Source organism: Stegostoma tigrinum, chromosome 42 (genome assembly GCF_030684315.1).
Source record: "Stegostoma tigrinum isolate sSteTig4 chromosome 42, sSteTig4.hap1, whole genome shotgun sequence".
Classification (NCBI taxonomy): Eukaryota; Metazoa; Chordata; class Chondrichthyes; order Orectolobiformes; family Stegostomatidae; genus Stegostoma; species Stegostoma tigrinum.
The window spans coordinates 367,858-432,696 of NC_081395.1; positions in this window are offsets into that span (position 1 = coordinate 367,858).

The following is a 64,839-nucleotide window of genomic DNA, read 5'->3' on the forward strand; positions in this document are numbered from 1 at the left end:
TTCTCGCCCTCTGTTTCAGCCCCTCTGTTTCAGTCCCTCTGTTTCAGCCCCTCTGTTTCAGCCCCTCTGTTTCAGCCCCTCTGTTTCACGCCCACTGTTTCAGCCCCTCTGTTTCAGCCCCTCTGTTTCTCGCCCTCTGTTTCAGCCCCTCTGTTTCAGCCCCTCTGTATCAGCCCCTCTGTTTCATCCCCTCTGTTTCAGCCCCTCTGTTTCTCGCCCTCTGTTTCAGCCCCTCTGTTTCAGCCCCTCTGTTTCAGCCCCTCTGTTTCTCGCACTCTGTTTCTCGCCCTCTGTTTCAGCCCCTCTGTTTCAGCCCCTCAGTTTCAGCCCCTCTGTTTCTCGCCCTCTGTGCCAGCCCCTCTGTTTCTCGCCCTCTCTTTCAGCCCCTCTCTTTCTCGCCCGCTGTTGCAGACCCTCTGTTTCAGCCCCTCTGTTTCAGCCCCTCAGTTTCAGCCCCTCTGTTTCTCGCCCTCTGTGTCAGCCCCTCTGTTTCTCACCCTCTCTTTCAGCCCCTCTCTTTTTTTCGCCCTCTGTTGCAGACCCTCTGTTTCAGCCCCTCTGTTTCAGCCCCTCTGTTTCAGCCCCTCTGTTTCTCGCCCTCTGTTTCTCGCCCTCAGTTTCAGCCCCTCTGTTACAGCCCCTTTGTTTCAGCCACTCTGTTTCAGCCCCTCTGTTTCTCGCCCAATGATTCTCGCCCTCTGTTGCAGCCCCTCTGTTTCAGTCCCTCTGTTTCAGCCCCTCTGTTTCAGCCCCTCTGTTTCTCGCCCACAGTTTCAGCCCCTCTGTTTCAGCCCCTCTGTTTCTCGCCCTCTGTTTCAGCTCCACTGTTTCAGCCCCACTGTTTCAGCCCCTCTGTTTCAGCCCCTCTGTTTCTCGCCCTCTGTTTCTCGCACTCTGTTTCAGCCCCTCTGTTTCAGCCCCGCTGTTTCAGCCCCTCTGTTTCAGCCCCTCTGTTTCAGCCCCTCTGTTTCTCGCCCTCTGTTTCAGCCACTCTGTTTCTCGCTCTCTGTTTCAGCCCCTCTGTTTCAGCCCCTCTGAATCAGCCCCTCTGTTTCAGTCCCACTGTTTCTCGCCCTAAGTTTCTCGCCCTCTGTTTCAGCCCCTCTGTTTCAGCCCCTCTGTTTCAGCCCCTCTGTTTCAGCCCCTCTGTTTCTCGCCCTCTGTTTCTCGCCCTCTGTTTCTCGACCTCTGTTTCTCGCTCTCTGATTCTCGCCCTCTGTTTCTCGCCCTCTGTTTCAGCCCCTCTGTTTCAGCCACTCTGTTTCAGCCCCTCTGTTTCTCGCCCACTGTTTCTCCCACACTGTTTCTCGCCCTCTGTTTCAACCCCTCTGTTTCAGCCCCTCTGTTTCAGCCCCTCTGTTTCAGACCCTCTGTCTCAGCCCCTCTGTTTCTCGCCCTCTGTTTCTCGCCCTCTGTTTCTTGCCCTCTGTTTCTCGCTCTCTGTTTCTCGCCCTCTGTTTCTCGCCCTCGGTTTCAGCCCCTCTGTTTCAGCCCCTCTGTTTCAGCCCCTCTGTTTCTCGCCCTCTGTTTGTCGACCTCTGTTTCTCGCCCTCAGTTTCAGCCCCTCTGTTTCAGCCCCTCAATTTCAGCCCCTCTGTTTCAGCCCCTCTGTTTCTCGCCCAATGTTTCTCGCCCTCTGTTTCAGCCCCTCTGTTTCAGCCCCTCAGTTTTAGCCCCACTGTTTCCGCCCCTCTGTTTCAGCCCCTCTGTTTCAGCCCCTCTGTTTCTCGCCCTCTGTTTCAGCTCCTCTGTTTCAGCCCCACTGTTTCAGCCCCTCTGTTTCAGCCCCTCTGTTTCTCGCCCTCTGTTTCTCGCACTCTGTTTCAGCCCCTCTGTTTCAGCCCCGCTGTTTCAGCCCCTCTGTTTCAGCCCCTCTGTTTCAGCCCCTCTGTTTCTCGCCCTCTGTTTCAGCCACTCTGTTTCTCGCTCTCTGTTTCAGCCCCTCTGTTTCAGCCCCTCTGAATCAGCCCCTCTGTTTCAGCCCCACTGTTTCTCGCCCTAAGTTTCTCGCCCTCTGTTTCAGCCCCTCTGTTTCAGCCCCTCTGTTTCAGCCCCTCTGTTTCAGCCCCTCTGTTTCTCGCCCTCTGTTTCTCGCCCTCTGTTTCTCGACCTCTGTTTCTCGCTCTCTGATTCTCGCCCTCTGTTTCTCGCCCTCTGTTTCAGCCCCTCTGTTTCAGTCCCTCTGTTTCAGCCCCTCTGTTTCAGCCCCTCTGTTTCAGCCCCTCTGTTTCACGCCCACTGTTTCAGCCCCTCTGTTTCAGCCCCTCTGTTTCTCGCCCTCTGTTTCAGCCCCTCTGTTTCAGCCCCTCTGTATCAGCCCCTCTGTTTCATCCCCTCTGTTTCAGCCCCTCTGTTTCTCGCCCTCTGTTTCTCGCCCTCTGTTTCAGCCCCTCTGTTTCAGCCCCTCTGTTTCAGCCCCTCTGTTTCTCGCACTCTGTTTCTCGCCCTCTGTTTCAGCCCCTCTGTTTCAGCCCCTCAGTTTCAGCCCCTCTGTTTCTCGCCCTCTGTGCCAGCCCCTCTGTTTCTCGCCCTCTCTTTCAGCCCCTCTCTTTCTCGCCCGCTGTTGCAGACCCTCTGTTTCAGCCCCTCTGTTTCAGCCCCTCAGTTTCAGCCCCTCTGTTTCTCGCCCTCTGTGTCAGCCCCTCTGTTTCTCACCCTCTCTTTCAGCCCCTCTCTTTTTTTCGCCCTCTGTTGCAGACCCTCTGTTTCAGCCCCTCTGTTTCAGCCCCTCTGTTTCAGCCCCTCTGTTTCTCGCCCTCTGTTTCTCGCCCTCAGTTTCAGCCCCTCTGTTACAGCCCCTTTGTTTCAGCCACTCTGTTTCAGCCCCTCTGTTTCTCGCCCAATGATTCTCGCCCTCTGTTGCAGCCCCTCTGTTTCAGTCCCTCTGTTTCAGCCCCTCTGTTTCAGCCCCTCTGTTTCTCGCCCACAGTTTCAGCCCCTCTGTTTCAGCCCCTCTGTTTCTCGCCCTCTGTTTCAGCTCCACTGTTTCAGCCACACTGTTTCAGCCCCTCTGTTTCAGCCCCTCTGTTTCTCGCCCTCTGTTTCTCGCACTCTGTTTCAGCCCCTCTGTTTCAGCCCCGCTGTTTCAGCCCCTCTGTTTCAGCCCCTCTGTTTCAGCCCCTCTGTTTCTCGCCCTCTGTTTCAGCCACTCTGTTTCTCGCTCTCTGTTTCAGCCCCTCTGTTTCAGCCCCTCTGAATCAGCCCCTCTGTTTCAGTCCCACTGTTTCTCGCCCTAAGTTTCTCGCCCTCTGTTTCAGCCCCTCTGTTTCAGCCCCTCTGTTTCAGCCCCTCTGTTTCAGCCCCTCTGTTTCTCGCCCTCTGTTTCTCGCCCTCTGTTTCTCGACCTCTGTTTCTCGCTCTCTGATTCTCGCCCTCTGTTTCTCGCCCTCTGTTTCAGCCCCTCTGTTTCAGCCACTCTGTTTCAGCCCCTCTGTTTCTCGCCCACTGTTTCTCCCACACTGTTTCTCGCCCTCTGTTTCAACCCCTCTGTTTCAGCCCCTCTGTTTCAGCCCCTCTGTTTCAGACCCTCTGTCTCAGCCCCTCTGTTTCTCGCCCTCTGTTTCTCGCCCTCTGTTTCTTGCCCTCTGTTTCTCGCTCTCTGTTTCTCGCCCTCTGTTTCTCGCCCTCGGTTTCAGCCCCTCTGTTTCAGCCCCTCTGTTTCAGCCCCTCTGTTTCTCGCCCTCTGTTTGTCGACCTCTGTTTCTCGCCCTCAGTTTCAGCCCCTCTGTTTCAGCCCCTCAATTTCAGCCCCTCTGTTTCAGCCCCTCTGTTTCTCGCCCAATGTTTCTCGCCCTCTGTTTCAGCCCCTCTGTTTCAGCCCCTCAGTTTTAGCCCCACTGTTTCCGCCCCTCTGTTTCAGCCCCTCTGTTTCAGCCCCTCTGTTTCTCGCCCTCTGTTTCTCGCCCTCTGTTTCAGCCCCTCTGTTTCAGCCCCTCTGTTTCAGCCCCTCTGTTTCTCGCCCTCTGTTTCTCGCCCTCTGTTTCAGCCCCTCTGTTTCAGCCCCTCAGTTTCAGCCCCTCTGTTTCTCGCCCTCTGTGCCAGCCCCTCTGTTTCTCGCCCTCTCTTTCAGCCCCTCTCTTTCTCGCCCTCTGTTGCAGACCCTCTGTTTCAGCCCCTCTGTTTCAGCCCCTCAGTTTCAGCCCCTCTGTTTCTCGCCCTCTGTGTCAGCCCCTCTGTTTCTCGCCCTCTCTTTCAGCCCCTCTCTTTCTCGCCCTCTGTTGCAGACCCTCTGTTTCAGCCCCTCTGTTTCAGCCCCTCTGTTTCAGCCCCTCTGTTTCAGCCCCTCTGTTTCTCGCCCTCTGTTTCTCGCCCTCAGTTTCAGCCCCTCTGTTTCAGCCCCTTTGTTTCAGCCCCTCCTTTTCAGCCCCTCTGTTTCTCGCCCACTGTTTCTCGCCCTCTGTTTCAGCCCCTCTGTTTCAGCCCCTCTGTTTCAGCCCCTCTGTTTCAGCCCCTCTGTTTCAGCCCCTCTGTTTCAGCCCCTCTGTTTCTCGCCCTCTGTTTCTCGCCCTCTGTTTCAGCCCCTCTGTTTCAGCCCCTCTGTTTCAGCCCCTCTGTTTCTCGCCCTCTGTTTCTCGCCCTCTGTTTCAGCCCCTCTGTTTCTCGCCCTTTGTTTCCGCCCCTCTGTTTCTCGCACTCTGTTGCAGCCCCTCTGTTTCCGCCCCTCTGTTTCAGCCCCTCTGTTTCAGCTCCTCTGTTTCTCGCCCTCTGTTTCTCGCCCTCTGTTTCAGCCCCTCTGTTTCAGCCCCTCTGTTTCAGCCCCTCTGTTTCTCGCCCTCTGTGTCAGCCCCTCTGTTTCTCGCCCTCTCTTTCAGCCCCTCTCTTTCTCGCCCTCTGTTGCAGACCCTCTGTTTCAGCCCCTCTGTTTCAGCCCCTCTGTTTCAGCCCCTCTGTTTCTCGCCCTCTGTTTCAGCCCATCTGTTTCTCGCCCTTTGTTTCCGCCCCTCTGTTTCTCGCACTCTGTTGCAGCCCCTCTGTTTCCGCCCCTCTGTTTCAGCCCCTCTGTTTCAGCTCCTCTGTTTCTCGCCCTCTGTTTCTCGCCCTCTGTTTCAGCCCCTCTGTTTCAGCCCCTCTGTTTCAGCCCCTCTGTTTCTCGCCCTCTGTTTCAGACCCTCTGTTTCAGCCCCTCAGTATCAGCCCCTCTGTTTCAGCCCCTCTGTTTCTCGCCCTCTGTTTCTCGCCCTCGGTTTCAGCCCCTCTGTTTCTCGCCCTCTGTTTCAGCCCCTCTGTTTCAGCCCCTCTGTTTCAGCCCCTCTGTTTCAGCCCTTTTGTTTCAGCCCCTCTGTTTCAGCCCCTCTGTTTCTCGCCCTCTGTTTCAGCCCCTCTGTTTCTCGCCCTCTGTTTCAGACCCTCTGTTTCAGCCCCTCAGTATCAGCCCCTCTGTTTCAGCCCCTCTGTTTCTCGCCCTCTGTTAATCGCCCTCTGTTTCTCACCCACTGATTCAGCCCCTCTGTTTCAGCCCCTCTGTTTCAGCCCATCTGTTTCAGCCCCACTGTTTCAGCCCCTCTGTTTCAATCCCTCTGTTTCAGCCCCTCTGTTTCTGGCCCTCTGTTTCTCGCTCTCTGTTTCTCGCCGTCTGTTTCAGCCCCTCTGTTTCTCGCCCACTGTTTCAGCCCCTCTGTTTCTCGCCATCTGTTTCAACCCCTCTGTTTCAGCCCCTCTGTTTCTTGCCCTCTGTTTCAGCCCCTCTGTTTCAGCCCCTCTGTTTCAGACCCTCTGTTTCAGCACCTCTGTTTCTCGCCCTTTGTTTCTCGCCCTCTGTTTCAGCCCCTCTGTTTCTCGCCCTCTGTTTCAGCCCCTCTGTTTCTCGCCCTCTGTTTCAGCCCCTCTGTTTCAGTCCCTCTGTTTCAGCCCCTCTGTTTCAGCCCCTCTGTTTCAGCCCCTCTGTTTCACGCCCACTGTTTCAGCCCCTCTGTTTCAGCCCCTCTGTTTCTCGCCCTCTGTTTCAGCCCCTCTGTTTCAGCCCCTCTGTATCAGCCCCTCTGTTTCAGCCCCTCTGTTTCAGCCCCTCTGTTTCTCGCCCTCTGTTTCTCGCCCTCTGTTTCAGCCCCTCTGTTTCAGCCCCTCTGTTTCAGCCCCTCTGTTTCTCGCCCTCTGTTTCTCGCCCTCTGTTTCAGCCCCTCTGTTTCAGCCCCTCAGTTTCAGCCCCTCTGTTTCTCGCCCTCTGTGCCAGCCCCTCTGTTTCTCGCCCTCTCTTTCAGCCCCTCTCTTTCTCGCCCTCTGTTGCAGACCCTCTGTTTCAGCCCCTCTGTTTCAGCCCCTCAGTTTCAGCCCCTCTGTTTCTTGCCCTCTGTGTCAGCCCCTCTGTTTCTCGCCCTCTCTTTCAGCCCCTCTCTTTCTCGCCCTCTGTTGCAGACCCTCTGTTTCAGCCCCTCTGTTTCAGCCCCTCTGTTTCAGCCCCTCTGTTTCAGCCCCTCTGTTTCTCGCCCTCTGTTTCTCGCCCTCAGTTTCAGCCCCTCTGTTTCAGCCCCTTTGTTTCAGCCCCTCTGTTTCAGCCCCTCTGTTTCTCGCCCACTGTTTCTCGCCCTCTGTTTCAGCCCCTCTGTTTCAGCCCCTCTGTTTCAGCCCCACTGTTTCAGCCCCTCTGTTTCAGCCCCTCTGTTTCAGCCCCTCTGTTTCAGCCCCTCTGTTTCTCGCCCTCTGTTTCTCGCCCTCTGTTTCAGCCCCTCTGTTTCAGCCCCTCTGTTTCAGCCCCTCTGTTTCTCGCCCTCTGTTTCTCGCCCTCTGTTTCAGCCCCTCTGTTTCAGCCCCTCAGTTTCATCCCCTCTGTTTCTCGCCCTCTGTGTCAGCCCCTCTGTTTCTCGCCCTCTCTTTCAGCCCCTCTCTTTCTCGCCCTCTGTTGCAGACCCTCTGTTTCAGCCCCTCTGTTTCAGCCCCTCTGTTTCAGCCCCTCTGTTTCTCGCCCTCTGTTTCAGCCCATCTGTTTCTCGCCCTTTGTTTCCGCCCCTCTGTTTCTCGCACTCTGTTGCAGCCCCTCTGTTTCCGCCCCTCTGGTTCAGCCCCTCTGTTTCAGCTCCTCTGTTTCTAGCCCTCTGTTTCTCGCCCTCTGTTTCAGCCCCTCTGTTTCAGCCCCTCTGTTTCAGCCCCTCTGTTTCTCGCCCTCTGTTTCAGACCCTCTGTTTCAGCCCCTCAGTATCAGCCCCTCTGTTTCAGTCCCTCTGTTTCTCGCCCTCTGTTTCTCGCCCTCGGTTTCAGCCCCTCTGTTTCTCGCCCTCTGTTTCAGCCCCTCTGTTTCAGCCCCTCTGTTTCAGCCCCTCTGTTTCAGCCCTTCTGTTTCAGCCCCTCTGTTTCTCGCCCTCTGTTAATCGCCCTCTGTTTCTCACCCACTGTTTCAGCCCCTCTGTTTCCGCCACTCTGGTTCAGCCCCTCTGTTTCAGCTCCTCTGTTTCTCGCCCTCTGTTTCTCGCCCTCTGTTTCAGCCCCTCAGTTTGTCGCCCTCTGTTTCAGCCCCTCTGTTTCTCGCCCTCTGTTTCAGACCCTCTGTTTCAGCCACTCCGTATCAGCCCCTCTGTTTCAGCCCCTCTGTTTCTCGCCCTCTGTTAATCGCCCTCTGTTTCTCACCCACTGTTTCAGCCCCTCTGTTTCAGCCCCTCTGTTTCAGCCCCTCTGTTTCAGCCCCACTGTTTCAGCCCCTCTGTTTCAATCCCTCTGTTTCAGCCCCTCTGTTTCTCGCCCTCTGTTTCTCGTTCTCTGTTTCTCGCCCTCTGTTTCAGCCCCTCTGTTTCTCGCCCACTGTTTCAGCCCCTCTGTTTCTCGCCATCTGTTTCAACCCCTCTGTTTCAGCCCCTCTGTTTCTCGCCCTCTGTTTCAGCCCCTCTGTTTCAGCCCCTCTGTTTCTCGCCCTCTGTTTCAGCCCCTCTGTTTCAGCCCCTCTGTTTCAGCCCCTCTGTTTCTCGCCCTCTGTTTCTCGCCCTCTGTTTCTCCCTCTCTGATTCTCGCCCTCTGTTTCTCGCCCTCTGTTTCAGCCCCTCTGTTTCAGCCCCTCTGTTTCAGCCCCTCTGTTTCAGCCCCTCTGTTTCTCGCCCTCTGTTTCAGCCCCTCTGTTTCTCGCCCTCTGTTTCAGCCCCTCTGTTTCAGCCCCTCTGTATCAGCCCCTCTTTTTCAGCCGCACTGTTTCTCGCCTTCTGTTTCTCGCCCTCTGTTTCAGCCCCTCTGTTTCAGCCCCTCTGTTTCAGCCCCTCTGTTTCAGCCCCTCTGTTGCTCGCCCTCTGTTTCTCGCCCTCTGTTTCTCGCTCTCTGTTTCTCGCCCTCTGTTTCTCGCCCTCTGTTTCTCGCTCTCTCTTCCTCGCCCTCTGTTTCTCGCCCTCTGTTTCAGCCCCTCTGTTTCAGCCCCTCTGTTTCAACCCCTCTGTTTCAGCCCCTCTGTTTCAGCCCCTCTGTTTATCGCCCTCTGTTTTTGCCCTCTGTTTCTCGCCCACTGTTTCAGCCCCTCTGTTTCAGCCCCTCTGTTTCAGCCCCTCTGTTTCTCGCGCTCTGTTTCTCGCCCTCTGTTTCAGCCCCTCTGTTTCAGCCCCTCAGTTTCAGCCCCTCTGTTTCTCGCCCTCTGTTTCAGCCCCTCTGTTTCTCGCCCTCTCTTTCAGCCCCTCTCTTTCTCGCCCTCTGTTGCAGACCCTCTGTTTCAGCCCCTCTGTTTCAGCCCCTCTGTTTCAGCCCCTCTGTTTCTCGCCCTCTGTTTCAGACCCTCTGTTTCTCGCCCTCTGTTTCCGCCCCTCTGTTTCTCGCCCTCTGTTGCAGCCCCTCTGTTTCAGTCCCTCTGTTTCAGCCCCTCTGTTTCAGCTCCTCTGTTTCTCGCCCTCAGTTTCAGCCCCTCTGTTTCAGCCCCTCTGTTTCTCGCCCTCTGTTTCAGCTCCTCTGTTTCAGCCCCGCTGTTTCAGCCCCTCTGTTTCAGCCCCTCTGTTTCTCGCCCTCTGTTTCTCGCACTCTGTTTCAGCCCCTCTGTTTCAGCCCCGCTGTTTCAGCCCCTCTGTTTCAGCCCCTCTGTTTCAGCCCCTCTGTTTCTCGCCCTCTGTTTCAGCCACTCTGTTTCTCGCTCTCTGTTTCAGCCCCTCTGTTTCAGCCCCTCTGAATCAGCCCCTCTGTTTCAGTCCCACTGTTTCTCGCCCTAAGTTTCTCGCCCTCTGTTTCAGCCCCTCTGTTTCAGCCCCTCTGTTTCAGCCCCTCTGTTTCAGCCCCTCTGTTTCTCGCCCTCTGTTTCTCGCCCTCTGTTTCTCGACCTCTGTTTCTCGCTCTCTGATTCTCGCCCTCTGTTTCTCGCCCTCTGTTTCAGCCCCTCTGTTTCAGCCACTCTGTTTCAGCCCCTCTGTTTCTCGCCCACTGTTTCTCCCACACTGTTTCTCGCCCTCTGTTTCAACCCCTCTGTTTCAGCCCCTCTGTTTCAGCCCCTCTGTTTCAGACCCTCTGTCTCAGCCCCTCTGTTTCTCGCCCTCTGTTTCTCGCCCTCTGTTTCTTGCCCTCTGTTTCTCGCTCTCTGTTTCTCGCCCTCTGTTTCTCGCCCTCGGTTTCAGCCCCTCTGTTTCAGCCCCTCTGTTTCAGCCCCTCTGTTTCTCGCCCTCTGTTTGTCGACCTCTGTTTCTCGCCCTCAGTTTCAGCCCCTCTGTTTCAGCCCCTCAATTTCAGCCCCTCTGTTTCAGCCCCTCTGTTTCTCGCCCAATGTTTCTCGCCCTCTGTTTCAGCCCCTCTGTTTCAGCCCCTCAGTTTTAGCCCCACTGTTTCCGCCCCTCTGTTTCAGCCCCTCTGTTTCAGCCCCTCTGTTTCTCGCCCTCTGTTTCTCGCCCTCTGTTTCAGCCCCTCTGTTTCAGCCCCTCTGTTTCAGCCCCTCTGTTTCTCGCCCTCTGTTTCTCGCCCTCTGTTTCAGCCCCTCTGTTTCAGCCCCTCAGTTTCAGCCCCTCTGTTTCTCGCCCTCTGTGCCAGCCCCTCTGTTTCTCGCCCTCTCTTTCAGCCCCTCTCTTTCTCGCCCTCTGTTGCAGACCCTCTGTTTCAGCCCCTCTGTTTCAGCCCCTCAGTTTCAGCCCCTCTGTTTCTCGCCCTCTGTGTCAGCCCCTCTGTTTCTCGCCCTCTCTTTCAGCCCCTCTCTTTCTCGCCCTCTGTTGCAGACCCTCTGTTTCAGCCCCTCTGTTTCAGCCCCTCTGTTTCAGCCCCTCTGTTTCAGCCCCTCTGTTTCTCGCCCTCTGTTTCTCGCCCTCAGTTTCAGCCCCTCTGTTTCAGCCCCTTTGTTTCAGCCCCTCCTTTTCAGCCCCTCTGTTTCTCGCCCACTGTTTCTCGCCCTCTGTTTCAGCCCCTCTGTTTCAGCCCCTCTGTTTCAGCCCCTCTGTTTCAGCCCCTCTGTTTCAGCCCCTCTGTTTCAGCCCCTCTGTTTCTCGCCCTCTGTTTCTCGCCCTCTGTTTCAGCCCCTCTGTTTCAGCCCCTCTGTTTCAGCCCCTCTGTTTCTCGCCCTCTGTTTCTCACCCACTGTTTCAGCCCCTCTGTTTCCGCCACTCTGGTTCAGCCCCTCTGTTTCAGCTCCTCTGTTTCTCGCCCTCTGTTTCTCGCCCTCTGTTTCAGCCCCTCAGTTTGTCGCCCTCTGTTTCAGCCCCTCTGTTTCTCGCCCTCTGTTTCAGACCCTCTGTTTCAGCCACTCCGTATCAGCCCCTCTGTTTCAGCCCCTCTGTTTCTCGCCCTCTGTTAATCGCCCTCTGTTTCTCACCCACTGTTTCAGCCCCTCTGTTTCAGCCCCTCTGTTTCAGCCCCTCTGTTTCAGCCCCACTGTTTCAGCCCCTCTGTTTCAATCCCTCTGTTTCAGCCCCTCTGTTTCTCGCCCTCTGTTTCTCGTTCTCTGTTTCTCGCCCTCTGTTTCAGCCCCTCTGTTTCTCGCCCACTGTTTCAGCCCCTCTGTTTCTCGCCATCTGTTTCAACCCCTCTGTTTCAGCCCCTCTGTTTCTCGCCCTCTGTTTCAGCCCCTCTGTTTCAGCCCCTCTGTTTCTCGCCCTCTGTTTCAGCCCCTCTGTTTCAGCCCCTCTGTTTCAGCCCCTCTGTTTCTCGCCCTCTGTTTCTCGCCCTCTGTTTCTCCCTCTCTGATTCTCGCCCTCTGTTTCTCGCCCTCTGTTTCAGCCCCTCTGTTTCAGCCCCTCTGTTTCAGCCCCTCTGTTTCAGCCCCTCTGTTTCTCGCCCTCTGTTTCAGCCCCTCTGTTTCTCGCCCTCTGTTTCAGCCCCTCTGTTTCAGCCCCTCTGTATCAGCCCCTCTTTTTCAGCCGCACTGTTTCTCGCCTTCTGTTTCTCGCCCTCTGTTTCAGCCCCTCTGTTTCAGCCCCTCTGTTTCAGCCCCTCTGTTTCAGCCCCTCTGTTGCTCGCCCTCTGTTTCTCGCCCTCTGTTTCTCGCTCTCTGTTTCTCGCCCTCTGTTTCTCGCCCTCTGTTTCTCGCTCTCTCTTCCTCGCCCTCTGTTTCTCGCCCTCTGTTTCAGCCCCTCTGTTTCAGCCCCTCTGTTTCAACCCCTCTGTTTCAGCCCCTCTGTTTCAGCCCCTCTGTTTATCGCCCTCTGTTTTTGCCCTCTGTTTCTCGCCCACTGTTTCAGCCCCTCTGTTTCAGCCCCTCTGTTTCAGCCCCTCTGTTTCTCGCGCTCTGTTTCTCGCCCTCTGTTTCAGCCCCTCTGTTTCAGCCCCTCAGTTTCAGCCCCTCTGTTTCTCGCCCTCTGTTTCAGCCCCTCTGTTTCTCGCCCTCTCTTTCAGCCCCTCTCTTTCTCGCCCTCTGTTGCAGACCCTCTGTTTCAGCCCCTCTGTTTCAGCCCCTCTGTTTCAGCCCCTCTGTTTCTCGCCCTCTGTTTCAGACCCTCTGTTTCTCGCCCTCTGTTTCCGCCCCTCTGTTTCTCGCCCTCTGTTGCAGCCCCTCTGTTTCAGTCCCTCTGTTTCAGCCCCTCTGTTTCAGCTCCTCTGTTTCTCGCCCTCAGTTTCAGCCCCTCTGTTTCAGCCCCTCTGTTTCTCGCCCTCTGTTTCAGCTCCTCTGTTTCAGCCCCGCTGTTTCAGCCCCTCTGTTTCAGCCCCTCTGTTTCTCGCCCTCTGTTTCTCGCACTCTGTTTCAGCCCCTCTGTTTCAGCCCCGCTGTTTCAGCCCCTCTGTTTCAGCCCCTCTGTTTCAGCCCCTCTGTTTCTCGCCCTCTGTTTCTCGCTCTCTGTTTCTCGCCCTCTGTTTCTCGCACTCTGTTTCAGCCCCTCTGTTTCAGCCCCTCTGTTTCAGCCCCTCTGTTTCAGCCCTCTGTTTCAGCCCCTCTGTTTCAGCCCCTCTGTTTCTCGACCTCTGTTTCTCGCCGTCTGTTTCTCGCTCTCTGTTTCTTGTCCTCTGTTTCTCGCCCTCTGTTTCAGCCCCTCTGTTTCAGCCCCTCTGTTTCAGCCCCTCTGTTTCAGCCCCTCTGTTTCTCGCCCTCTGTTTCAGCCACTCTGTTTCTCGCTCTCTGTTTCAGCCCCTCTGTTTCTCGCCCTCTGTTTCTCGCCCTCTGTTTCTCGACCTCTGTTTCTCGCTCTCTGATTCTCGCCCTCTGTTTCTCGCCCTCTGTTTCAGCCCCTCTGTTTCAGTCCCTCTGTTTCAGCCCCTCTGTTTCAGCCCCTCTGTTTCAGCCCCTCTGTTTCACGCCCACTGTTTCAGCCCCTCTGTTTCAGCCCCTCTGTTTCTCGCCCTCTGTTTCAGCCCCTCTGTTTCAGCCCCTCTGTATCAGCCCCTCTGTTTCAGCCCCTCTGTTTCAGCCCCTCTGTTAATCGCCCTCTGTTTCTCGCCCTCTGTTTCAGCCCCTCTGTTTCAGCCCCTCTGTTTCAGCCCCTCTGTTTCTCGCACTCTGTTTCTCGCCCTCTGTTTCAGCCCCTCTGTTTCAGCCCCTCAGTTTCAGCCCCTCTGTTTCTCGCCCTCTGTGCCAGCCCCTCTGTTTCTCGCCCTCTCTTTCAGCCCCTCTCTTTCTCGCCCGCTGTTGCAGACCCTCTGTTTCAGCCCCTCTGTTTCAGCCCCTCAGTTTCAGCCCCTCTGTTTCTCGCCCTCTGTGTCAGCCCCTCTGTTTCTCACCCTCTCTTTCAGCCCCTCTCTTTTTTTCGCCCTCTGTTGCAGACCCTCTGTTTCAGCCCCTCTGTTTCAGCCCCTCTGTTTCAGCCCCTCTGTTTCTCGCCCTCTGTTTCTCGCCCTCAGTTTCAGCCCCTCTGTTTCAGCCCCTTTGTTTCAGCCACTCTGTTTCAGCCCCTCTGTTTCTCGCCCAATGATTCTCGCCCTCTGTTGCAGCCCCTCTGTTTCAGTCCCTCTGTTTCAGCCCCTCTGTTTCAGCCCCTCTGTTTCTCGCCCACAGTTTCAGCCCCTCTGTTTCAGCCCCTCTGTTTCTCGCCCTCTGTTTCAGCTCCACTGTTTCAGCCCCACTGTTTCAGCTCCTCTGTTTCAGCCCCTCTGTTTCTCGCCCTCTGTTTCTCGCACTCTGTTTCAGCCCCTCTGTTTCAGCCCCGCTGTTTCAGCCCCTCTGTTTCAGCCCCTCTGTTTCAGCCCCTCTGTTTCTCGCCCTCTGTTTCAGCCACTCTGTTTCTCGCTCTCTGTTTCAGCCCCTCTGTTTCAGCCCCTCTGAATCAGCCCCTCTGTTTCAGTCCCACTGTTTCTCGCCCTAAGTTTCTCGCCCTCTGTTTCAGCCCCTCTGTTTCAGCCCCTCTGTTTCAGCCCCTCTGTTTCAGCCCCTCTGTTTCTCGCCCTCTGTTTCTCGCCCTCTGTTTCTCGACCTCTGTTTCTCGCTCTCTGATTCTCGCCCTCTGTTTCTCGCCCTCTGTTTCAGCCCCTCTGTTTCAGCCACTCTGTTTCAGCCCCTCTGTTTCTCGCCCACTGTTTCTCCCACACTGTTTCTCGCCCTCTGTTTCAACCCCTCTGTTTCAGCCCCTCTGTTTCAGCCCCTCTGTTTCAGACCCTCTGTCTCAGCCCCTCTGTTTCTCGCCCTCTGTTTCTCGCCCTCTGTTTCTTGCCCTCTGTTTCTCGCTCTCTGTATCTCGCCCTCTGTTTCTCGCCCTCGGTTTCAGCCCCTCTGTTTCAGCCCCTCTGTTTCAGCCCCTCTGTTTCTCGCCCTCTGTTTGTCGACCTCTGTTTCTCGCCCTCAGTTTCAGCCCCTCTGTTTCAGCCCCTCAATTTCAGCCCCTCTGTTTCAGCCCCTCTGTTTCTCGCCCAATGTTTCTCGCCCTCTGTTTCAGCCCCTCTGTTTCAGCCCCTCAGTTTTAGCCCCACTGTTTCCGCCCCTCTGTTTCAGCCCCTCTGTTTCAGCCCCTCTGTTTCTCGCCCTCTGTTTCTCGCCCTCTGTTTCAGCCCCTCTGTTTCAGCCCCTCTGTTTCAGCCCCTCTGTTTCTCGCCCTCTGTTTCTCGCCCTCTGTTTCAGCCCCTCTGTTTCAGCCCCTCAGTTTCAGCCCCTCTGTTTCTCGCCCTCTGTGCCAGCCCCTCTGTTTCTCGCCCTCTCTTTCAGCCCCTCTCTTTCTCGCCCTCTGTTGCAGACCCTCTGTTTCAGCCCCTCTGTTTCAGCCCCTCAGTTTCAGCCCCTCTGTTTCTCGCCCTCTGTGTCAGCCCCTCTGTTTCTCGCCCTCTCTTTCAGCCCCTCTCTTTCTCGCCCTCTGTTGCAGACACTCTGTTTCAGCCCCTCTGTTTCAGCCCCTCTGTTTCAGCCCCTCTGTTTCAGCCCCTCTGTTTCTCGCCCTCTGTTTCTCGCCCTCAGTTTCAGCCCCTCTGTTTCAGCCCCTTTGTTTCAGCCCCTCCTTTTCAGCCCCTCTGTTTCTCGCCCACTGTTTCTCGCCCTCTGTTTCAGCCCCTCTGTTTCAGCCCCTCTGTTTCAGCCCCTCTGTTTCAGCCCCTCTGTTTCAGCCCCTCTGTTTCAGCCCCTCTGTTTCTCGCCCTCTGTTTCTCGCCCTCTGTTTCAGCCCCTCTGTTTCAGCCCCTCTGTTTCAGCCCCTCTGTTTCTCGCCCTCTGTTTCTCGCCCTCTGTTTCAGCCCCTCTGTTTCTCGCCCTTTGTTTCCGCCCCTCTGTTTCTCGCACTCTGTTGCAGCCCCTCTGTTTCCGCCTCTCTGTTTCAGCCCCTCTGTTTCAGCTCCTCTGTTTCTCGCCCTCTGTTTCTCGCCCTCTGTTTCAGCCCCTCTGTTTCAGCCCCTCTGTTTCAGCCCCTCTGTTTCTCGCCCTCTGTGTCAGCCCCTCTGTTTCTCGCCCTCTCTTTCATCCCCTCTCTTTCTCGCCCTCTGTTGCAGACCCTCTGTTTCAGCCCCTCTGTTTCAGCCCCTCTGTTTCAGCCCCTCTGTTTCTCGCCCTCTGTTTCAGCCCATCTGTTTCTCGCCCTATGTTTCCGCCCCTCTGTTTCTCGCACTCTGTTGCAGCCCCTCTGTTTCCGCCCCTCTGTTTCAGCCCCTCTGTTTCAGCTCCTCTGTTTCTCGCCCTCTGTTTCTCGCCCTCTGTTTCAGCCCCTCTGTTTCAGCCCCTCTGTTTCAGCCCCTCTGTTTCTCGCCCTCTGTTTCAGACCCTCTGTTTCAGCCCCTCAGTATCAGCCCCTCTGTTTCAGCCCGTCTGTTTCTCGCCCTCTGTTTCTCGCCCTCGGTTTCAGCCCCTCTGTTTCTCGCCCTCTGTTTCAGCCCCTCTGTTTCAGCCCCTCTGTTTCAGCCCCTCTGTTTCAGCCCTTTTGTTTCAGCCCCTCTGTTTCAGCCCCTCTGTTTCTCGCCCTCTGTTTCAGCCCCTCTGTTTCTCGCCCTCTGTTTCAGACCCTCTGTTTCAGCCCCTCAGTATCAGCCCCTCTGTTTCAGCCCCTCTGTTTCTCGCCCTCTGTTAATCGCCCTCTGTTTCTCACCCACTGTTTCAGCCCCTCTGTTTCAGCCCCTCTGTTTCAGCCCATCTGTTTCAGCCCCACTGTTTCAGCCCCTCTGTTTCAATCCCTCTGTTTCAGCCCCTCTGTTTCTGGCCCTCTGTTTCTCGCTCTCTGTTTCTCGCCGTCTGTTTCAGCCCCTCTGTTTCTCGCCCACTGTTTCAGCCCCTCTGTTTCTCGCCATCTGTTTCAACCCCTCTGTTTCAGCCCCTCTGTTTCTTGCCCTCTGTTTCAGCCCCTCTGTTTCAGCCCCTCTGTTTCAGACCCTCTGTTTCAGCACCTCTGTTTCTCGCCCTTTGTTTCTCGCCCTCTGTTTCAGCCCCTCTGTTTCTCGCCCTCTGTTTCAGCCCCTCTGTTTCTCGCCCTCTGTTTCAGCCCCTCTGTTTCAGTCCCTCTGTTTCAGCCCCTCTGTTTCAGCCCCTCTGTTTCAGCCCCTCTGTTTCACGCCCACTGTTTCAGCCCCTCTGTTTCAGCCCCTCGGTTTCTGGCCCTCTGTTTCAGCCCCTCTGTTTCAGCCCCTCTGTATCAGCCCCTCTGTTTCAGCCCCTCTGTTTCAGCCCCTCTGTTTCTCGCCCTCTGTTTCTCGCCCTCTGTTTCAGCCCCTCTGTTTCAGCCCCTCTGTTTCAGCCCCTCTGTTTCTCGCCCTCTGTTTCTCGCCCTCTGTTTCAGCCCCTCTGTTTCAGCTCCTCAGTTTCAGCCCCTCTGTTTCTCGCCCTCTGTGCCAGCCCCTCTGTTTCTCGCCCTCTCTTTCAGCCCCTCTCTTTCTCGCCCTCTGTTGCAGACCCTCTGTTTCAGCCCCTCTGTTTCAGCCCCTCAGTTTCAGCCCCTCTGTTTCTTGCCCTCTGTGTCAGCCCCTCTGTTTCTCGCCCTCTCTTTCAGCCCCTCTCTTTCTCGCCCTCTGTTGCAGACCCTCTGTTTCAGCCCCTCTGTTTCAGCCCCTCTGTTTCAGCCCCTCTGTTTCAGCCCCTCTGTTTCTCGCCCTCTGTTTCTCGCCCTCAGTTTCAGCCCCTCTGTTTCAGCCCCTTGGTTTCAGCCCCTCTGTTTCAGCCCCTCTGTTTCTCGCCCACTGTTTCTCGCCCTCTGTTTCAGCCCCTCTGTTTCAGGCCCTCTGTTTCAGCCCCACTGTTTCAGCCCCTCTGTTTCAGCCCCTCTGTTTCAGCCCCTCTGTTTCAGCCCCTCTGTTTCTCGCCCTCTGTTTCTCGCCCTCTGTTTCAGCCCCTCTGTTTCAGCCCCTCTGTTTCAGCCCCTCTGTTTCTCGCCCTCTGTTTCTCGCCCTCTGTTTCAGCCCCTCTGTTTCAGCCCCTCAGTTTCATCCCCTCTGTTTCTCGCCCTCTGTGTCAGCCCCTCTGTTTCTCGCCCTCTCTTTCAGCCCCTCTCTTTCTCGCCCTCTGTTGCAGACCCTCTGTTTCAGCCCCTCTGTTTCAGCCCCTCTGTTTCAGCCCCTCTGTTTCTCGCCCTCTGTTTCAGCCCATCTGTTTCTCGCCCTTTGTTTCCGCCCCTCTGTTTCTCGCACTCTGTTGCAGCCCCTCTGTTTCCGCCCCTCTGGTTCAGCCCCTCTGTTTCAGCTCCTCTGTTTCTCGCCCTCTGTTTCTCGCCCTCTGTTTCAGCCCCTCTGTTTCAGCCCCTCTGTTTCTCGCCCTCTGTTTCAGACCCTCTGTTTCAGCCCCTCAGTATCAGCCCCTCTGTTTCAGTCCCTCTGTTTCTCGCCCTCTGTTTCTCGCCCTCGGTTTCAGCCCCTCTGTTTCTCGCCCTCTGTTTCAGCCCCTCTGTTTCAGCCCCTCTGTTTCAGCCCCTCTGTTTCAGCCCTTCTGTTTCAGCCCCTCTGTTTCTCGCCCTCTGTTAATCGCCCTCTGTTTCTCACCCACTGTTTCAGCCCCTCTGTTTCCGCCACTCTGGTTCAGCCCCTCTGTTTCAGCTCCTCTGTTTCTCGCCCTCTGTTTCTCGCCCTCTGTTTCAGCCCCTCAGTTTGTCGCCCTCTGTTTCAGCCCCTCAGTTTCTCGCCCTCTGTTTCAGACCCTCTGTTTCAGCCACTCCGTATCAGCCCCTCTGTTTCAGCCCCTCTGTTTCTCGCCCTCTGTTAATCGCCCTCTGTTTCTCACCCACTGTTTCAGCCCCTCTGTTTCAGCCCCTCTGTTTCAGCCCCTCTGTTTCAGCCCCACTGTTTCAGCCCCTCTGTTTCAATCCCTCTGTTTCAGCCCCTCTGTTTCTCGCCCTCTGTTTCTCGTTCTCTGTTTCTCGCCCTCTGTTTCAGCCCCTCTGTTTCTCGCCCACTGTTTCAGCCCCTCTGTTTCTCGCCATCTGTTTCAACCCCTCTGTTTCAGCCCCTCTGTTTCTCGCCCTCTGTTTCAGCCCCTCTGTTTCAGCCCCTCTGTTTCTCGCCCTCTGTTTCAGCCCCTCTGTTTCAGCCCCTCTGTTTCAGCCCCTCTGTTTCTCGCCCTCTGTTTCTCGCCCTCTGTTCCTCCCTCTCTGTTCCTCGCCCTCTGTTTCTCGCACTCTGTTTCAGCCCCTCTGTTTCTCGCCCTCTGTTTCTCGCCCTCTGTTTCTCCCTCTCTGATTCTCGCCCTCTGTTTCTCGCCCTCTGTTTCAGCCCCTCTGTTTCAGCCCCTCTGTTTCAGCCCCTCTGTTTCAGCCCCTCTGTTTCTCGCCCTCTGTTTCAGCCCCTCTGTTTCTCGCCCTCTGTTTCAGCCCCTCTGTTTCAGCCCCTCTGTATCAGCCCCTCTTTTTCAGCCGCACTGTTTCTCGCCTTCTGTTTCTCGCCCTCTGTTTCAGCCCCTCTGTTTCAGCCCCTCTGTTTCAGCCCCTCTGTTTCAGCCCCTCTGTTGCTCGCCCTCTGTTTCTCGCCCTCTGTTTCTCGCTCTCTGTTTCTCGCCCTCTGTTTCTCGCCCTCTGTTTCTCGCTCTCTCTTCCTCGCCCTCTGTTTCTCGCCCTCTGTTTCAGCCCCTCTGTTTCAGCCCCTCTGTTTCAACCCCTCTGTTTCAGCCCCTCTGTTTCAGCCCCTCTGTTTATCGCCCTCTGTTTTTGCCCTCTGTTTCTCGCCCACTGTTTCAGCCCCTCTGTTTCAGCCCCTCTGTTTCAGCCCCTCTGTTTCTCGCGCTCTGTTTCTCGCCCTCTGTTTCAGCCCCTCTGTTTCAGCCCCTCAGTTTCAGCCCCTCTGTTTCTCGCCCTCTGTTTCAGCCCCTCTGTTTCTCGCCCTCTCTTTCAGCCCCTCTCTTTCTCGCCCTCTGTTGCAGACCCTCTGTTTCAGCCCCTCTGTTTCAGCCCCTCTGTTTCAGCCCCTCTGTTTCTCGCCCTCTGTTTCAGACCCTCTGTTTCTCGCCCTCTGTTTCCGCCCCTCTGTTTCTCGCCCTCTGTTGCAGCCCCTCTGTTTCAGTCCCTCTGTTTCAGCCCCTCTGTTTCAGCTCCTCTGTTTCTCGCCCTCAGTTTCAGCCCCTCTGTTTCAGCCCCTCTGTTTCTCGCCCTCTGTTTCAGCTCCTCTGTTTCAGCCCCGCTGTTTCAGCCCCTCTGTTTCAGCCCCTCTGTTTCTCGCCCTCTGTTTCTCGCACTCTGTTTCAGCCCCTCTGTTTCAGCCCCGCTGTTTCAGCCCCTCTGTTTCAGCCCCTCTGTTTCAGCCCCTCTGTTTCTCGCCCTCTGTTTCTCCCTCTCTGATTCTCGCCCTCTGTTTCTCGCCCTCTGTTTCAGCCCCTCTGTTTCAGCCCCTCTGTTTCAGCCCCTCTGTTTCAGCCCCTCTGTTTCTCGCCCTCTGTTTCAGCCCCTCTGTTTCTCGCCCTCTGTTTCAGCCCCTCTGTTTCAGCCCCTCTGTATCAGCCCCTCTTTTTCAGCCGCACTGTTTCTCGCCTTCTGTTTCTCGCCCTCTGTTTCAGCCCCTCTGTTTCAGCCCCTCTGTTTCAGCCCCTCTGTTTCAGCCCCTCTGTTGCTCGCCCTCTGTTTCTCGCCCTCTGTTTCTCGCTCTCTGTTTCTCGCCCTCTGTTTCTCGCCCTCTGTTTCTCGCTCTCTCTTCCTCGCCCTCTGTTTCTCGCCCTCTGTTTCAGCCCCTCTGTTTCAGCCCCTCTGTTTCAACCCCTCTGTTTCAGCCCCTCTGTTTCAGCCCCTCTGTTTATCGCCCTCTGTTTTTGCCCTCTGTTTCTCGCCCACTGTTTCAGCCCCTCTGTTTCAGCCCCTCTGTTTCAGCCCCTCTGTTTCTCGCGCTCTGTTTCTCGCCCTCTGTTTCAGCCCCTCTGTTTCAGCCCCTCAGTTTCAGCCCCTCTGTTTCTCGCCCTCTGTTTCAGCCCCTCTGTTTCTCGCCCTCTCTTTCAGCCCCTCTCTTTCTCGCCCTCTGTTGCAGACCCTCTGTTTCAGCCCCTCTGTTTCAGCCCCTCTGTTTCAGCCCCTCTGTTTCTCGCCCTCTGTTTCAGACCCTCTGTTTCTCGCCCTCTGTTTCCGCCCCTCTGTTTCTCGCCCTCTGTTGCAGCCCCTCTGTTTCAGTCCCTCTGTTTCAGCCCCTCTGTTTCAGCTCCTCTGTTTCTCGCCCTCAGTTTCAGCCCCTCTGTTTCAGCCCCTCTGTTTCTCGCCCTCTGTTTCAGCTCCTCTGTTTCAGCCCCGCTGTTTCAGCCCCTCTGTTTCAGCCCCTCTGTTTCTCGCCCTCTGTTTCTCGCACTCTGTTTCAGCCCCTCTGTTTCAGCCCCGCTGTTTCAGCCCCTCTGTTTCAAACCCTCTGTTTCAGCCCCTCTGTTTCTCGCCCTCTGTTTCTCGCTCTCTGTTTCTCGCCCTCTGTTTCTCGCCCTCTGTTTCAGCCCCTCTGTTTCAGCCCCTCTGTTTCAGCCCCTCTGTTTCAGCCCTCTGTTTCAGCCCCTCTGTTTCAGCCCCTCTGTTTCTCGACCTCTGTTTCTCGCCGTCTGTTTCTCGCTCTCTGTTTCTCGTCCTCTGTTTCTCGCCCTCTGTTTCAGCCCCTCTGTTTCAGCCCCTCTGTTTCAGCCCCTCTGTTTCAGCCCCTCTGTTTCTCGCCCTCTGTTTCAGCCACTCTGTTTCTCGCTCTCTGTTTCAGCCCCTCTGTTTCAGACCCTCTGAATCAGCCCCTCTGTTTCAGCCCCACTGTTTCTCGCCCTAAGTTTCTCGCCCTCTGTTTCAGCCCCTCTGTTTCAGCCCCTCTGTTTCAGCCCCTCTGTTTCAGCCCCTCTGTTTCTCGCCCTCTGTTTCTCGCCCTCTGTTTCTCGACCTCTGTTTCTCGCTCTCTGATTCTCGCCATCTGTTTCTCGCCCTCTGTTTCAGCCCCTCTGTTTCAGCCCCTCAGTTTCAGCCCCTCTGTTTCTCGCCCTCTGTTTCTCCCCCACTGTTTCTCGCCCTCTGTTTCAACCCCTCTGTTTCAGCCCCTCTGTTACAGCCCCTCTGTTTCAGCCCCTCTGTTTCAGCCCCTCTGTTTCAGCCCTTCTGTTTCAGCCCCTCTGTTACAGCCCCTCTGTTTCTCGCCCTCTGTTTCAGCCCCTCTGTTTCTCGCCCTCTGTTTCAGACCCTCTGTTTCAGCCCCTCAGTATCAGCCCCTCTGTGTCAGCCCCTCTGTTTCTCGCCCTCTGTTAATCGCCCTCTGTTTCTCACGCACTGTTTCAGCCCCTCTGTTTCAGCCCCTCTGTTTCAGCCCATCTGTTTCAGCCCCACTGTTTCAGCCCCTCTGTTTCAATCCCTCTGTTTCAGCCCCTCTGTTTCTCGCCCTCTGTTTCTCGCTCTCTGTTTCTCGCCCTCTGTTTCCGCCCCTCTGTTTCTCGCCCACTGTTTCAGCCCCTCTGTTTCTCGCCATCTGTTTCAACCCCTCTGTTTCAGCCCCTCTGTTTCTCGCCCTCTGTTTCAGCCCTTCTGTTTCAGCCCCTCTATTTCTCGCCCTCTGTTTCAGCCCCTCTGTTTCAGCCCCTCTGTTTCAGCCCCTCTGTTTCTCGCCCTCTGTTCCTCGCCCTCTGTTCCTCCCTCTCTGTTTCTCGCCCTCTGTTTCTCGCCCTCTGTTTCAGCCCCTCTGTTTCTCGCCCTCTGTTTCTCGCCCTCTGTTTCTCCCTCTCTGTTTCTCGCCCTCTGTTTCTCGCCCTCTGTTTCAGCCCCTCTGTTTCTCGCCCTCTGTTTCTCGCCCTCTGTTTCTCGCTCTCTGTTTCCCGCCCTCTGTTTCTCGCCCTCTGTTTCTCGCTCTCTCTTTCTCGCCCTCTGTTTCTCGCCCTCTGTTTCAGCCCCTCTGTTTCAGCCCCTCTGTTTCAACCCCTCTGTTTCAGCCCCTCTGTTTCAGCCCCTCTGTTTATCGCCCTCTGTTTTTGCCCTCTGTTTCTCGCCCACTGTTTCAGCCCCTCTGTTTCAGCCCCTCTGTTTCAGCCCCTCTGTTTCTCGCGCTCTGTTTCTCGCCCTCTGTTTCAGCCCCTCTGTTTCAGCCCCTCAGTTTCAGCCCCTCTGTTTCTCGCCCTCTGTTTCAGCCCCTCTGTTTCTCGCCCTCTCTTTCAGCCCCTCTCTTTCTCGCCCTCTGTTGCAGACCCTCTGTTTCAGCCCCTCTGTTTCAGCCCCTCTGTTTCAGCCCCTCTGTTTCTCGCCCTCTGTTTCAGCCCCTCTGTTTCTCGCCCTCTGTTTCCGCCCCTCTGTTTCTCGCCACCTGTTGCAGCCCCTCTGTTTCAGTCCCTCTGTTTAAGCCCCTCTGTTTCAGCCCCTCTGTTTCTCGCCCTCAGTTTCAGCCCCTCTGTTTCAGCCCCACTGTTTCTCGCCCTCTGTTTCAGCTCCTCTGTTTCAGCCCCGCTGTTTCAGCCCCTCTGTTTCAGCCCCTCTGTTTCTCGCCCTCTGTTTCTCGCACTCTGTTTCAGCCCCTCTGTTTCAGCCCCGCTGTTTCAGCCCCTCTGTTTCAGCCCCTCTGTTTCAGCCCCTCTGTTTCTCGCCCTCTGTTTCTCGCTCTCTGTTTCTCGCCCTCTGTTTCTCGCTCTCTGTTTCAGCCCCTCTGTTTCAGCCGCTCTGTTTCAGCCCCTCTGTTTCAGCGCTCTGTTACAGCCCCTCTGTTTCAGCCCCTCTGTTTCAGCCCCTCTGTTTCAGCCCTTCTGTTTCAGCCCCTCTGTTACAGCCCCTCTGTTTCTCGCCCTCTGTTTCAGCCCCTCTGTTTCTCGCCCTCTGTTTCAGACCCTCTGTTTCAGCCCCTCAGTATCAGCCCCTCTGTGTCAGCCCCTCTGTTTCTCGCCCTCTGTTAATCGCCCTCTGTTTCTCACGCACTGTTTCAGCCCCTCTGTTTCAGCCCCTCTGTTTCAGCCCATCTGTTTCAGCCCCACTGTTTCAGCCCCTCTGTTTCAATCCCTCTGTTTCAGCCCCTCTGTTTCTCGCCCTCTGTTTCTCGCTCTCTGTTTCTCGCCCTCTGTTTCCGCCCCTCTGTTTCTCGCCCACTGTTTCAGCCCCTCTGTTTCTCGCCATCTGTTTCAACCCCTCTGTTTCAGCCCCTCTGTTTCTCGCCCTCTGTTTCAGCCCTTCTGTTTCAGCCCCTCTATTTCTCGCCCTCTGTTTCAGCCCCTCTGTTTCAGCCCCTCTGTTTCAGCCCCTCTGTTTCTCGCCCTCTGTTCCTCGCCCTCTGTTCCTCCCTCTCTGTTTCTCGCCCTCTGTTTCTCGCCCTCTGTTTCAGCCCCTCTGTTTCTCGCCCTCTGTTTCTCGCCCTCTGTTTCTCCCTCTCTGTTTCTCGCCCTCTGTTTCTCGCCCTCTGTTTCAGCCCCTCTGTTTCTCGCCCTCTGTTTCTCGCCCTCTGTTTCTCGCTCTCTGTTTCCCGCCCTCTGTTTCTCGCCCTCTGTTTCTCGCTCTCTCTTTCTCGCCCTATGTTTCTCGCCCTCTGTTTCAGCCCCTCTGTTTCAGCCCCTCTGTTTCAACCCCTCTGTTTCAGCCCCTCTGTTTCAGCCCCTCTGTTTATCGCCCTCTGTTTTTGCCCTCTGTTTCTCGCCCACTGTTTCAGCCCCTCTGTTTCAGCCCCTCTGTTTCAGCCCCTCTGTTTCTCGCGCTCTGTTTCTCGCCCTCTGTTTCAGCCCCTCTGTTTCAGCCCCTCAGTTTCAGCCCCTCTGTTTCTCGCCCTCTGTTTCAGCCCCTCTGTTTCTCGCCCTCTCTTTCAGCCCCTCTCTTTCTCGCCCTCTGTTGCAGACCCTCTGTTTCAGCCCCTCTGTTTCAGCCCCTCTGTTTCAGCCCCTCTGTTTCTCGCCCTCTGTTTCAGCCCCTCTGTTTCTCGCCCTCTGTTACAGCCCCTCTGTTTCAGCCCCTCTGTTTCAGCCCCTCTGTTTCAGCCCTTCTGTTTCAGCCCCTCTGTTACAGCCCCTCTGTTTCTCGCCCTCTGTTTCAGCCCCTCTGTTTCTCGCCCTCTGTTTCAGACCCTCTGTTTCAGCCCCTCAGTATCAGCCCCTCTGTGTCAGCCCCTCTGTTTCTCGCCCTCTGTTAATCGCCCTCTGTTTCTCACGCACTGTTTCAGCCCCTCTGTTTCAGCCCCTCTGTTTCAGCCCATCTGTTTCAGCCCCACTGTTTCAGCCCCTCTGTTTCAATCCCTCTGTTTCAGCCCCTCTGTTTCTCGCCCTCTGTTTCTCGCTCTCTGTTTCTCGCCCTCTGTTTCCGCCCCTCTGTTTCTCGCCCACTGTTTCAGCCCCTCTGTTTCTCGCCATCTGTTTCAACCCCTCTGTTTCAGCCCCTCTGTTTCTCGCCCTCTGTTTCAGCCCTTCTGTTTCAGCCCCTCTATTTCTCGCCCTCTGTTTCAGCCCCTCTGTTTCAGCCCCTCTGTTTCAGCCCCTCTGTTTCTCGCCCTCTGTTCCTCGCCCTCTGTTCCTCCCTCTCTGTTTCTCGCCCTCTGTTTCTCGCCCTCTGTTTCAGCCCCTCTGTTTCTCGCCCTCTGTTTCTCGCCCTCTGTTTCTCCCTCTCTGTTTCTCGCCCTCTGTTTCTCGCCCTCTGTTTCAGCCCCTCTGTTTCTCGCCCTCTGTTTCTCGCCCTCTGTTTCTCGCTCTCTGTTTCCCGCCCTCTGTTTCTCGCCCTCTGTTTCTCGCTCTCTCTTTCTCGCCCTATGTTTCTCGCCCTCTGTTTCAGCCCCTCTGTTTCAGCCCCTCTGTTTCAACCCCTCTGTTTCAGCCCCTCTGTTTCAGCCCCTCTGTTTATCGCCCTCTGTTTTTGCCCTCTGTTTCTCGCCCACTGTTTCAGCCCCTCTGTTTCAGCCCCTCTGTTTCAGCCCCTCTGTTTCTCGCGCTCTGTTTCTCGCCCTCTGTTTCAGCCCCTCTGTTTCAGCCCCTCAGTTTCAGCCCCTCTGTTTCTCGCCCTCTGTTTCAGCCCCTCTGTTTCTCGCCCTCTCTTTCAGCCCCTCTCTTTCTCGCCCTCTGTTGCAGACCCTCTGTTTCAGCCCCTCTGTTTCAGCCCCTCTGTTTCAGCCCCTCTGTTTCTCGCCCTCTGTTTCAGCCCCTCTGTTTCTCGCCCTCTGTTTCCGCCCCTCTGTTTCTCGCCACCTGTTGCAGCCCCTCTGTTTCAGTCCCTCTGTTTAAGCCCCTCTGTTTCAGCCCCTCTGTTTCTCGCCCTCAGTTTCAGCCCCTCTGTTTCAGCCCCACTGTTTCTCGCCCTCTGTTTCAGCTCCTCTGTTTCAGCCCCGCTGTTTCAGCCCCTCTGTTTCAGCCCCTCTGTTTCTCGCCCTCTGTTTCTCGCACTCTGTTTCAGCCCCTCTGTTTCAGCCCCGCTGTTTCAGCCCCTCTGTTTCAGCCCCTCTGTTTCAGCCCCTCTGTTTCTCGCCCTCTGTTTCTCGCTCTCTGTTTCTCGCCCTCTGTTTCTCGCTCTCTGTTTCAGCCCCTCTGTTTCAGCCGCTCTGTTTCAGCCCCTCTGTTTCAGCGCTCTGTTTCAGCCCCTCTGTTTCAGCCCCTCTGTTTCTCGACCTCTGTTTCTCGCCCTCTGTTTCTCGCTCTCTGTTTCTCGCCCTCTGTTTCTCGGCCTCTGTTTCAGCCCCTCTGTTTCAGCCCCTCTGTTTCTCGCCCTCTGTTTCTCGCACTCTGTTTCAGCCCCTCTGTTTCAGCCCCGCTGTTTCAGCCCCTCTGTTTCAGCCCCTCTGTTTCAGCCCCTCTGTTTCTCGCCCTCTGTTTCTCGCTCTCTGTTTCTCGCCCTCTGTTTCTCGCTCTCTGTTTCAGCCCCTCTGTTTCAGCCCCTCTGTTTCTCGCCCTCTGTTTCAGCCCATCTGTTTCTCGCCCTTTGTTTCCGCCCCTCTGTTTCTCGCACTCTGTTGCAGCCCCTCTGTTTCCGCCCCTCTGTTTCAGCCCCTCTGTTTCAGCTCCTCTGTTTCTCGCCCTCTGTTTCTCGCCCTCTGTTTCAGCCCCTCTGTTTCAGCCCCTCTGTTTCAGCCCCTCTGTTTCTCTCCCTCTGTTTCAGACCCTCTGTTTCAGCCCCTCAGTATCAGCCCCTCTGTTTCAGCCCCTCTGTTTCTCGCCCTCTGTTACTCGCCCTCGATTTCAGCCCCTCTGTTTCTCGCCCTCTGTTTCAGCCCCTCTGTTTCAGCCCCTCGGTTTCAGCCCCTCTGTTTCAGCCCTTCTGTTTCAGCCCCTCTATTTCAGCCCCTCTGTTTCTCGCCCTCTGTTTCAGCCCCTCTGTTTCTCGCCCTCTGTTTCAGACCCTCTGTTTCAGCCCCTCAGTATCAGCCCCTCTGTTTCAGCCCCTCTGTTTCTCGCCCTCTGTTCATCGACCTCTGTTTCTCACCCACTGTTTCAGCCCCTCTGTTTCAGCCCCTCTGTTTCAGCCCATCTGTTTCAGCCCCACTGTTTCAGCCCCTCTGTTTCAATCCCTCTGTTTCAGCCCCTCTGTTTCTCGCCCTCTGTTTCTCGCTCACTGTTTCTCGCACTCTGTTTCAGCCCCTCTGTTTCTCGCCCACTTTTTCAGCCCCTCTGTTTCTCGCCATCTGTTTCAACCCCTCTGTTTCAGCCCCTCTGTTTCTCGCCCTCTGTTTCAGCCCCTCTGTTTCAGACCCTCTGTTTCAGCACCTCTGTTTCTCGCCCTTTGTTTCTCGCCCTCTGTTTCAGCCCCTCTGTTTCAGTCCCTCTGTTTCAGCCCCTCTGTTTCAGCCCCTCTGTTTCAGCCCCTCTGTTTCACGCCCACTGTTTCAGCCCCTCTGTTTCAGCCCCTCTGTTTCTCGCCCTCTGTTTCAGCCCCTCTGTTTCAGCCCCTCTGTATCAGCCCCTCTGTTTCAGCCCCTCTGTTTCAGCCCCTCTGTTTCTCGCCCTCTGTTTCTCGCCCTCTGTTTCAGCCCCTCTGTTTCAGCCCCTCTGTTTCAGCCCCTCTGTTTCTCGCCCTCTGTTTCTCGCCCTCTGTTTCAGCCCCTCTGTTTCAGCCCCTCAGTTTCAGCCCCTCTGTTTCTCGCCCTCTGTGCCAGCCCCTCTGTTTCTCGCCCTCTTTCAGCCCCTCTCTTTCTCGCCCTCTGTTGCAGACCCTCTGTTTCAGCCCCTCTGTTTCAGCCCCTCAGTTTCAGCCCCTCTGTTTCTCGCCCTCTGTGTCAGCCCCTCTGTTTCTCGCCCTCTCTTTCAGCCCCTCTCTTTTTTTCGCCCTCTGTTGCAGACCCTCTGTTTCAGCCCCTCTGTTTCAGCCCCTCTGTTTCAGCCCCTCTGTTTCTCGCCCTCTGTTTCTCGCCCTCAGTTTCAGCCCCTCTGTTTCAGCCCCTTTGTTTCAGCCACTCTGTTTCAGCCCCTCTGTTTCTCGCCCAATGATTCTCGCCCTCTGTTGCAGCCCCTCTGTTTCAGTCCCTCTGTTTCAGCCCCTCTGTTTCAGCCCCTCTGTTTCTCGCCCACAGTTTCAGCCCCTCTGTTTCAGCCCCTCTGTTTCTCGCCCTCTGTTTCAGCTCCTCTGTTTCAGCCCCACTGTTTCAGCCCCTCTGTTTCAGCCCCTCTGTTTCTCGCCCTCTGTTTCTCGCACTCTGTTTCAGCCCCTCTGTTTCAGCCCCGCTGTTTCAGCCCCTCTGTTTCAGCCCCTCTGTTTCAGCCCCTCTGTTTCTCGCCCTCTGTTTCAGCCACTCTGTTTCTCGCTCTCTGTTTCAGCCCCTCTGTTTCAGCCCCTCTGAATCAGCCCCTCTGTTTCAGCCCCACTGTTTCTCGCCCTAACTTTCTCGCCCTCTGTTTCAGCCCCTCTGTTTCAGCCCCTCTGTTTCAGCCCCTCTGTTTCAGCCCCTCTGTTTCTCGCCCTCTGTTTCTCGCCCTCTGTTTCTCGACCTCTGTTTCTCGCTCTCTGATTCTCGCCCTCTGTTTCTCGCCCTCTGTTTCAGCCCCTCTGTTTCAGTCCCTCTGTTTCAGCCCCTCTGTTTCAGCCCCTCTGTTTCAGCCCCTCTGTTTCACGCCCACTGTTTCAGCCCCTCTGTTTCAGCCCCTCTGTTTCTCGCGCTCTGTTTCTCGCCCTCTGTTTCAGCCCCTCTGTTTCAGCCCCTCAGTTTCAGCCCCTCTGTTTCTCGCCCTCTGTTTCAGCCCCTCTGTTTCTCGCCCTCTCTTTCAGCCCCTCTCTTTCTCGCCCTCTGTTGCAGACCCTCTGTTTCAGCCCCTCTGTTTCAGCCCCTCTGTTTCAGCCCCTCTGTTTCTCGCCCTCTGTTTCAGACCCTCTGTTTCTCGCCCTCTGTTTCCGCCCCTCTGTTTCTCGCCCTCTGTTGCAGCCCCTCTGTTTCAGTCCCTCTGTTTCAGCCCCTCTGTTTCAGCTCCTCTGTTTCTCGCCCTCAGTTTCAGCCCCTCTGTTTCAGCCCCTCTGTTTCTCGCCCTCTGTTTCAGCTCCTCTGTTTCAGCCCCGCTGTTTCAGCCCCTCTGTTTCAGCCCCTCTGTTTCTCGCCCTCTGTTTCTCGCACTCTGTTTCAGCCCCTCTGTTTCAGCCCCGCTGTTTCAGCCCCTCTGTTTCAAACCCTCTGTTTCAGCCCCTCTGTTTCTCGCCCTCTGTTTCTCGCTCTCTGTTTCTCGCCCTCTGTTTCTCGCCCTCTGTTTCAGCCCCTCTGTTTCAGCCCCTCTGTTTCAGCCCCTCTGTTTCAGCCCTCTGTTTCAGCCCCTCTGTTTCAGCCCCTCTGTTTCTCGACCTCTGTTTCTCGCCGTCTGTTTCTCGCTCTCTGTTTCTCGTCCTCTGTTTCTCGCCCTCTGTTTCAGCCCCTCTGTTTCAGCCCCTCTGTTTCAGCCCCTCTGTTTCAGCCCCTCTGTTTCTCGCCCTCTGTTTCAGCCACTCTGTTTCTCGCTCTCTGTTTCAGCCCCTCTGTTTCAGACCCTCTGAATCAGCCCCTCTGTTTCAGCCCCACTGTTTCTCGCCCTAAGTTTCTCGCCCTCTGTTTCAGCCCCTCTGTTTCAGCCCCTCTGTTTCAGCCCCTCTGTTTCAGCCCCTCTGTTTCTCGCCCTCTGTTTCTCGCCCTCTGTTTCTCGACCTCTGTTTCTCGCTCTCTGATTCTCGCCATCTGTTTCTCGCCCTCTGTTTCAGCCCCTCTGTTTCAGCCCCTCAGTTTCAGCCCCTCTGTTTCTCGCCCTCTGTTTCTCCCCCACTGTTTCTCGCCCTCTGTTTCAACCCCTCTGTTTCAGCCCCTCTGTTACAGCCCCTCTGTTTCAGCCCCTCTGTTTCAGCCCCTCTGTTTCAGCCCTTCTGTTTCAGCCCCTCTGTTACAGCCCCTCTGTTTCTCGCCCTCTGTTTCAGCCCCTCTGTTTCTCGCCCTCTGTTTCAGACCCTCTGTTTCAGCCCCTCAGTATCAGCCCCTCTGTGTCAGCCCCTCTGTTTCTCGCCCTCTGTTAATCGCCCTCTGTTTCTCACGCACTGTTTCAGCCCCTCTGTTTCAGCCCCTCTGTTTCAGCCCATCTGTTTCAGCCCCACTGTTTCAGCCCCTCTGTTTCAATCCCTCTGTTTCAGCCCCTCTGTTTCTCGCCCTCTGTTTCTCGCTCTCTGTTTCTCGCCCTCTGTTTCCGCCCCTCTGTTTCTCGCCCACTGTTTCAGCCCCTCTGTTTCTCGCCATCTGTTTCAACCCCTCTGTTTCAGCCCCTCTGTTTCTCGCCCTCTGTTTCAGCCCTTCTGTTTCAGCCCCTCTATTTCTCGCCCTCTGTTTCAGCCCCTCTGTTTCAGCCCCTCTGTTTCAGCCCCTCTGTTTCTCGCCCTCTGTTCCTCGCCCTCTGTTCCTCCCTCTCTGTTTCTCGCCCTCTGTTTCTCGCCCTCTGTTTCAGCCCCTCTGTTTCTCGCCCTCTGTTTCTCGCCCTCTGTTTCTCCCTCTCTGTTTCTCGCCCTCTGTTTCTCGCCCTCTGTTTCAGCCCCTCTGTTTCTCGCCCTCTGTTTCTCGCCCTCTGTTTCTCGCTCTCTGTTTCCCGCCCTCTGTTTCTCGCCCTCTGTTTCTCGCTCTCTCTTTCTCGCCCTCTGTTTCTCGCCCTCTGTTTCAGCCCCTCTGTTTCAGCCCCTCTGTTTCAACCCCTCTGTTTCAGCCCCTCTGTTTCAGCCCCTCTGTTTATCGCCCTCTGTTTTTGCCCTCTGTTTCTCGCCCACTGTTTCAGCCCCTCTGTTTCAGCCCCTCTGTTTCAGCCCCTCTGTTTCTCGCGCTCTGTTTCTCGCCCTCTGTTTCAGCCCCTCTGTTTCAGCCCCTCAGTTTCAGCCCCTCTGTTTCTCGCCCTCTGTTTCAGCCCCTCTGTTTCTCGCCCTCTCTTTCAGCCCCTCTCTTTCTCGCCCTCTGTTGCAGACCCTCTGTTTCAGCCCCTCTGTTTCAGCCCCTCTGTTTCAGCCCCTCTGTTTCTCGCCCTCTGTTTCAGCCCCTCTGTTTCTCGCCCTCTGTTTCCGCCCCTCTGTTTCTCGCCACCTGTTGCAGCCCCTCTGTTTCAGTCCCTCTGTTTAAGCCCCTCTGTTTCAGCCCCTCTGTTTCTCGCCCTCAGTTTCAGCCCCTCTGTTTCAGCCCCACTGTTTCTCGCCCTCTGTTTCAGCTCCTCTGTTTCAGCCCCGCTGTTTCAGCCCCTCTGTTTCAGCCCCTCTGTTTCTCGCCCTCTGTTTCTCGCACTCTGTTTCAGCCCCTCTGTTTCAGCCCCGCTGTTTCAGCCCCTCTGTTTCAGCCCCTCTGTTTCAGCCCCTCTGTTTCTCGCCCTCTGTTTCTCGCTCTCTGTTTCTCGCCCTCTGTTTCTCGCTCTCTGTTTCAGCCCCTCTGTTTCAGCCGCTCTGTTTCAGCCCCTCTGTTTCAGCGCTCTGTTACAGCCCCTCTGTTTCAGCCCCTCTGTTTCAGCCCCTCTGTTTCAGCCCTTCTGTTTCAGCCCCTCTGTTACAGCCCCTCTGTTTCTCGCCCTCTGTTTCAGCCCCTCTGTTTCTCGCCCTCTGTTTCAGACCCTCTGTTTCAGCCCCTCAGTATCAGCCCCTCTGTGTCAGCCCCTCTGTTTCTCGCCCTCTGTTAATCGCCCTCTGTTTCTCACGCACTGTTTCAGCCCCTCTGTTTCAGCCCCTCTGTTTCAGCCCATCTGTTTCAGCCCCACTGTTTCAGCCCCTCTGTTTCAATCCCTCTGTTTCAGCCCCTCTGTTTCTCGCCCTCTGTTTCTCGCTCTCTGTTTCTCGCCCTCTGTTTCCGCCCCTCTGTTTCTCGCCCACTGTTTCAGCCCCTCTGTTTCTCGCCATCTGTTTCAACCCCTCTGTTTCAGCCCCTCTGTTTCTCGCCCTCTGTTTCAGCCCTTCTGTTTCAGCCCCTCTATTTCTCGCCCTCTGTTTCAGCCCCTCTGTTTCAGCCCCTCTGTTTCAGCCCCTCTGTTTCTCGCCCTCTGTTCCTCGCCCTCTGTTCCTCCCTCTCTGTTTCTCGCCCTCTGTTTCTCGCCCTCTGTTTCAGCCCCTCTGTTTCTCGCCCTCTGTTTCTCGCCCTCTGTTTCTCCCTCTCTGTTTCTCGCCCTCTGTTTCTCGCCCTCTGTTTCAGCCCCTCTGTTTCTCGCCCTCTGTTTCTCGCCCTCTGTTTCTCGCTCTCTGTTTCCCGCCCTCTGTTTCTCGCCCTCTGTTTCTCGCTCTCTCTTTCTCGCCCTCTGTTTCTCGCCCTCTGTTTCAGCCCCTCTGTTTCAGCCCCTCTGTTTCAACCCCTCTGTTTCAGCCCCTCTGTTTCAGCCCCTCTGTTTATCGCCCTCTGTTTTTGCCCTCTGTTTCTCGCCCACTGTTTCAGCCCCTCTGTTTCAGCCCCTCTGTTTCAGCCCCTCTGTTTCTCGCGCTCTGTTTCTCGCCCTCTGTTTCAGCCCCTCTGTTTCAGCCCCTCAGTTTCAGCCCCTCTGTTTCTCGCCCTCTGTTTCAGCCCCTCTGTTTCTCGCCCTCTCTTTCAGCCCCTCTCTTTCTCGCCCTCTGTTGCAGACCCTCTGTTTCAGCCCCTCTGTTTCAGCCCCTCTGTTTCAGCCCCTCTGTTTCTCGCCCTCTGTTTCAGCCCCTCTGTTTCTCGCCCTCTGTTTCCGCCCCTCTGTTTCTCGCCACCTGTTGCAGCCCCTCTGTTTCAGTCCCTCTGTTTAAGCCCCTCTGTTTCAGCCCCTCTGTTTCTCGCCCTCAGTTTCAGCCCCTCTGTTTCAGCCCCACTGTTTCTCGCCCTCTGTTTCAGCTCCTCTGTTTCAGCCCCGCTGTTTCAGCCCCTCTGTTTCAGCCCCTCTGTTTCTCGCCCTCTGTTTCTCGCACTCTGTTTCAGCCCCTCTGTTTCAGCCCCGCTGTTTCAGCCCCTCTGTTTCAGCCCCTCTGTTTCAGCCCCTCTGTTTCTCGCCCTCTGTTTCTCGCTCTCTGTTTCTCGCCCTCTGTTTCTCGCTCTCTGTTTCAGCCCCTCTGTTTCAGCCGCTCTGTTTCAGCCCCTCTGTTTCAGCGCTCTGTTTCAGCCCCTCTGTTTCAGCCCCTCTGTTTCTCGACCTCTGTTTCTCGCCCTCTGTTTCTCGCTCTCTGTTTCTCGCCCTCTGTTTCTCGGCCTCTGTTTCAGCCCCTCTGTTTCAGCCCCTCTGTTTCTCGCCCTCTGTTTCTCGCACTCTGTTTCAGCCCCTCTGTTTCAGCCCCGCTGTTTCAGCCCCTCTGTTTCAGCCCCTCTGTTTCAGCCCCTCTGTTTCTCGCCCTCTGTTTCTCGCTCTCTGTTTCTCGCCCTCTGTTTCTCGCTCTCTGTTTCAGCCCCTCTGTTTCAGCCCCTCTGTTTCTCGCCCTCTGTTTCAGCCCATCTGTTTCTCGCCCTTTGTTTCCGCCCCTCTGTTTCTCGCACTCTGTTGCAGCCCCTCTGTTTCCGCCCCTCTGTTTCAGCCCCTCTGTTTCAGCTCCTCTGTTTCTCGCCCTCTGTTTCTCGCCCTCTGTTTCAGCCCCTCTGTTTCAGCCCCTCTGTTTCAGCCCCTCTGTTTCTCTCCCTCTGTTTCAGACCCTCTGTTTCAGCCCCTCAGTATCAGCCCCTCTGTTTCAGCCCCTCTGTTTCTCGCCCTCTGTTACTCGCCCTCGATTTCAGCCCCTCTGTTTCTCGCCCTCTGTTTCAGCCCCTCTGTTTCAGCCCCTGGGTTTCAGCCCCTCTGTTTCAGCCCTTCTGTTTCAGCCCCTCTATTTCAGCCCCTCTGTTTCTCGCCCTCTGTTTCAGCCCCTCTGTTTCTCGCCCTCTGTTTCAGACCCTCTGTTTCAGCCCCTCAGTATCAGCCCCTCTGTTTCAGCCCCTCTGTTTCTCGCCCTCTGTTCATCGACCTCTGTTTCTCACCCACTGTTTCAGCCCCTCTGTTTCAGCCCCTCTGTTTCAGCCCATCTGTTTCAGCCCCACTGTTTCAGCCCCTCTGTTTCAATCCCTCTGTTTCAGCCCCTCTGTTTCTCGCCCTCTGTTTCTCGCTCACTGTTTCTCGCACTCTGTTTCAGCCCCTCTGTTTCTCGCCCACTTTTTCAGCCCCTCTGTTTCTCGCCATCTGTTTCAACCCCTCTGTTTCAGCCCCTCTGTTTCTCGCCCTCTGTTTCAGCCCCTCTGTTTCAGACCCTCTGTTTCAGCACCTCTGTTTCTCGCCCTTTGTTTCTCGCCCTCTGTTTCAGCCCCTCTGTTTCAGTCCCTCTGTTTCAGCCCCTCTGTTTCAGCCCCTCTGTTTCAGCCCCTCTGTTTCACGCCCACTGTTTCAGCCCCTCTGTTTCAGCCCCTCTGTTTCTCGCCCTCTGTTTCAGCCCCTCTGTTTCAGCCCCTCTGTATCAGCCCCTCTGTTTCAGCCCCTCTGTTTCAGCCCCTCTGTTTCTCGCCCTCTGTTTCTCGCCCTCTGTTTCAGCCCCTCTGTTTCAGCCCCTCTGTTTCAGCCCCTCTGTTTCTCGCCCTCTGTTTCTCGCCCTCTGTTTCAGCCCCTCTGTTTCAGCCCCTCAGTTTCAGCCCCTCTGTTTCTCGCCCTCTGTGCCAGCCCCTCTGTTTCTCGCCCTCTTTCAGCCCCTCTCTTTCTCGCCCTCTGTTGCAGACCCTCTGTTTCAGCCCCTCTGTTTCAGCCCCTCAGTTTCAGCCCCTCTGTTTCTCGCCCTCTGTGTCAGCCCCTCTGTTTCTCGCCCTCTCTTTCAGCCCCTCTCTTTTTTTCGCCCTCTGTTGCAGACCCTCTGTTTCAGCCCCTCTGTTTCAGCCCCTCTGTTTCAGCCCCTCTGTTTCTCGCCCTCTGTTTCTCGCCCTCAGTTTCAGCCCCTCTGTTTCAGCCCCTTTGTTTCAGCCACTCTGTTTCAGCCCCTCTGTTTCTCGCCCAATGATTCTCGCCCTCTGTTGCAGCCCCTCTGTTTCAGTCCCTCTGTTTCAGCCCCTCTGTTTCAGCCCCTCTGTTTCTCGCCCACAGTTTCAGCCCCTCTGTTTCAGCCCCTCTGTTTCTCGCCCTCTGTTTCAGCTCCTCTGTTTCAGCCCCACTGTTTCAGCCCCTCTGTTTCAGCCCCTCTGTTTCTCGCCCTCTGTTTCTCGCACTCTGTTTCAGCCCCTCTGTTTCAGCCCCGCTGTTTCAGCCCCTCTGTTTCAGCCCCTCTGTTTCAGCCCCTCTGTTTCTCGCCCTCTGTTTCAGCCACTCTGTTTCTCGCTCTCTGTTTCAGCCCCTCTGTTTCAGCCCCTCTGAATCAGCCCCTCTGTTTCAGCCCCACTGTTTCTCGCCCTAACTTTCTCGCCCTCTGTTTCAGCCCCTCTGTTTCAGCCCCTCTGTTTCAGCCCCTCTGTTTCAGCCCCTCTGTTTCTCGCCCTCTGTTTCTCGCCCTCTGTTTCTCGACCTCTGTTTCTCGCTCTCTGATTCTCGCCCTCTGTTTCTCGCCCTCTGTTTCAGCCCCTCTGTTTCAGTCCCTCTGTTTCAGCCCCTCTGTTTCAGCCCCTCTGTTTCAGCCCCTCTGTTTCACGCCCACTGTTTCAGCCCCTCTGTTTCAGCCCCTCTGTTTCTCGCCCTCTGTTTCAGCCCCTCTGTTTCAGCCCCTCTGTATCAGCCCCTCTGTTTCAGCCCCTCTGTTTCAGCCCCTCTGTTTCTCGCCCTCTGTTTCTCGCCCTCTGTTTCAGCCCCTCTGTTTCAGCCCCTCTGTTTCAGCCCCTCTGTTTCTCGCACTCTGTTTCTCGCCCTCTGTTTCAGCCCCTCTGTTTCAGCCCCTCAGTTTCAGCCCCTCTGTTTCTCGCCCTCTGTGCCAGCCCCTCTGTTTCTCGCCCTCTCTTTCAGCCCCTCTCTTTCTCGCCCGCTGTTGCAGACCCTCTGTTTCAGCCCCTCTGTTTCAGCCCCTCAGTTTCAGCCCCTCTGTTTCTCGCCCTCTGTGTCAGCCCCTCTGTTTCTCACCCTCTCTTTCAGCCCCTCTCTTTTTTTCGCCCTCTGTTGCAGACCCTCTGTTTCAGCCCCTCTGTTTCAGCCCCTCTGTTTCAGCCCCTCTGTTTCTCGCCCTCTGTTTCTCGCCCTCAGTTTCAGCCCCTCTGTTTCAGCCCCTTTGTTTCAGCCACTCTGTTTCACCCCCTCTGTTTCTCGCCCAATGATTCTCGCCCTCTGTTGCAGCCCCTCTGTTTCAGTCCCTCTGTTTCAGCCCCTCTGTTTCAGCCCCTCTGTTTCTCGCCCACAGTTTCAGCCCCTCTGTTTCAGCCCCTCTGTTTCTCGCCCTCTGTTTCAGCTCCTCTGTTTCAGCCCCACTGTTTCAGCCCCTCTGTTTCAGCCCCTCTGTTTCTCGCCCTCTGTTTCTCGCACTCTGTTTCAGCCCCTCTGTTTCAGCCCCGCTGTTTCAGCCCCTCTGTTTCAGCCCCTCTGTTTCAGCCCCTCTGTTTCTCGCCCTCTGTTTCAGCCACTCTGTTTCTCGCTCTCTGTTTCAGCCCCTCTGTTTCAGCCCCTCTGAATCAGCCCCTCTGTTTCAGTCCCACTGTTTCTCGCCCTAAGTTTCTCGCCCTCTGTTTCAGCCCCTCTGTTTCAGCCCCTCTGTTTCAGCCCCTCTGTTTCAGCCCCTCTGTTTCTCGCCCTCTGTTTCTCGCCCTCTGTTTCTCGACCTCTGTTTCTCGCTCTCTGATTCTCGCCCTCTGTTTCTCGCCCTCTGTTTCAGCCCCTCTGTTTCAGCCACTCTGTTTCAGCCCCTCTGTTTCTCGCCCACTGTTTCTCCCACACTGTTTCTCGCCCTCTGTTTCAACCCCTCTGTTTCAGCCCCTCTGTTTCAGCCCCTCTGTTTCAGACCCTCTGTCTCAGCCCCTCTGTTTCTCGCCCTCTGTTTCTCGCCCTCTGTTTCTTGCCCTCTGTTTCTCGCTCTCTGTTTCTCGCCCTCTGTTTCTCGCCCTCGGTTTCAGCCCCTCTGTTTCAGCCCCTCTGTTTCAGCCCCTCTGTTTCTCGCCCTCTGTTTGTCGACCTCTGTTTCTCGCCCTCTGTTTCAGCCCCTCTGTTTCAGCCCCTCAATTTCAGCCCCTCTGTTTCAGCCCCACTGTTTCTCGCCCAATGTTTCTCGCCCTCTGTTTCAGCCCCTCTGTTTCAGCCCCTCAGTTTTAGCCCCACTGTTTCCGCCCCTCTGTTTCAGCCCCTCTGTTTCAGCCCCTCTGTTTCTCGCCCTCTGTTTCTCGCCCTCTGTTTCAGCCCCTCTGTTTCAGCCCCTCTGTTTCAGCCCCTCTGTTTCTCGCCCTCTGTTTCTCGCCCTCTGTTTCAGCCCCTCTGTTTCAGCCCCTCAGTTTCAGCCCCTCTGTTTCTCGCCCTCTGTGCCAGCCCCTCTGTTTCTCGCCCTCTCTTTCAGCCCCTCTCTTTCTCGCCCTCTGTTGCAGACCCTCTGTTTCAGCCCCTCTGTTTCAGCCCCTCAGTTTCAGCCCCTCTGTTTCTCGCCCTCTGTGTCAGCCCCTCTGTTTCTCGCCCTCTCTTTCAGCCCCGCTCTTTCTCGCCCTCTGTTGCAGACCCTCTGTTTCAGCCCCTCTGTTTCAGCCCCTCTGTTTCAGCCCCTCTGTTTCAGCCCCTCTGTTTCTCGCCCTCTGTTTCTCGCCCTCAGTTTCAGCCCCTCTGTTTCAGCCCCTTTGTTTCAGCCCCTCCTTTTCAGCCCCTCTGTTTCTCGCCCACTGTTTCTCGCCCTCTGTTTCAGCCCCTCTGTTTCAGCCCCTCTGTTTCAGCCCCTCTGTTTCTCGCCCTCTGTTTCTCGCCCTCAGTTTCAGCCCCTCTGTTTCAGCCCCTTTGTTTCAGCCCCTCCTTTTCAGCCCCTCTGTTTCTCGCCCTCTGTTTCTCGCCCTCTGTTTCTCCCTCTCTGATTCTCGCCCTCTGTTTCTCGCCCTCTGTTTCAGCCCCTCTGTTTCAGCCCCTCTGCTTCAGCCCCTCTGTTTCAGCCCCTCTGTTTCTCGCCCTCTGTTTCAGCCCCTCTGTTTCTCGCCCTCTGTTTCAGCCCCTCTGTTTCAGCCCCTCTGTATCAGCCCCTCTTTTTCAGCCGCACTGTTTCTCGCCTTCTGTTTCTCGCCCTCTGTTTCAGCCCCTCTGTTTCAGCCCCTCTGTTTCAGCCCCTCTGTTTCAGCCCCTCTGTTGCTCGCCCTCTGTTTCTCGCCCTCTGTTTCTCGCTCTCTGTTTCTCGCCCTCTGTTTCTCGCCCTCTGTTTCTCGCTCTCTCTTCCTCGCCCTCTGTTTCTCGCCCTCTGTTTCAGCCCCTCTGTTTCAGCCCCTCTGTTTCAACCCCTCTGTTTCAGCCCCTCTGTTTCAGCCCCTCTGTTTATCGCCCTCTGTTTTTGCCCTCTGTTTCTCGCCCACTGTTTCAGCCCCTCTGTTTCAGCCCCTCTGTTTCAGCCCCTCTGTTTCTCGCGCTCTGTTTCTCGCCCTCTGTTTCAGCCCCTCTGTTTCAGCCCCTCAGTTTCAGCCCCTCTGTTTCTCGCCCTCTGTTTCAGCCCCTCTGTTTCTCGCCCTCTCTTTCAGCCCCTCTCTTTCTCGCCCTCTGTTGCAGACCCTCTGTTTCAGCCCCTCTGTTTCAGCCCCTCTGTTTCAGCCCCTCTGTTTCTCGCCCTCTGTTTCAGACCCTCTGTTTCTCGCCCTCTGTTTCCGCCCCTCTGTTTCTCGCCCTCTGTTGCAGCCCCTCTGTTTCAGTCCCTCTGTTTCAGCCCCTCTGTTTCAGCTCCTCTGTTTCTCGCCCTCAGTTTCAGCCCCTCTGTTTCAGCCCCTCTGTTTCTCGCCCTCTGTTTCAGCTCCTCTGTTTCAGCCCCGCTGTTTCAGCCCCTCTGTTTCAGCCCCTCTGTTTCTCGCCCTCTGTTTCTCGCACTCTGTTTCAGCCCCTCTGTTTCAGCCCCGCTGTTTCAGCCCCTCTGTTTCAGCCCCTCTGTTTCAGCCCCTCTGTTTCTCGCCCTCTGTTTCTCGCTCTCTGTTTCTCGCCCTCTGTTTCTCGCCCTCTGTTTCAGCCCCTCTGTTTCAGCCCCTCTGTTTCAGCCCCTCTGTTTCAGCCCTCTGTTTCAGCCCCTCTGTTTCAGCCCCTCTGTTTCTCGACCTCTGTTTCTCGCCGTCTGTTTCTCGCTCTCTGTTTCTCGTCCTCTGTTTCTCGCCCTCTGTTTCAGCCCCTCTGTTTCAGCCCCTCTGTTTCAGCCCCTCTGTTTCAGCCCCTCTGTTTCTCGCCCTCTGTTTCAGCCACTCTGTTTCTCGCTCTCTGTTTCAGCCCCTCTGTTTCAGACCCTCTGAATCAGCCCCTCTGTTTCAGCCCCACTGTTTCTCGCCCTAAGTTTCTCGCCCTCTGTTTCAGCCCCTCTGTTTCAGCCCCTCTGTTTCAGCCCCTCTGTTTCAGCCCCTCTGTTTCTCGCCCTCTGTTTCTCGCCCTCTGTTTCTCGACCTCTGTTTCTCGCTCTCTGATTCTCGCCATCTGTTTCTCGCCCTCTGTTTCAGCCCCTCTGTTTCAGCCCCTCAGTTTCAGCCCCTCTGTTTCTCGCCCTCTGTTTCTCCCCCACTGTTTCTCGCCCTCTGTTTCAACCCCTCTGTTTCAGCCCCTCTGTTACAGCCCCTCTGTTTCAGCCCCTCTGTTTCAGCCCCTCTGTTTCAGCCCTTCTGTTTCAGCCCCTCTGTTTCAGCCCCTCTGTTTCTCGCCCTCTGTTTCAGCCCCTCTGTTTCTCGCCCTCTGTTTCAGACCCTCTGTTTCAGCCCCTCAGTATCAGCCCCTCTGTGTCAGCCCCTCTGTTTCTCGCCCTCTGTTAATCGCCCTCTGTTTCTCACGCACTGTTTCAGCCCCTCTGTTTCAGCCCCTCTGTTTCAGCCCATCTGTTTCAGCCCCACTGTTTCAGCCCCTCTGTTTCAATCCCTCTGTTTCAGCCCCTCTGTTTCTCGCCCTCTGTTTCTCGCTCTCTGTTTCTCGCCCTCTGTTTCCGCCCCTCTGTTTCTCGCCCACTGTTTCAGCCCCTCTGTTTCTCGCCATCTGTTTCAACCCCTCTGTTTCAGCCCCTCTGTTTCTCGCCCTCTGTTTCAGCCCTTCTGTTTCAGCCCCTCTATTTCTCGCCCTCTGTTTCAGCCCCTCTGTTTCAGCCCCTCTGTTTCAGCCCCTCTGTTTCTCGCCCTCTGTTTCTCGCCCTCTGTTCCTCCCTCTCTGTTTCTCGCCCTCTGTTTCTCGCCCTCTGTTTCAGCCCCTCTGTTTCTCGCCCTCTGTTTCTCGCCCTCTGTTTCTCCCTCTCTGTTTCTCGCCCTCTGTTTCTCGCCCTCTGTTTCAGCCCCTCTGTTTCTCGCCCTCTGTTTCTCGCCCTCTGTTTCTCGCTCTCTGTTTCCCGCCCTCTGTTTCTCGCCCTCTGTTTCTCGCTCTCTCTTTCTCGCCCTCTGTTTCTCGCCCTCTGTTTCAGCCCCTCTGTTTCAGCCCCTCTGTTTCAACCCCTCTGTTTCAGCCCCTCTGTTTCAGCCCCTCTGTTTATCGCCCTCTGTTTTTGCCCTCTGTTTCTCGCCCACTGTTTCAGCCCCTCTGTTTCAGCCCCTCTGTTTCAGCCCCTCTGTTTCTCGCGCTCTGTTTCTCGCCCTCTGTTTCAGCCCCTCTGTTTCAGCCCCTCAGTTTCAGCCCCTCTGTTTCTCGCCCTCTGTTTCAGCCCCTCTGTTTCTCGCCCTCTCTTTCAGCCCCTCTCTTTCTCGCCCTCTGTTGCAGACCCTCTGTTTCAGCCCCTCTGTTTCAGCCCCTCTGTTTCAGCCCCTCTGTTTCTCGCCCTCTGTTTCAGCCCCTCTGTTTCTCGCCCTCTGTTTCCGCCCCTCTGTTTCTCGCCACCTGTTGCAGCCCCTCTGTTTCAGTCCCTCTGTTTAAGCCCCTCTGTTTCAGCCCCTCTGTTTCTCGCCCTCAGTTTCAGCCCCTCTGTTTCAGCCCCACTGTTTCTCGCCCTCTGTTTCAGCTCCTCTGTTTCAGCCCCGCTGTTTCAGCCCCTCTGTTTCAGCCCCTCTGTTTCTCGCCCTCTGTTTCTCGCACTCTGTTTCAGCCCCTCTGTTTCAGCCCCGCTGTTTCAGCCCCTCTGTTTCAGCCCCTCTGTTTCAGCCCCTCTGTTTCTCGCCCTCTGTTTCTCGCTCTCTGTTTCTCGCCCTCTGTTTCTCGCTCTCTGTTTCAGCCCCTCTGTTTCAGCCGCTCTGTTTCAGCCCCTCTGTTTCAGCGCTCTGTTTCAGCCCCTCTGTTTCAGCCCCTCTGTTTCTCGACCTCTGTTTCTCGCCCTCTGTTTCTCGCTCTCTGTTTCTCGCCCTCTGTTTCTCGGCCTCTGTTTCAGCCCCTCTGTTTCAGCCCCTCTGTTTCTCGCCCTCTGTTTCTCGCACTCTGTTTCAGCCCCTCTGTTTCAGCCCCGCTGTTTCAGCCCCTCTGTTTCAGCCCCTCTGTTTCAGCCCCTCTGTTTCTCGCCCTCTGTTTCTCGCTCTCTGTTTCTCGCCCTCTGTTTCTCGCTCTCTGTTTCAGCCCCTCTGTTTCAGCCCCTCTGTTTCTCGCCCTCTGTTTCAGCCCATCTGTTTCTCGCCCTTTGTTTCCGCCCCTCTGTTTCTCGCACTCTGTTGCAGCCCCTCTGTTTCCGCCCCTCTGTTTCAGCCCCTCTGTTTCAGCTCCTCTGTTTCTCGCCCTCTGTTTCTCGCCCTCTGTTTCAGCCCCTCTGTTTCAGCCCCTCTGTTTCAGCCCCTCTGTTTCTCTCCCTCTGTTTCAGACCCTCTGTTTCAGCCCCTCAGTATCAGCCCCTCTGTTTCAGCCCCTCTGTTTCTCGCCCTCTGTTACTCGCCCTCGATTTCAGCCCCTCTGTTTCTCGCCCTCTGTTTCAGCCCCTCTGTTTCAGCCCCTCGGTTTCAGCCCCTCTGTTTCAGCCCTTCTGTTTCAGCCCCTCTATTTCAGCCCCTCTGTTTCTCGCCCTCTGTTTCAGCCCCTCTGTTTCTCGCCCTCTGTTTCAGACCCTCTGTTTCAGCCCCTCAGTATCAGCCCCTCTGTTTCAGCCCCTCTGTTTCTCGCCCTCTGTTCATCGACCTCTGTTTCTCACCCACTGTTTCAGCCCCTCTGTTTCAGCCCCTCTGTTTCAGCCCATCTGTTTCAGCCCCACTGTTTCAGCCCCTCTGTTTCAATCCCTCTGTTTCAGCCCCTCTGTTTCTCGCCCTCTGTTTCTCGCTCACTGTTTCTCGCACTCTGTTTCAGCCCCTCTGTTTCTCGCCCACTTTTTCAGCCCCTCTGTTTCTCGCCATCTGTTTCAACCCCTCTGTTTCAGCCCCTCTGTTTCTCGCCCTCTGTTTCAGCCCCTCTGTTTCAGACCCTCTGTTTCAGCACCTCTGTTTCTCGCCCTTTGTTTCTCGCCCTCTGTTTCAGCCCCTCTGTTTCAGTCCCTCTGTTTCAGCCCCTCTGTTTCAGCCCCTCTGTTTCAGCCCCTCTGTTTCACGCCCACTGTTTCAGCCCCTCTGTTTCAGCCCCTCTGTTTCTCGCCCTCTGTTTCAGCCCCTCTGTTTCAGCCCCTCTGTATCAGCCCCTCTGTTTCAGCCCCTCTGTTTCAGCCCCTCTGTTTCTCGCCCTCTGTTTCTCGCCCTCTGTTTCAGCCCCTCTGTTTCAGCCCCTCTGTTTCAGCCCCTCTGTTTCTCGCCCTCTGTTTCTCGCCCTCTGTTTCAGCCCCTCTGTTTCAGCCCCTCAGTTTCAGCCCCTCTGTTTCTCGCCCTCTGTGCCAGCCCCTCTGTTTCTCGCCCTCTTTCAGCCCCTCTCTTTCTCGCCCTCTGTTGCAGACCCTCTGTTTCAGCCCCTCTGTTTCAGCCCCTCAGTTTCAGCCCCTCTGTTTCTCGCCCTCTGTGTCAGCCCCTCTGTTTCTCGCCCTCTCTTTCAGCCCCTCTCTTTTTTTCGCCCTCTGTTGCAGACCCTCTGTTTCAGCCCCTCTGTTTCAGCCCCTCTGTTTCAGCCCCTCTGTTTCTCGCCCTCTGTTTCTCGCCCTCAGTTTCAGCCCCTCTGTTTCAGCCCCTTTGTTTCAGCCACTCTGTTTCAGCCCCTCTGTTTCTCGCCCAATGATTCTCGCCCTCTGTTGCAGCCCCTCTGTTTCAGTCCCTCTGTTTCAGCCCCTCTGTTTCAGCCCCTCTGTTTCTCGCCCACAGTTTCAGCCCCTCTGTTTCAGCCCCTCTGTTTCTCGCCCTCTGTTTCAGCTCCTCTGTTTCAGCCCCACTGTTTCAGCCCCTCTGTTTCAGCCCCTCTGTTTCTCGCCCTCTGTTTCTCGCACTCTGTTTCAGCCCCTCTGTTTCAGCCCCGCTGTTTCAGCCCCTCTGTTTCAGCCCCTCTGTTTCAGCCCCTCTGTTTCTCGCCCTCTGTTTCAGCCACTCTGTTTCTCGCTCTCTGTTTCAGCCCCTCTGTTTCAGCCCCTCTGAATCAGCCCCTCTGTTTCAGCCCCACTGTTTCTCGCCCTAACTTTCTCGCCCTCTGTTTCAGCCCCTCTGTTTCAGCCCCTCTGTTTCAGCCCCTCTGTTTCAGCCCCTCTGTTTCTCGCCCTCTGTTTCTCGCCCTCTGTTTCTCGACCTCTGTTTCTCGCTCTCTGATTCTCGCCCTCTGTTTCTCGCCCTCTGTTTCAGCCCCTCTGTTTCAGTCCCTCTGTTTCAGCCCCTCTGTTTCAGACCCTCTGTTTCAGCCCCTCTGTTTCACGCCCACTGTTTCAGCCCCTCTGTTTCAGCCCCTCTGTTTCTCGCCCTCTGTTTCAGCCCCTCTGTTTCAGCCCCTCTGTATCAGCCCCTCTGTTTCAGCCCCTCTGTTTCAGCCCCTCTGTTTCTCGCCCTCTGTTTCTCGCCCTCTGTTTCAGCCCCTCTGTTTCAGCCCCTCTGTTTCAGCCCCTCTGTTTCTCGCACTCTGTTTCTCGCCCTCTGTTTCAGCCCCTCTGTTTCAGCCCCTCAGTTTCAGCCCCTCTGTTTCTCGCCCTCTGTGCCAGCCCCTCTGTTTCTCGCCCTCTCTTTCAGCCCCTCTCTTTCTCGCCCGCTGTTGCAGACCCTCTGTTTCAGCCCCTCTGTTTCAGCCCCTCAGTTTCAGCCCCTCTGTTTCTCGCCCTCTGTGTCAGCCCCTCTGTTTCTCACCCTCTCTTTCAGCCCCTCTCTTTTTTTCGCCCTCTGTTGCAGACCCTCTGTTTCAGCCCCTCTGTTTCAGCCCCTCTGTTTCAGCCCCTCTGTTTCTCGCCCTCTGTTTCTCGCCCTCAGTTTCAGCCCCTCTGTTTCAGCCCCTTTGTTTCAGCCACTCTGTTTCAGCCCCTCTGTTTCTCGCCCAATGATTCTCGCCCTCTGTTGCAGCCCCTCTGTTTCAGTCCCTCTGTTTCAGCCCCTCTGTTTCAGCCCCTCTGTTTCTCGCCCACAGTTTCAGCCCCTCTGTTTCAGCCCCTCTGTTTCTCGCCCTCTGTTTCAGCTCCTCTGTTTCAGCCCCACTGTTTCAGCCCCTCTGTTTCAGCCCCTCTGTTTCTCGCCCTCTGTTTCTCGCACTCTGTTTCAGCCCCTCTGTTTCAGCCCCGCTGTTTCAGCCCCTCTGTTTCAGCCCCTCTGTTTCAGCCCCTCTGTTTCTCGCCCTCTGTTTCAGCCACTCTGTTTCTCGCTCTCTGTTTCAGCCCCTCTGTTTCAGCCCCTCTGAATCAGCCCCTCTGTTTCAGTCCCACTGTTTCTCGCCCTAAGTTTCTCGCCCTCTGTTTCAGCCCCTATGTTTCAGCCCCTCTGTTTCAGCCCCTCTGTTTCAGCCCCTCTGTTTCTCGCCCTCTGTTTCTCGCCCTCTGTTTCTCGACCTCTGTTTCTCGCTCTCTGATTCTCGCCCTCTGTTTCTCGCCCTCTGTTTCAGCCCCTCTGTTTCAGCCACTCTGTTTCAGCCCCTCTGTTTCTCGCCCACTGTTTCTCCCACACTGTTTCTCGCCCTCTGTTTCAACCCCTCTGTTTCAGCCCCTCTGTTTCAGCCCCTCTGTTTCAGACCCTCTGTCTCAGCCCCTCTGTTTCTCGCCCTCTGTTTCTCGCCCTCTGTTTCTTGCCCTCTGTTTCTCGCTCTCTGTTTCTCGCCCTCTGTTTCTCGCCCTCGGTTTCAGCCCCTCTGTTTCAGCCCCTCTGTTTCAGCCCCTCTGTTTCTCGCCCTCTGTTTGTCGACCTCTGTTTCTCGCCCTCTGTTTCAGCCCCTCTGTTTCAGCCCCTCAATTTCAGCCCCTCTGTTTCAGCCCCTCTGTTTCTCGCCCAATGTTTCTCGCCCTCTGTTTCAGCCCCTCTGTTTCAGCCCCTCAGTTTTAGCCCCACTGTTTCCGCCCCTCTGTTTCAGCCCCTCTGTTTCTGCCCCTCTGTTTCTCGCCCTCTGTTTCTCGCCCTCTGTTTCAGCCCCTCTGTTTCAGCCCCTCTGTTTCAGCCCCTCTGTTTCTCGCCCTCTGTTTCTCGCCCTCTGTTTCAGCCCCTCTGTTTCAGCCCCTCAGTTTCAGCCCCTCTGTTTCTCGCCCTCTGTGCCAGCCCCTCTGTTTCTCGCCCTCTCTTTCAGCCCCTCTCTTTCTCGCCCTCTGTTGCAGACCCTCTGTTTCAGCCCCTCTGTTTCAGCCCCTCAGTTTCAGCCCCTCTGTTTCTCGCCCTCTGTGTCAGCCCCTCTGTTTCTCGCCCTCTCTTTCAGCCCCGCTCTTTCTCGCCCTCTGTTGCAGACCCTCTGTTTCAGCCCCTCTGTTTCAGCCCCTCTGTTTCAGCCCCTCTGTTTCAGCCCCTCTGTTTCTCGCCCTCTGTTTCTCGCCCTCAGTTTCAGCCCCTCTGTTTCAGCCCCTTTGTTTCAGCCCCTCCTTTTCAGCCCCTCTGTTTCTCGCCCACTGTTTCTCGCCCTCTGTTTCAGCCCCTCTGTTTCAGCCCCTCTGTTTCAGCCCCTCTGTTTCAGCCCCTCTGTTTCAGCCCCTCTGTTTCTCGCCCTCTGTTTCTCGCCCTCTGTTTCAGCCCCTCTGTTTCAGCCCCTCTGTTTCAGCCCCTCTGTTTCTCGCCCTCTGTTTCTCGCCCTCTGTTTCAGCCCCTCTGTTTCTCGCCCTTTGTTTCCGCCCCTCTGTTTCTCGCACTCTGTTGCAGCCCCTCTGTTTCCGCCCCTCTGTTTCAGCCCCACTGTTTCAGCTCTTCTGTTTCTCGCCCTCTGTTTCTCGCCCTCTGTTTCAGCCCCTCTGTTTCAGCCCCTCTGTTTCAGCCCCTCTGTTTCTCGCCCTCTGTGTCAGCCCCTCTGTTTCTCGCCCTCTCTTTCAGCCCCTCTCTTTCTCGCCCTCTGTTGCAGACCCTCTGTTTCAGCCCCTCTGTTTCAGCCCCTCTGTTTCAGCCCCTCTGTTTCTCGCCCTCTGTTTCAGCCCATCTGTTTCTCGCCCTTTGTTTCCGCCCCTCTGTTTCTCGCACTCTGTTGCAGCCCCTCTGTTTCCGCCCCTCTGTTTCAGCCCCTCTGTTTCAGCTCCTCTGTTTCTCGCCCTCTGTTTCTCGCCCTCTGTTTCAGCCCCTCTGTTTTAGCCCCTCTGTTTCAGCCCCTCTGTTTCTCGCCCTCTGTTTCAGACCCTCTGTTTCAGCCCTTCAGTATCAGCCCCTCTGTTTCAGCCCCTCTGTTTCTCGCCCTCTGTTTCTCGCCCTCGGTTTCAGCCCCTCTGTTTCTCGCCCTCTGTTTCAGCCCCTCTGTTTCAGCCCCTCTGTTTCAGCCCCTCTGTTTCAGCCCTTTTGTTTCAACCCCTCTGTTTCAGCCCCTCTGTTTCTCGCCCTCTGTTTCAGCCCCTCTGTTTCTCGCCCTCTGTTTCAGACCCTCTGTTTCAGCCCCTCAGTATCAGCCCCTCTGTTTCAGCCCCTCTGTTTCTCGCCCTCTGTTAATCGCCCTCTGTTTCTCACCCACTGTTTCAGCCCCTCTGTTTCAGCCCCTCTGTTTCAGCCCATCTGTTTCAGCCCCACTGTTTCAGCCCCTCTGTTTCAATCCCTCTGTTTCAGCCCCTCTGTTTCTGGCCCTCTGTTTCTCGCTCTCTGTTTCTCGCCGTCTGTTTCAGCCCCTCTGTTTCTCGCCCACTGTTTCAGCCCCTCTGTTTCTCGCCATCTGTTTCAACCCCTCTGTTTCAGCCCCTCTGTTTCTTGCCCTCTGTTTCAGCCCCTCTGTTTCAGCCCCTCTGTTTCAGACCCTCTGTTTCAGCACCTCTGTTTCTCGCCCTTTGTTTCTCGCCCTCTGTTTCAGCCCCTCTGTTTCTCGCCCTCTCTTTCAGCCCCTCTGTTTCTCGCCCTCTGTTTCAGCCCCTCTGTTTCAGTCCCTCTGTTTCAGCCCCTCTGTTTCAGCCCCTCTGTTTCAGCCCCTCTGTTTCACGCCCACTGTTTCAGCCCCTCTGTTTCAGCCCCTCTGTTTCTGGCTGTCTGTTTCAGCCCCTCTGTTTCAGCCCCTCTGTATCAGCCCCTCTGTTTCAGCCCCTCTGTTTCAGCCCCTCTGTTTCTCGCCCTCTGTTTCTCGACCTCTGTTTCAGCCCCTCTGTTTCAGCCCCTCTGTTTAAGCCCCTCTGTTTCTCGCCCTCTGTTTCTCGCCCTCTGTTTCAGCCCCTCTGTTTCAGCCCCTCAGTTTCAGCCCCTCTGTTTCTCGCCCTCTGTGCCAGCCCCTCTGTTTCTCGCCCTCTCTTTCAGCCCCTCTCTTTCTCGCCCTCTGTTGCAGACCCTCTGTTTCAGCCCCTCTGTTTCAGCCCCTCAGTTTCAGCCCCTCTGTTTCTTGCCCTCTGTGTCAGCCCCTCTGTTTCTCGCCCTCTCTTTCAGCCCCTCTCTTTCTCGCCCTCTGTTGCAGACCCTCTGTTTCAGCCCCTCTGTTTCAGCCCCTCTGTTTCAGCCCCTCTGTTTCAGCCCCTCTGTTTCTCGCCCTCTGTTTCTCGCCCTCAGTTTCAGCCCCTCTGTTTCAGCCCCTTTGTTTCAGCCCCTCTGTTTCAGCCCCTCTGTTTCTCGCCCTCTGTTACTCGCCCTCGATTTCAGCCCCTCTGTTTCTCGCCCTCTGTTTCAGCCCCTCTGTTTCAGCCCCTCGGTTTCAGCCCCTCTGTTTCAGCCCTTCTGTTTCAGCCCCTCTATTTCAGCCCCTCTGTTTCTCGCCCTCTGTTTCAGCCCCTCTGTTTCTCGCCCTCTGTTTCAGACCCTCTGTTTCAGCCCCTCAGTATCAGCCCCTCTGTTTCAGCCCCTCTGTTTCTCGCCCTCTGTTCATCGACCTCTGTTTCTCACCCACTGTTTCAGCCCCTCTGTTTCAGCCCCTCTGTTTCAGCCCATCTGTTTCAGCCCCACTGTTTCAGCCCCTCTGTTTCAATCCCTCTGTTTCAGCCCCTCTGTTTCTCGCCCTCTGTTTCTCGCTCACTGTTTCTCGCACTCTGTTTCAGCCCCTCTGTTTCTCGCCCACTTTTTCAGCCCCTCTGTTTCTCGCCATCTGTTTCAACCCCTCTGTTTCAGCCCCTCTGTTTCTCGCCCTCTGTTTCAGCCCCTCTGTTTCAGACCCTCTGTTTCAGCACCTCTGTTTCTCGCCCTTTGTTTCTCGCCCTCTGTTTCAGCCCCTCTGTTTCAGTCCCTCTGTTTCAGCCCCTCTGTTTCAGCCCCTCTGTTTCAGCCCCTCTGTTTCACGCCCACTGTTTCAGCCCCTCTGTTTCAGCCCCTCTGTTTCTCGCCCTCTGTTTCAGCCCCTCTGTTTCAGCCCCTCTGTATCAGCCCCTCTGTTTCAGCCCCTCTGTTTCAGCCCCTCTGTTTCTCGCCCTCTGTTTCTCGCCCTCTGTTTCAGCCCCTCTGTTTCAGCCCCTCTGTTTCAGCCCCTCTGTTTCTCGCCCTCTGTTTCTCGCCCTCTGTTTCAGCCCCTCTGTTTCAGCCCCTCAGTTTCAGCCCCTCTGTTTCTCGCCCTCTGTGCCAGCCCCTCTGTTTCTCGCCCTCTTTCAGCCCCTCTCTTTCTCGCCCTCTGTTGCAGACCCTCTGTTTCAGCCCCTCTGTTTCAGCCCCTCAGTTTCAGCCCCTCTGTTTCTCGCCCTCTGTGTCAGCCCCTCTGTTTCTCGCCCTCTCTTTCAGCCCCTCTCTTTTTTTCGCCCTCTGTTGCAGACCCTCTGTTTCAGCCCCTCTGTTTCAGCCCCTCTGTTTCAGCCCCTCTGTTTCTCGCCCTCTGTTTCTCGCCCTCAGTTTCAGCCCCTCTGTTTCAGCCCCTTTGTTTCAGCCACTCTGTTTCAGCCCCTCTGTTTCTCGCCCAATGATTCTCGCCCTCTGTTGCAGCCCCTCTGTTTCAGTCCCTCTGTTTCAGCCCCTCTGTTTCAGCCCCTCTGTTTCTCGCCCACAGTTTCAGCCCCTCTGTTTCAGCCCCTCTGTTTCTCGCCCTCTGTTTCAGCTCCTCTGTTTCAGCCCCACTGTTTCAGCCCCTCTGTTTCAGCCCCTCTGTTTCTCGCCCTCTGTTTCTCGCACTCTGTTTCAGCCCCTCTGTTTCAGCCCCGCTGTTTCAGCCCCTCTGTTTCAGCCCCTCTGTTTCAGCCCCTCTGTTTCTCGCCCTCTGTTTCAGCCACTCTGTTTCTCGCTCTCTGTTTCAGCCCCTCTGTTTCAGCCCCTCTGAATCAGCCCCTCTGTTTCAGCCCCACTGTTTCTCGCCCTAACTTTCTCGCCCTCTGTTTCAGCCCCTCTGTTTCAGCCCCTCTGTTTCAGCCCCTCTGTTTCAGCCCCTCTGTTTCTCGCCCTCTGTTTCTCGCCCTCTGTTTCTCGACCTCTGTTTCTCGCTCTCTGATTCTCGCCCTCTGTTTCTCGCCCTCTGTTTCAGCCCCTCTGTTTCAGTCCCTCTGTTTCAGCCCCTCTGTTTCAGCCCCTCTGTTTCAGCCCCTCTGTTTCACGCCCACTGTTTCAGCCCCTCTGTTTCAGCCCCTCTGTTTCTCGCCCTCTGTTTCAGCCCCTCTGTTTCAGCCCCTCTGTATCAGCCCCTCTGTTTCAGCCCCTCTGTTTCAGCCCCTCTGTTTCTCGCCCTCTGTTTCTCGCCCTCTGTTTCAGCCCCTCTGTTTCAGCCCCTCTGTTTCAGCCCCTCTGTTTCTCGCACTCTGTTTCTCGCCCTCTGTTTCAGCCCCTCTGTTTCAGCCCCTCAGTTTCAGCCCCTCTGTTTCTCGCCCTCTGTGCCAGCCCCTCTGTTTCTCGCCCTCTCTTTCAGCCCCTCTCTTTCTCGCCCGCTGTTGCAGACCCTCTGTTTCAGCCCCTCTGTTTCAGCCCCTCAGTTTCAGCCCCTCTGTTTCTCGCCCTCTGTGTCAGCCCCTCTGTTTCTCACCCTCTCTTTCAGCCCCTCTCTTTTTTTCGCCCTCTGTTGCAGACCCTCTGTTTCAGCCCCTCTGTTTCAGCCCCTCTGTTTCAGCCCCTCTGTTTCTCGCCCTCTGTTTCTCGCCCTCAGTTTCAGCCCCTCTGTTTCAGCCCCTTTGTTTCAGCCACTCTGTTTCAGCCCCTCTGTTTCTCGCCCAATGATTCTCGCCCTCTGTTGCAGCCCCTCTGTTTCAGTCCCTCTGTTTCAGCCCCTCTGTTTCAGCCCCTCTGTTTCTCGCCCACAGTTTCAGCCCCTCTGTTTCAGCCCCTCTGTTTCTCGCCCTCTGTTTCAGCTCCTCTGTTTCAGCCCCACTGTTTCAGCCCCTCTGTTTCAGCCCCTCTGTTTCTCGCCCTCTGTTTCTCGCACTCTGTTTCAGCCCCTCTGTTTCAGCCCCGCTGTTTCAGCCCCTCTGTTTCAGCCCCTCTGTTTCAGCCCCTCTGTTTCTCGCCCTCTGTTTCAGCCACTCTGTTTCTCGCTCTCTGTTTCAGCCCCTCTGTTTCAGCCCCTCTGAATCAGCCCCTCTGTTTCAGTCCCACTGTTTCTCGCCCTAAGTTTCTCGCCCTCTGTTTCAGCCCCTCTGTTTCAGCCCCTCTGTTTCAGCCCCTCTGTTTCAGCCCCTCTGTTTCTCGCCCTCTGTTTCTCGCCCTCTGTTTCTCGACCTCTGTTTCTCGCTCTCTGATTCTCGCCCTCTGTTTCTCGCCCTCTGTTTCAGCCCCTCTGTTTCAGCCACTCTGTTTCAGCCCCTCTGTTTCTCGCCCACTGTTTCTCCCACACTGTTTCTCGCCCTCTGTTTCAACCCCTCTGTTTCAGCCCCTCTGTTTCAGCCCCTCTGTTTCAGACCCTCTGTCTCAGCCCCTCTGTTTCTCGCCCTCTGTTTCTCGCCCTCTGTTTCTTGCCCTCTGTTTCTCGCTCTCTGTTTCTCGCCCTCTGTTTCTCGCCCTCGGTTTCAGCCCCTCTGTTTCAGCCCCTCTGTTTCAGCCCCTCTGTTTCTCGCCCTCTGTTTGTCGACCTCTGTTTCTCGCCCTCTGTTTCAGCCCCTCTGTTTCAGCCCCTCAATTTCAGCCCCTCTGTTTCAGCCCCTCTGTTTCTCGCCCAATGTTTCTCGCCCTCTGTTTCAGCCCCTCTGTTTCAGCCCCTCAGTTTTAGCCCCACTGTTTCCGCCCCTCTGTTTCAGCCCCTCTGTTTCAGCCCCTCTGTTTCTCGCCCTCTGTTTCTCGCCCTCTGTTTCAGCCCCTCTGTTTCAGCCCCTCTGTTTCAGCCCCTCTGTTTCTCGCCCTCTGTTTCTCGCCCTCTGTTTCAGCCCCTCTGTTTCAGCCCCTCAGTTTCAGCCCCTCTGTTTCTCGCCCTCTGTGCCAGCCCCTCTGTTTCTCGCCCTCTCTTTCAGCCCCTCTCTTTCTCGCCCTCTGTTGCAGACCCTCTGTTTCAGCCCCTCTGTTTCAGCCCCTCAGTTTCAGCCCCTCTGTTTCTCGCCCTCTGTGTCAGCCCCTCTGTTTCTCGCCCTCTCTTTCAGCCCCGCTCTTTCTCGCCCTCTGTTGCAGACCCTCTGTTTCAGCCCCTCTGTTTCAGCCCCTCTGTTTCAGCCCCTCTGTTTCAGCCCCTCTGTTTCTCGCCCTCTGTTTCTCGCCCTCAGTTTCAGCCCCTCTGTTTCAGCCCCTTTGTTTCAGCCCCTCCTTTTCAGCCCCTCTGTTTCTCGCCCACTGTTTCTCGCCCTCTGTTTCAGCCCCTCTGTTTCAGCCCCTCTGTTTCAGCCCCTCTGTTTCAGCCCCTCTGTTTCAGCCCCTCTGTTTCAGCCCCTCTGTTTCTCGCCCTCTGTTTCTCGCCCTCTGTTTCAGCCCCTCTGTTTCAGCCCCTCTGTTTCAGCCCCTCTGTTTCTCGCCCTCTGTTTCTCGCCCTCTGTTTCAGCCCCTCTGTTTCTCGCCCTTTGTTTCCGCCCCTCTGTTTCTCGCACTCTGTTGCAGCCCCTCTGTTTCCGCCCCTCTGTTTCAGCCCCACTGTTTCAGCTCCTCTGTTTCTCGCCCTCTGTTTCTCGCCCTCTGTTTCAGCCCCTCTGTTTCAGCCCCTCTGTTTCAGCCCCTCTGTTTCTCGCCCTCTGTGTCAGCCCCTCTGTTTCTCGCCCTCTCTTACAGCCCCTCTCTTTCTCGCCCTCTGTTGCAGACCCTCTGTTTCAGCCCCTCTGTTTCAGCCCCTCTGTTTCAGCCCCTCTGTTTCTCGCCCTCTGTTTCAGCCCATCTGTTTCTCGCCCTTTGTTTCCGCCCCTCTGTTTCTCGCACTCTGTTGCAGCCCCTCTGTTTCCGCCCCTCTGTTTCAGCCCCTCTGTTTCAGCTCCTCTGTTTCTCGCCCTCTGTTTCTCGCCCTCTGTTTCAGCCCCTCTGTTTCAGCCCCTCTGTTTCAGCCCCTCTGTTTCTCGCCCTCTGTTTCAGACCCTCTGTTTCAGCCCCTCAGTATCAGCCCCTCTGTTTCAGCCCCTCTGTTTCTCGCCCTCTGTTTCTCGCCCTCGGTTTCAGCCCCTCTGTTTCTCGCCCTCTGTTTCAGCCCCTCTGTTTCAGCCCCTCTGTTTCAGCCCCTCTGTTTCAGCCCTTTTGTTTCAACCCCTCTGTTTCAGCCCCTCTGTTTCTCGCCCTCTGTTTCCGCCCCTCTGTTTCTCGCCCTCTGTTTCAGACCCTCTGTTTCAGCCCCTCAGTATCAGCCCCTCTGTTTCAGCCCCTCTGTTTCTCGCCCTCTGTTAATCGCCCTCTGTTTCTCACCCACTGTTTCAGCCCCTCTGTTTCAGCCCCTCTGTTTCAGCCCATCTGTTTCAGCCCCACTGTTTCAGCCCCTCTGTTTCAATCGCTCTGTTTCAGCCCCTCTGTTTCTGGCCCTCTGTTTCTCGCTCTCTGTTTCTCGCCGTCTGTTTCAGCCCCTCTGTTTCTCGCCCACTGTTTCAGCCCCTCTGTTTCTCGCCATCTGTTTCAACCCCTCTGTTTCAGCCCCTCTGTTTCTTGCCCTCTGTTTCAGCCCCTCTGTTTCAGCCCCTCTGTTTCAGACCCTCTGTTTCAGCACCTCTGTTTCTCGCCCTTTGTTTCTCGCCCTCTGTTTCAGCCCCTCTGTTTCTCGCCCTCTGTTTCAGCCCCTCTGTTTCTCGCCCTCTGTTTCAGCCCCTCTGTTTCAGTCCCTCTGTTTCAGCCCCTCTGTTTCAGCCCCTCTGTTTCAGCCCCTCTGTTTCACGCCCACTGTTTCAGCCCCTCTGTTTCAGCCCCTCTGTTTCTGGCCCTCTGTTTCAGCCCCTCTGTTTCAGCCCCTCTGTATCAGCCCCTCTGTTTCAGCCCCTCTGTTTCAGCCCCTCTGTTTCTCGCCCTCTGTTTCTCGCCCTCTGTTTCAGCCCCTCTGTTTCAGCCCCTCTGTTTCAGCCCCTCTGTTTCTCGCCCTCTGTTTCTCGCCCTCTGTTTCAGCCCCTCTGTTTCAGCCCCTCAGTTTCAGCCCCTCTGTTTCTCGCCCTCTGTGCCAGCCCCTCTGTTTCTCGCCCTCTCTTTCAGCCCCTCTCTTTCTCGCCCTCTGTTGCAGACCCTCTGTTTCAGCCCCTCTGTTTCAGCCCCTCAGTTTCAGCCCCTCTGTTTCTTGCCCTCTGTGTCAGCCCCTCTGTTTCTCGCCCTCTCTTTCAGCCCCTCTCTTTCTCGCCCTCTGTTGCAGACCCTCTGTTTCAGCCCCTCTGTTTCAGCCCCTCTGTTTCAGCCCCTCTGTTTCAGCCCCTCTGTTTCTCGCCCTCTGTTTCTCGCCCTCAGTTTCAGCCCCTCTGTTTCAGCCCCTTTGTTTCAGCACCTCTGTTTCAGCCCCTCTGTTTCTCGCCCACTGTTTCTCGCCCTCTGTTTCAGCCCCTCTGTTTCAGCCCCTCTGTTTCAGCCCCACTGTTTCAGCCCCTCTGTTTCAGCCCCTCTGTTTCAGCCCCTCTGTTTCAGCCCCTCTGTTTCTCGCCCTCTGTTTCTCGCCCTCTGTTTCAGCCCCTCTGTTTCAGCCCCTCTGTTTCAGCCCCTCTGTTTCTCGCCCTCTGTTTCTCGCCCTCTGTTTCAGCCCCTCTGTTTCAGCCCCTCAGTTTCATCCCCTCTGTTTCTCGCCCTCTGTGTCAGCCCCTCTGTTTCTCGCCCTCTCTTTCAGCCCCTCTCTTTCTCGCCCTCTGTTGCAGACCCTCTGTTTCAGCCCCTCTGTTTCAGCCCCTCTGTTTCAGCCCCTCTGTTTCTCGCCCTCTGTTTCAGCCCATCTGTTTCTCGCCCTTTGTTTCCGCCCCTCTGTTTCTCGCACTCTGTTGCAGCCCCTCTGTTTCCGCCCCTCTGGTTCAGCCCCTCTGTTTCAGCTCCTCTGTTTCTCGCCCTCTGTTTCTCGCCCTCTGTTTCAGCCCCTCTGTTTCAGCCCCTCTGTTTCAGCCCCTCTGTTTCTCGCCCTCTGTTTCAGACCCTCTCTTTCAGCCCCTCAGTATCAGCCCCTCTGTTTCAGTCCCTCTGTATCTCGCCCTCTGTTTCTCGCCCTCGGTTTCAGCCCCTCTGTTTCTCGCCCTCTGTTTCAGCCCCTCTGTTTCAGCCCCTCTGTTTCAGCCCCTCTGTTTCAGCCCTTCTGTTTCAGCCCCTCTGTTTCTCGCCCTCTGTTAATCGCCCTCTGTTTCTCACCCACTGTTTCAGCCCCTCTGTTTCCGCCACTCTGGTTCAGCCCCTCTGTTTCAGCTCCTCTGTTTCTCGCCCTCTGTTTCTCGCCCTCTGTTTCAGCCCCTCAGTTTGTCGCCCTCTGTTTCAGCCCCTCTGTTTCTCGCCCTCTGTTTCAGACCCTCTGTTTCAGCCACTCCGTATCAGCCCCTCTGTTTCAGCCCCTCTGTTTCTCGCCCTCTGTTAATCGCCCTCTGTTTCTCACCCACTGTTTCAGCCCCTCTGTTTCAGCCCCTCTGTTTCAGCCCCTCTGTTTCAGCCCCACTGTTTCAGCCCCTCTGTTTCAATCCCTCTGTTTCAGCCCCTCTGTTTCTCGCCCTCTGTTTCTCGTTCTCTGTTTCTCGCCCTCTGTTTCAGCCCCTCTGTTTCTCGCCCACTGTTTCAGCCCCTCTGTTTCTCGCCATCTGTTTCAACCCCTCTGTTTCAGCCCCTCTGTTTCTCGCCCTCTGTTTCAGCCCCTCTGTTTCAGCCCCTCTGTTTCTCGCCCTCTGTTTCAGCCCCTCTGTTTCAGCCCCTCTGTTTCAGCCCCTCTGTTTCTCGCCCTCTGTTTCTCGCCCTCTGTTCCTCCCTCTCTGTTCCTCGCCCTCTGTTTCTCGCCCACTGTTTCAGCCCCTCTGTTTCTCGCCATCTGTTTCAACCCCTCTGTTTCAGCCCCTCTGTTTCTTGCCCTCTGTTTCAGCCCCTCTGTTTCAGCCCCTCTGTTTCAGACCCTCTGTTTCAGCACCTCTGTTTCTCGCCCTTTGTTTCTCGCCCTCTGTTTCAGCCCCTCTGTTTCTCGCCCTCTGTTTCAGCCCCTCTGTTTCTCGCCCTCTGTTTCAGCCCCTCTGTTTCAGTCCCTCTGTTTCAGCCCCTCTGTTTCAGCCCCTCTGTTTCAGCCCCTCTGTTTCACGCCCACTGTTTCAGCCCCTCTGTTTCAGCCCCTCTGTTTCTGGCCCTCTGTTTCAGCCCCTCTGTTTCAGCCCCTCTGTATCAGCCCCTCTGTTTCAGCCCCTCTGTTTCAGCCCCTCTGTTTCTCGCCCTCTGTTTCTCGCCCTCTGTTTCAGCCCCTCTGTTTCAGCCCCTCTGTTTCAGCCCCTCTGTTTCTCGCCCTCTGTTTCTCGCCCTCTGTTTCAGCCCCTCTGTTTCAGCCCCTCAGTTTCAGCCCCTCTGTTTCTCGCCCTCTGTGCCAGCCCCTCTGTTTCTCGCCCTCTCTTTCAGCCCCTCTCTTTCTCGCCCTCTGTTGCAGACCCTCTGTTTCAGCCCCTCTGTTTCAGCCCCTCAGTTTCAGCCCCTCTGTTTCTTGCCCTCTGTGTCAGCCCCTCTGTTTCTCGCCCTCTCTTTCAGCCCCTCTCTTTCTCGCCCTCTGTTGCAGACCCTCTGTTTCAGCCCCTCTGTTTCAGCCCCTCTGTTTCAGCCCCTCTGTTTCAGCCCCTCTGTTTCTCGCCCTCTGTTTCTCGCCCTCAGTTTCAGCCCCTCTGTTTCAGCCCCTTTGTTTCAGCCCCTCTGTTTCAGCCCCTCTGTTTCTCGCCCACTGTTTCTCGCCCTCTGTTTCAGCCCCTCTGTTTCAGCCCCTCTGTTTCAGCCCCACTGTTTCAGCCCCTCTGTTTCAGCCCCTCTGTTTCAGCCCCTCTGTTTCAGCCCCTCTGTTTCTCGCCCTCTGTTTCTCGCCCTCTGTTTCAGCCCCTCTGTTTCAGCCCCTCTGTTTCAGCCCCTCTGTTTCTCGCCCTCTGTTTCTCGCCCTCTGTTTCAGCCCCTCTGTTTCAGCCCCTCAGTTTCATCCCCTCTGTTTCTCGCCCTCTGTGTCAGCCCCTCTGTTTCTCGCCCTCTCTTTCAGCCCCTCTCTTTCTCGCCCTCTGTTGCAGACCCTCTGTTTCAGCCCCTCTGTTTCAGCCCCTCTGTTTCAGCACCTCTGTTTCTCGCCCTCTGTTTCAGCCCATCTGTTTCTCGCCCATTGTTTCCGCCCCTCTGTTTCTCGCACTCTGTTGCAGCCCCTCTGTTTCCGCCCCTCTGGTTCAGCCCCTCTGTTTCAGCTCCTCTGTTTCTCGCCCTCTGTTTCTCGCCCTCTGTTTCAGCCCCTCTGTTTCAGCCCCTCTGTTTCAGCCCCTCTGTTTCTCGCCCTCTGTTTCAGACCCTCTGTTTCAGCCCCTCAGTATCAGCCCCTCTGTTTCAGTCCCTCTGTTTCTCGCCCTCTGTTTCTCGCCCTCGGTTTCAGCCCCTCTGTTTCTCGCCCTCTGTTTCAGCCCCTCTGTTTCAGCCCCTCTGTTTCAGCCCCTCTGTTTCAGCCCTTCTGTTTCAGCCCCTCTGTTTCTCGCCCTCTGTTAATCGCCCTCTGTTTCTCACCCACTGTTTCAGCCCCTCTGTTTCCGCCACTCTGGTTCAGCCCCTCTGTTTCAGCTCCTCTGTTTCTCGCCCTCTGTTTCTCGCCCTCTGTTTCAGCCCCTCAGTTTGTCGCCCTCTGTTTCAGCCCCTCTGTTTCTCGCCCTCTGTTTCAGACCCTCTGTTTCAGCCACTCCGTATCAGCCCCTCTGTTTCAGCCCCTCTGTTTCTCGCCCTCTGTTAATCGCCCTCTGTTTCTCACCCACTGTTTCAGCCCCTCTGTTTCAGCCCCTCTGTTTCAGCCCCTCTGTTTCAGCCCCACTGTTTCAGCCCCTCTGTTTCAATCCCTCTGTTTCAGCCCCTCTGTTTCTCGCCCTCTGTTTCTCGTTCTCTGTTTCTCGCCCTCTGTTTCAGCCCCTCTGTTTCTCGCCCACTGTTTCAGCCCCTCTGTTTCTCGCCATCTGTTTCAACCCCTCTGTTTCAGCCCCTCTGTTTCTCGCCCTCTGTTTCAGCCCATCTGTTTCAGCCCCTCTGTTTCTCGCCCTCTGTTTCAGCCCCTCTGTTTCAGCCCCTCTGTTTCAGCCCCTCTGTTTCTCGCCCTCTGTTTCTCGCCCTCTGTTCCTCCCTCTCTGTTCCTCGCCCTCTGTTTCTCGCACTCTGTTTCAGCCCCTCTGTTTCTCGCCCTCTGTTTCTCGCCCTCTGTTTCTCCCTCTCTGATTCTCGCCCTCTGTTTCTCGCCCTCTGTTTCAGCCCCTCTGTTTCAGCCCCTCTGTTTCAGCCCCTCTGTTTCAGCCCCTCTGTTTCTCGCCCTCTGTTTCAGCCCCTCTGTTTCTCGCCCTCTGTTTCAGCCCCTCTGTTTCAGCCCCTCTGTATCAGCCCCTCTTTTTCAGCCGCACTGTTTCTCGCCTTCTGTTTCTCGCCCTCTGTTTCAGCCCCTCTGTTTCAGCACCTCTGTTTCAGCCCCTCTGTTTCAGCCCCTCTGTTGCTCGCCCTCTGTTTCTCGCCCTCTGTTTCTCGCTCTCTGTTTCTCGCCCTCTGTTTCTCGCCCTCTGTTTCTCGCTCTCTCTTCCTCGCCCTCTGTTTCTCGCACTCTGTTTCAGCCCCTCTGTTTCAGCCCCTCTGTTTCAACCCCTCTGTTTCAGCCCCACTGTTTCAGCCCCTCTGTTTATCTTCCTCTGTTTTTGCCCTCTGTTTCTCGCCCACTGTTTCAGCCCCTCTGTTTCAGCCCCTCTGTTTCAGCCCCTCTGTTTCTCGCGCTCTGTTTCTCGCCCTCTGTTTCAGCCCCTCTGTTTCAGCCCCTCAGTTTCAGCCCCTCTGTTTCTCGCCCTCTGTTTCAGCCCCTCTGTTTCTCGCCCTCTCTTTCAGCCCCTCTCTTTCTCGCCCTCTGTTTCAGACCCTCTGTTTCAGCCCCTCTGTTTCAGCCCCTCTGTTTCAGCCCCTCTGTTTCTCGCCCTCTGTTTCAGCCCCTCTGTTTCTCGCCCTCTGTTTCCGCCCCTCTGTTTCTCGCCCTCTGTTGCAGCCCCTCTGTTTCAGTCCCTCTGTTTCAGCCCCTCTGTTTCAGCTCCTCTGTTTCTCGCCCTCAGTTTCAGCCCCTCTGTTTCAGCCCCTCTGTTTCTCGCCCTCTGTTTCAGCTCCTCTGTTTCAGCCCCGCTGTTTCAGCCCCTCTGTTTCAGCCCCTCTGTTTCTCGCCCTCTGTTTCTCGCACTCTGTTTCAGCCCCTCTGTTTCAGCCCCGCTGTTTCAGCCCCTCTGTTTCAGCCCCTCTGTTTCAGCCCCTCTGTTTCTCGCCCTCTGTTTCTCGCTCTCTGTTTCTCGCCCTCTGTTTCTCGCCCTCTGTTTCAGCCCCTCTGTTTCAGCCCCTCTGTTTCAGCCCCTCTGTTTCAGCCCTCTGTTTCAGCCCCTCTGTTTCAGCCCCTCTGTTTCTCGACCTCTGTTTCTCGCCGTCTGTTTCTCGCTCTCTGTTTCTCGTCCTCTGTTTCTCGCCCTCTGTTTCAGCCCCTCTGTTTCAGCCCCTCTGTTTCAGCCCCTCTGTTTCAGCCCCTCTGTTTCTCGCCCTCTGTTTCAGCCACTCTGTTTCTCGCTCTCTGTTTCAGCCCCTCTGTTTCAGACCCTCTGAATCAGCCCCTCTGTTTCAGCCCCACTGTTTCTCGCCCTAAGTTTCTCGCCCTCTGTTTCAGCCCCTCTGTTTCAGCCCCTCTGTTTCAGCCCCTCTGTTTCAGCCCCTCTGTTTCTCGCCCTCTGTTTCTCGCCCTCTGTTTCTCGACCTCTGTTTCTCGCTCTCTGATTCTCGCCATCTGTTTCTCGCCCTCTGTTTCAGCCCCTCTGTTTCAGCCCCTCAGTTTCAGCCCCTCTGTTTCTCGCCCTCTGTTTCTCCCCCACTGTTTCTCGCCCTCTGTTTCAACCCCTCTGTTTCAGCCCCTCTGTTACAGCCCCTCTGTTTCAGCCCCTCTGTTTCAGCCCCTCTGTTTCAGCCCTTCTGTTTCAGCCCCTCTGTTTCAGCCCCTCTGTTTCTCGCCCTCTGTTTCAGCCCCTCTGTTTCTCGCCCTCTGTTTCAGACCCTCTGTTTCAGCCCCTCAGTATCAGCCCCTCTGTGTCAGCCCCTCTGTTTCTCGCCCTCTGTTAATCGCCCTCTGTTTCTCACGCACTGTTTCAGCCCCTCTGTTTCAGCCCCTCTGTTTCAGCCCATCTGTTTCAGCCCCACTGTTTCAGCCCCTCTGTTTCAATCCCTCTGTTTCAGCCCCTCTGTTTCTCGCCCTCTGTTTCTCGCTCTCTGTTTCTCGCCCTCTGTTTCCGCCCCTCTGTTTCTCGCCCACTGTTTCAGCCCCTCTGTTTCTCGCCATCTGTTTCAACCCCTCTGTTTCAGCCCCTCTGTTTCTCGCCCTCTGTTTCAGCCCTTCTGTTTCAGCCCCTCTATTTCTCGCCCTCTGTTTCAGCCCCTCTGTTTCAGCCCCTCTGTTTCAGCCCCTCTGTTTCTCGCCCTCTGTTTCTCGCCCTCTGTTCCTCCCTCTCTGTTTCTCGCCCTCTGTTTCTCGCCCTCTGTTTCAGCCCCTCTGTTTCTCGCCCTCTGTTTCTCGCCCTCTGTTTCTCCCTCTCTGTTTCTCGCCCTCTGTTTCTCGCCCTCTGTTTCAGCCCCTCTGTTTCTCGCCCTCTGTTTCTCGCCCTCTGTTTCTCGCTCTCTGTTTCCCGCCCTCTGTTTCTCGCCCTCTGTTTCTCGCTCTCTCTTTCTCGCCCTCTGTTTCTCGCCCTCTGTTTCAGCCCCTCTGTTTCAGCCCCTCTGTTTCAACCCCTCTGTTTCAGCCCCTCTGTTTCAGCCCCTCTGTTTATCGCCCTCTGTTTTTGCCCTCTGTTTCTCGCCCACTGTTTCAGCCCCTCTGTTTCAGCCCCTCTGTTTCAGCCCCTCTGTTTCTCGCGCTCTGTTTCTCGCCCTCTGTTTCAGCCCCTCTGTTTCAGCCCCTCAGTTTCAGCCCCTCTGTTTCTCGCCCTCTGTTTCAGCCCCTCTGTTTCTCGCCCTCTCTTTCAGCCCCTCTCTTTCTCGCCCTCTGTTGCAGACCCTCTGTTTCAGCCCCTCTGTTTCAGCCCCTCTGTTTCAGCCCCTCTGTTTCTCGCCCTCTGTTTCAGCCCCTCTGTTTCTCGCCCTCTGTTTCCGCCCCTCTGTTTCTCGCCCTCTGTTGCAGCCCCTCTGTTTCAGTCCCTCTGTTTAAGCCCCTCTGTTTCAGCCCCTCTGTTTCTCGCCCTCAGTTTCAGCCCCTCTGTTTCAGCCCCACTGTTTCTCGCCCTGTGTTTCAGCTCCTCTGTTTCAGCCCCGCTGTTTCAGCCCCTCTGTTTCAGCCCCTCTGTTTCTCGCCCTCTGTTTCTCGCACTCTGTTTCAGCCCCTCTGTTTCAGCCCCGCTGTTTCAGCCCCTCTGTTTCAGCCCCTCTGTTTCAGCCCCTCTGTTTCTCGCCCTCTGTTTCTCGCTCTCTGTTTCTCGCCCTCTGTTTCTCGCTCTCTGTTTCAGCCCCTCTGTTTCAGCCGCTCTGTTTCAGCCCCTCTGTTTCAGCGCTCTGTTTCAGCCCCTCTGTTTCAGCCCCTCTGTTTCTCGACCTCTGTTTCTCGCCCGCTGTTTCTCGCTCTCTGTTTCTCGCCCTCTGTTTCTCGGCCTCTGTTTCAGCCCCTCTGTTTCAGCCCCTCTGTTTCAGCCCCTCTGTTTCAGCCCCTCTGTATCTCGCCCTCTGTTTCAGCCACTCTGTTTCTCGCTCTCTGTTTCAGCCCCTCTGTTTCAGCCCCTCTGTATCAGCCCTTCTGTTTCAGCCCCACTGTTTATCGCCCAAAGTTTCTCGCCCTCTGTTTCAGCCCCTCTGTTTCAGCCCCTCTGTTTCAACCCCTCTGTTTCACCCCCTCTGTTTCTCGCCCTCTGTTTCTCGCCCTCTGTTTCTCGACCTCTGTTTCTCGCTCTCTGATTCTCGACCTCTGTTTCTCGCCCTCTGTTTCAGCCCCTCTGTTTCAGCCCCTCTGTTTCACCCCCTCTGTTTCTCGCCCTCTGTTTCAGCCCCTCTGTTTCTCGCCCTCTGTTTCAGCCCCTCTGTTTCAGTCCCTCTGTTTCAGCCCCTCTGTTTCAGCCCCTCTGTTTCAGCCCCTCTGTTTCACGCCCACTGTTTCAGCCCCTCTGTTTCAGCCCCTCTGTTTCTGGCCCTCTGTTTCAGCCCCTCTGTTTCAGCCCCTCTGTATCAGCCCCTCTGTTTCAGCCCCTCTGTTTCAGCCCCTCTGTTTCTCGCCCTCTGTTTCTCGCCCTCTGTTTCAGCCCCTCTGTTTCAGCCCCTCTGTTTCAGCCCCTCTGTTTCTCGCCCTCTGTTTCTCGCCCTCTGTTTCAGCCCCTCTGTTTCAGCCCCTCAGTTTCAGCCCCTCTGTTTCTCGCCCTCTGTGCCAGCCCCTCTGTTTCTCGCCCTCTCTTTCAGCCCCTCTCTTTCTCGCCCTCTGTTGCAGACCCTCTGTTTCAGCCCCTCTGTTTCAGCCCCTCAGTTTCAGCCCCTCTGTTTCTTGCCCTCTGTGTCAGCCCCTCTGTTTCGCGCCCTCTCTTTCAGCCCCTCTCTTTCTCGCCCTCTGTTGCAGACCCTCTGTTTCAGCCCCTCTGTTTCAGCCCCTCTGTTTCAGCCCCTCTGTTTCAGCCCCTCTGTTTCTCGCCCTCTGTTTCTCGCCCTCAGTTTCAGCCCCTCTGTTTCAGCCCCTTTGTTTCAGCCCCTCTGTTTCAGCCCCTCTGTTTCTCGCCCACTGTTTCTCGCCCTCTGTTTCAGCCCCTCTGTTTCAGCCCCTCTGTTTCAGCCCCACTGTTTCAGCCCCTCTGTTTCAGCCCCTCTGTTTCAGCCCCTCTGTTTCAGCCCCTCTGTTTCTCGCCCTCTGTTTCTCGCCCTCTGTTTCAGCCCCTCTGTTTCAGCCCCTCTGTTTCAGCCCCTCTGTTTCTCGCCCTCTGTTTCTCGCCCTCTGTTTCAGCCCCTCTGTTTCAGCCCCTCAGTTTCATCCCCTCTGTTTCTCGCCCTCTGTGTCAGCCCCTCTGTTTCTCGCCCTCTCTTTCAGCCCCTCTCTTTCTCGCCCTCTGTTGCAGACCCTCTGTTTCAGCCCCTCTGTTTCAGCCCCTCTGTTTCAGCACCTCTGTTTCTCGCCCTCTGTTTCAGCCCATCTGTTTCTCGCCCATTGTTTCCGCCCCTCTGTTTCTCGCACTCTGTTGCAGCCCCTCTGTTTCCGCCCCTCTGGTTCAGCCCCTCTGTTTCAGCTCCTCTGTTTCTCGCCCTCTGTTTCTCGCCCTCTGTTTCAGCCCCTCTGTTTCAGCCCCTCTGTTTCAGCCCCTCTGTTTCTCGCCCTCTGTTTCAGACCCTCTGTTTCAGCCCCTCAGTATCAGCCCCTCTGTTTCAGTCCCTCTGTTTCTCGCCCTCTGTTTCTCGCCCTCGGTTTCAGCCCCTCTGTTTCTCGCCCTCTGTTTCAGCCCCTCTGTTTCAGCCCCTCTGTTTCAGCCCCTCTGTTTCAGCCCTTCTGTTTCAGCCCCTCTGTTTCTCGCCCTCTGTTAATCGCCCTCTGTTTCTCACCCACTGTTTCAGCCCCTCTGTTTCCGCCACTCTGGTTCAGCCCCTCTGTTTCAGCTCCTCTGTTTCTCGCCCTCTGTTTCTCGCCCTCTGTTTCAGCCCCTCAGTTTGTCGCCCTCTGTTTCAGCCCCTCTGTTTCTCGCCCTCTGTTTCAGACCCTCTGTTTCAGCCACTCCGTATCAGCCCCTCTGTTTCAGCCCCTCTGTTTCTCGCCCTCTGTTAATCGCCCTCTGTTTCTCACCCACTGTTTCAGCCCCTCTGTTTCAGCCCCTCTGTTTCAGCCCCTCTGTTTCAGCCCCACTGTTTCAGCCCCTCTGTTTCAATCCCTCTGTTTCAGCCCCTCTGTTTCTCGCCCTCTGTTTCTCGTTCTCTGTTTCTCGCCCTCTGTTTCAGCCCCTCTGTTTCTCGCCCACTGTTTCAGCCCCTCTGTTTCTCGCCATCTGTTTCAACCCCTCTGTTTCAGCCCCTCTGTTTCTCGCCCTCTGTTTCAGCCCATCTGTTTCAGCCCCTCTGTTTCTCGCCCTCTGTTTCAGCCCCTCTGTTTCAGCCCCTCTGTTTCAGCCCCTCTGTTTCTCGCCCTCTGTTTCTCGCCCTCTGTTCCTCCCTCTCTGTTCCTCGCCCTCTGTTTCTCGCACTCTGTTTCAGCCCCTCTGTTTCTCGCCCTCTGTTTCTCGCCCTCTGTTTCTCCCTCTCTGATTCTCGCCCTCTGTTTCTCGCCCTCTGTTTCAGCCCCTCTGTTTCAGCCCCTCTGTTTCAGCCCCTCTGTTTCAGCCCCTCTGTTTCTCGCCCTCTGTTTCAGCCCCTCTGTTTCTCGCCCTCTGTTTCAGCCCCTCTGTTTCAGCCCCTCTGTATCAGCCCCTCTTTTTCAGCCGCACTGTTTCTCGCCTTCTGTTTCTCGCCCTCTGTTTCAGCCCCTCTGTTTCAGCACCTCTGTTTCAGCCCCTCTGTTTCAGCCCCTCTGTTGCTCGCCCTCTGTTTCTCGCCCTCTGTTTCTCGCTCTCTGTTTCTCGCCCTCTGTTTCTCGCCCTCTGTTTCTCGCTCTCTCTTCCTCGCCCTCTGTTTCTCGCACTCTGTTTCAGCCCCTCTGTTTCAGCCCCTCTGTTTCAACCCCTCTGTTTCAGCCCCACTGTTTCAGCCCCTCTGTTTATCGCCCTCTGTTTTTGCCCTCTGTTTCTCGCCCACTGTTTCAGCCCCTCTGTTTCAGCCCCTCTGTTTCAGCCCCTCTGTTTCTCGCGCTCTGTTTCTCGCCCTCTGTTTCAGCCCCTCTGTTTCAGCCCCTCAGTTTCAGCCCCTCTGTTTCTCGCCCTCTGTTTCAGCCCCTCTGTTTCTCGCCCTCTCTTTCAGCCCCTCTCTTTCTCGCCCTCTGTTTCAGACCCTCTGTTTCAGCCCCTCTGTTTCAGCCCCTCTGTTTCAGCCCCTCTGTTTCTCGCCCTCTGTTTCAGCCCCTCTGTTTCTCGCCCTCTGTTTCCGCCCCTCTGTTTCTCGCCCTCTGTTGCAGCCCCTCTGTTTCAGTCCCTCTGTTTCAGCCCCTCTGTTTCAGCTCCTCTGTTTCTCGCCCTCAGTTTCAGCCCCTCTGTTTCAGCCCCTCTGTTTCTCGCCCTCTGTTTCAGCTCCTCTGTTTCAGCCCCGCTGTTTCAGCCCCTCTGTTTCAGCCCCTCTGTTTCTCGCCCTCTGTTTCTCGCACTCTGTTTCAGCCCCTCTGTTTCAGCCCCGCTGTTTCAGCCCCTCTGTTTCAGCCCCTCTGTTTCAGCCCCTCTGTTTCTCGCCCTCTGTTTCTCGCTCTCTGTTTCTCGCCCTCTGTTTCTCGCCCTCTGTTTCAGCCCCTCTGTTTCAGCCCCTCTGTTTCAGCCCCTCTGTTTCAGCCCTCTGTTTCAGCCCCTCTGTTTCAGCCCCTCTGTTTCTCGACCTCTGTATCTCGCCGTCTGTTTCTCGCTCTCTGTTTCTCGTCCTCTGTTTCTCGCCCTCTGTTTCAGCCCCTCTGTTTCAGCCCCTCTGTTTCAGCCCCTCTGTTTCAGCCCCTCTGTTTCTCGCCCTCTGTTTCAGCCACTCTGTTTCTCGCTCTCTGTTTCAGCCCCTCTGTTTCAG